Below are 72,089 nucleotides of genomic sequence, written 5' to 3' on the forward strand. Positions count from 1 at the left end.
CAAAGCTAACTGCATTAAAGTAGTCATCGATCCAGGTATCGGGCCTCTCACTACCATCATAATGCTTCAAGTTTCCGGGTAGCTTGAGGTTCAAGCCTTTTGGGGTTTTCTCCTCTCGGATCCTCCTGCCGAAACACTTTGGACCAATGTATCCAGTCTTGTACTCGTTGAGACATTCACGTGCATCGCGTGAGTCCCCCCTGTGAGCAGGGGATTCTGAACGAGAGCGTGATCTCCGGCCTCCGGCCTCCGGCCTCCGCCTCCGCCACTAGGTGGTGGTGATGGAGATCCGCATGGGGGCTGATGAGACTTCTTGCTTCCGCCATTAAATTATCCGTGTCCTTCTCTGTGCTGGCTCCAGCTGCGGTGGCTGCCTTCGCCATCATGGCGGCTGCCTCCATCATTTCGGCTCTTATGGGGCTCAGGTGCACGTTCCTTTTTCCAGCTCCTTCGGGGTTCAGGCGTGCGTTCCTTGTTCCGGCTCCTCTGAGGCTCAATGTTGTCGCGAATGTTAATTCCGCCAGGCCCATGTGGTCTGGTGTTTCCGACGGGACTTCGTCGGTGAGGTGGCGGAGGAGGCGCTGGTTCCAGGGCGGAGGAGATGGGTTTCCATACTTGTCCCTCCAGTATACATCTGATCCTTTCCCTTATTCTTCCCCACCGGAGGGGTATCCAAAGGTATGGGGATTGGATTAGGATGTTCTCTGGTTTTCCTTCTGCCCTCCGTAGATCCGGTGCGCGATTGCTTGTCACGACGCTCCCTACCTCAGGCGTTCTTTTGCGCGGTGGACACGCAGACCTCCGGGTTGGATTCCATCCTGCGCGAAGTATCCGCCTTACTCTGTTGCTTCATTGCTGTAGCGATGAGTGTGCGGAGGTGGCCGATGTCGATTTCCTCATCATTCTTGGCCAGGAGCTCCGCGGCCATCTTCATGTTATCCTTTGGGGTCGCGAGCGGCTGATGATCGGTGGGGCTGTCACAATTGATTTTCCGAGGGCAAATAGCTTCCTAACGGAGCTTTTCTGCTTCCTCTTTAGCATCATGGACTACCTTCTTCCATCGATCCCGGAGCACTGTGGCCTTGTTCAGGTATTGCGTGGTCTTGCGTTCTTGTTCGTCGACCACTTGCATCACCTCGTTGGTCTCCATCTTGTCCGCAAGCACTGTTGCTGCGGCCTTGACGACCTTTTGAGCTTCAGCCAGCAATTCTTTCCTTTTAGCTTCTAAAACTTTTGGATCTGCGGCTTCTTCTGCTGTTATTGGTTTGGTGAGAATTTCCACGTATGTGATGTTCTCGCCATTCTTGCATGCTATCCTGGTGAGTTACTCCATTGATATCCCTTCACCAAAGTCAAGGCCACGTCCTTGATGGGGCTCCGGCGTAATACGGGTACGAACCCAATGCGGCGCACCCGGATTGGACGAACCCGGAATTGCGGCGTTGGTGGGAGTCTTTTCTGAGTCGGAGTCCTCCCCCAATCCCGTTACGGTCGCAAGGACCTGCTTGGGTAGGGCAGCTTCGACTTCAGCTTTCTCCACGTCTTCCATCTCCTTCATCAGACGGTTGTACTCTTCCGAGGCCATGGAAGATGCCTCACCAGATAATGGGCTCAGATTTTCTAGTATCGAGTCTTCATTGTCTCCGGCATCCTCTTGCTGATCCGAAACATTGTTGACTCCGGCATCCTCAACCTGCATAGGTCCAACTCCATCCTGAGGAGGGGTGGCTCCTGCGGTGTGTGTGAGGAAGTGCACGAAGTGGCACTTTTGCTTCTCTAACACCTGGGAAACCCAGGTGGATCTGCATTATTCTTCCATCGTAGTTTTCTGCTCAGGGGCAGATTTGGTGGGCTTTAAATTTTTCAGATCTAAGGCGGAATCTTTCTTAGGAAGTTCCTGCGACTCAAATCGGATCTTCGCGACTGCTTCCTTCTCAGCGGCAGTCGCGTCAGCGTTACTTACCAGTGCGTTCACATCGGAATCGACGGTCTCGCCGATGAAGATGTGTATGCCACCGATTGGGACGATGGAGAGCTTGACGGTGTCGGTCCTAGCCGGAATTCAACACTCATCCTGAGGGACGATCGGAAAGTTGCCGGCGTACAGAACATGCCCCACTGCGATGGAGTCGTTGAAGCTTCCCATGACGGAACCCTCCCGGTTCCGGCCTCCAGATGCCGCTGGCCCCACGGTGGGCGCCAACTGTCGTTGCCTACTCGACAGTACCCCGGAGGAGGGATCCTCATAGAGGGGGGAAGAAGTAGGGGCCATAGGGCGGAGAGCACTCGGGACGGTAGTACGCGATTTACCCAGCTTCGGAACACTTGCTCGAGGACAGGGCCTACTGCTGCTTGTCTGGAATTATCTGGGCGCATTCACGTTGTTATAATAAGTTGTGGTTGTGCCTCTAGGGTTTCCAGGATCCGGCTTATATAGGCGCCCGGATCTAGGGTTTACACGGAGAGTCCTAGCCGGAATATAAGATGTCTAACTACGGAATATACATTACCCTGCACGTCAAGGATCCACGTAGATCTAATCTTGCCGTCATGGATCCAGATACTTCATGAGCCTCCATGGATCCGCCTACTTGCATAGGTCGATTGGGATCCGGCTCCTATTCCTGGGCTGGACTTCGTCCATCTTCTATCAACATCAACTGGGCCGCCCGGTGGGCCATAAGCCACACCACCATCTGTGGGCCATCTGGGCTTGCCGGATCTAGACCATGTCATTGGCATACCCATAAAGTATACCCACAATACTGATGTCTATTGATATTTTTGCATAAATATACGCACATATTTTTGCTATTAAATCTGAATAGGTGACCGCCTGGTGTCACAAACGGGACAAAACGTGTTATTTTTAGGCCCCATATAATCTACGGCCGCTGGCCTAGGCTGTAGCCAGGAGCATGGTTTCAAGAGTAGGAAAAAAGGATCTGGACTACTGAAGAACAGGTCAGCAACCAGTACAAGGATACAATCTGTGCTGATTTCCCATGAAAGGAAGTGCACCTCGAGGACATGCTCTCCATGTATGTCTCTACCAAACCTGGCCAACGGGCCGGCCCACGGCACGGCACGGCCCGCTAAGGCCTTAGCGTGCCTGGCCCGGCACGGCCCACATAGGCACGTTAAGCTAACGGGCCGTGCCGTGCCGCCCGGTGGGCTTCGACTTGAGGCCCAGGCACGGCACATTAGCTAAGTGGGCCTAACGTGCCGGCCCGTTAAGGCATTTTATACTATTTTTCTAAAATGAATACTAAAAAATAGAATTAATTATATAAAATTAGAAAAAAACCTTAACGGGCCGTGCCGTGCCGGCACGTGGGCTTGAGGTAGAAGCCCAGGCACGGCCCAAGCTGGGTCGCGTGCTAGGCACGGCCCGTTAAGTGGTGGGCCGTGCCAGGCCCATAACGGGCCAGGCACGTGTGCCCACGTGCCGGCCCAACGAGGCACGGCCCGTTGGCCAGGTTTGGTCTCTACCAGTAAGAATGAAATTAACTGCTGCCGTGTGATACTCACCTCTGATTTATCAGTAATATGCATTCCATTGTTTCCTTGGTAGATAAATATACAATTTTTTGTTGCATAAATGTTACAAACCGGGCATGAGATTTCTGGTGTTTTGGAACATGGGTGCATATGCTCCTTATATTTCGAAATGCATCTTACATACATTTTAAATTTTAAAAAATTAAAAATAAAAGTTCGCACATATATCTTCACGTGCTACGCGAGAAAATTCAGTGCTAAAAATAATGCTTTTCACAAGATAAACTTTCTTATTTTTACATAGACCACACAAAATATTAGTTTTTCGTGAAACATGACGAACACACATATATTATGGAGATGTACATGTAAAATATTTTGTCCAAATTTTTCGATATTTTGAAATATGATTTTTTTTTGGTAGAGGGAACATAAACACCCGGGAGCAGAATTGATTTTCCGGTAAAATATGTACTACTCTAGACCTAAATATTTATCACACCTTTAATGAAACTAGACATATTTTAGTATGTATATTGAGCAAAGCTATGACAACCACGTAGGACCGGAGGTAGTAGCCTTTTTCACCGTCAAGGTTTTGCTAATTTTAGTTGGTTTTTTCAGGATAGATTTAATTGCGGGAGCGGCGATTTGGCTCCCGGGAGCATTTGCTCCCGGTTTTTTCAAAAAAATAGAAAAAATCGAAAACTTATCAGAAAATTCTGAAAAAAATCATGCACGTACCTGATCATGGCACGCACCAACGTGTAAAATGTCGTTGCAAAATGTCATCGTATGCGCCCTGGACAAAAATGACAAATTTCTGACATGAAATGAGATCCAAAAATTTGAATCTCAGATCTGGAAATTTGTCATTTTTGCCCAGGACGCATACGATGACATTTCGCAGCGAAATTTCACAAGGTGGTGCGTGCCATGATCAGGTACGTGCATGATTTTTTTCGGAATTTTTTGAAAAGTTTTGAAAAACAAAATTTACTCCCCAAAAATCCGGGAGCAAATGCTCCCGGGAGCCAAGACGAATTTCCGTTTAATTGCTTCTTATATAGGTGCTGGATCTAAGTTATATAAGATTTATATATACATTGTACTATGCTGAACGAAGGAGGTTGGTTTTTTCTTCCATTTACTAGGGCAGAAAATGATACTCCTTGCCCAAACATCGGGAAGATCAACCCATCGGCAAAGTAGGATCTAAAGAAGCACAAACGTGGCTCGAGGGTTTTAGGTGGAGAATGGGGCGCGAGGATAAACTTTGGTCGGAGCACCACGTGTGGCAGCGGGTAAAGGTAAGCAGCAGGACGATGCGGTACTGGCAAACACTACACCATGACCGCTACACGTCGAAATAAAAATTAACCCGTTGCAACGCACGGACAAATTTCCTATCTATACCTAATAATAAAGCAAAAAGGTTTCTTGTTGGTCCATTTTTTATTGCCCATGATTGTTGTCTAAATTACAGCAGTTGCCACCGCTGAGTGAAAGAAAACGATTCGTGCCTTAGCCGTTAGGCCTTTACTCTGTTTATTTTCCTGCCACCGTGAGCCAGCCCCCCATACATCTTCGGCCCTTCCTTTCCACGATGCCTCGATCTAAAACTGATCATGTGACCCGCCCGTGGAGGTTTGGGTGTACCAGCGGGGCGCCGGCCCGGTCGCGGTATTCCGATCGCTCCGGAACTCGCTGGGACCGTCCAGACGAGTGCAGCATGCAGGTTGACAATGGCCTACATGAGTTCTTCGCCTTCAAGGCCGACGCCCGCGTGCCTTGAGGAGGCCGCCGAGGAGAAAACGGGTCTCGCCGCAGATCGGTGCTATAAAAGAGCACGCGTACCAGAATAAAAGGAAAATATCAACCACCATCGACCAGGATAGGACCGCCGCCATGCCAGGAGACGTCGAGCCGGAGGTCTACCTGAGGGATAGGGCCGCCGGGTTCTTCAGCTGATGCTCGCCTGAGGTATGAATTCGAGCGACAGGCGGCGTCACGCAACACAGCTTGGCCGAGGCCGAAATTCAGGCGGCACAAGGCGTAGTTACGCTCGCCGGCCGAGTGATGGAGACCGGCTTAGCGCATAGGGAAACTCGGAGCACGCCGCGCACCTTCGCCGGCCCACCAGCACACGTTCTCGACGGATGACCGACGCACTCGATCGTGATGTGACCGGCTCGGCATCTGAACTCCTCCCTGTGCAGTGCAGCAGTGGGCGCACGCTCTGAACTTGCCATGCGCGTTGATTGCTCTAAACCTCCACGCTGAGTTGCTCTGAAGATCCGGCTGGCGGCCACGGGTAGACGCCGGAGTTCAGCGACTCTTGGGTGGTGCGACATGCGATTGCGCTCGCAGTTCTTGCTTCTCTGTTGTTTCTACTGAATCTTGAGGCTGTTTCTGCACTTCTACTGAAACTACGGGCGTGCCTCCTCCTTGAATTTTTACCCTGTTTTGCATATAGACTGGTGCAAGCGTCCATGTCTCCGTCGTGGACCAGGAAATCAAATTGCAGCTGTTCCCCTCTCTGGTTCAACCAGTATGAACTTGCTCTTGTATCAGGCATTCAGACATTGCTACTATTTTGCTACTGTTTTGGAATGTAACAAGTGATCTGGTGGTCACGTTGGTGTGATGTGATAGATCATGCAAGTGAACATCTTCGATGCTGGATCTCCCGCGTGGAGCTGTATTATTATTCCTGTGAATCAAGATGAACCGTACTACTTGCATGCATTGATTTTTTAACATCAGCCGTTTGTTTCTGCATTTTGGCAGCACTATGTTGTAGCTTGATCGCCAACGCACGGGATTGTGACCAGCGGCACGCACCATCATCGCGCGCGGATTGACAGAAGTCTTCTCGATCGATTTTGAGTAGGTAGCCATCCTATGTACCAACGGGTTCAAAACTTCAGTGATATTTCCGAAAAATTGGTGATTTCAGTTGTTACCGAAAAATAAAGACCAAAAGTTTCTGACTATATTTAGGTCAAGTTCAAATATATTTCAAATTTATCCAACTTTTGTTTAAAATCTACGAAATTTGATACAGAAAAATCTCAAATAATTTATAAAAAGTTTGAAATTTTCAAAATTACAGAAATGGGTTTCAAAATGTATCACTTTCAAAAATATTTTTCCCTTCTTCTAATCGGCGGCACTATCATTGCAATCTTTGGGACTAAAGGACCTCACTCCGCTCTTCAAGATCATCAACTAATACTTCAAGGCGTACCCGGCCGGCCTTTACAAAAATTAAGAAGACTTTGTTGTTGTCTTTGGCGGTGTGTTGTTCAACAACCCGCAAATAAAGAAACGTATGCATAACTTTTTTCTCCCGTTGCAACGCACTGGCATATTTTCTAGTCTATTCTAATAATAAAAGCAAAACCGTTTCCGCGGTTTGGTCCGTGGGTTCCGTCGAATAGAGGAAAGCCCTGATCGAATCCAATAAGGAGTAAGAGCGTGTAGTCAAAGCAGAGTCCCCCGCAGCAGCAGAACCGCGCGGATCAGCCTCACCCGACCGCAACCTCCCTCGATCTCCGGCGAGCAGCGCTACCTCCCTCCTCGATAGGAGCTCAGGGATCTACTGCGGCCGTGCGCACTACTGTACGGTCTAGATTTAGAGGCATTTTAAAGTGCCCCAATATGTAGCCAAAGTGCCCCTAATTACTTTTAGAGGCACTATAAAAAGTGCCCCGGATGCTTGTGTCCCTAGTTGAAACAGGGGCACTTTGAATAAAATGCCCCAAATATATTTAGGGGCACTTTGAGATTTGCCTCTAAACATTTTTTGGGGCACTTTGAGATTTGCCTCTAAAGGTTTTTAGGGGCACTTTGAGATTTGTCTCTAAAGGTTTTTAGGGGCACTTTGAGATTTGCCTCTAAAAGTTTTTTGGGGCAGTTTTAGATTTGCCTCTAAAAGTTTTTTGGGGCAATTTGAGATGTGCCTCTAAAGATTTTTAGGGGCACTTTGAGATTTGTCTCTAAAGGTTTTTAGGGGCACTTTGAGATTTGCCTCTAAATTTTTTTTGGGGCAATTTGAGATGTGCCTCTAAAGGTTTTTAAGGGCAGTTTGAGATTTGCCCCAAAAAGCTTTTAGCTTTTAGGGGCACTTTGAGATTAGCGGCAACTCTAAGAAATGCCCCAAAACACATTAGAGGCAAATCTAGGAAAATGCTTCAGTATAATATAATAGAGGCAAATTTAAACAGCAATGTATGCACATAATCCAAATGTACCAGAAAAGTTTTCAACCCTGTAATACATATACATAATCCAGAACTCTATATATCACATCATTACAAATATGTAATACATGTAACTTCACAACATTCTAAATATCAGGTTTTCAACTAAAAGTTGAAGTAAAAACTGCAAGCTTCCAATCATGATATAAACAATGCCATCGGTAAGGCCTAGAGCGAACTGAATTGCTTCCGAAGTATGTGCCACGACCACAACAGGATGAACGTTTGAACTAGAAAAGAAACAACATATCAGTAGTTTACTCAAAATTCAGTAAATCCCAACTTTTAGTGGCAAATACATGACTTGCAAATTATAAGAACATATTTAAAAAAAACTTGTGAGTCGTTAAAACAGATTTCATAGCATAGTTATTTTACAACTTCACACAGTAAGCAGATACAAATCAATACTCATTCAAATAATACATGATCCATGCCTCAATTCTAGTAGCAACCAATCTTTAGGTCTTTTTATTCACATATATTCTGTTCTACAACTGTATCCGAAGTTCATTTTAATCGTGATTGACATGTAGTGCTCCACTCTCAAATACTTCTTTTAATATGGTAGTAAACTAGCAGTACAATACAATTATAAAACTCCATCAATGATTTCGTCAATAATTTTTAAAAGAAGAAATACGCCTAGCCTTATACAAATGCCATTCATCTTAATTAATAACCTTAATTTTCATAGCACACAAGTCACAGGATCACCAAAATCATGATAATATTTTAGAAAAGATTAGGTCAAACATATGCAACCAAAGCGTTAAAGGGCGAAACAGGGCTTAACTCACCAGAGCAGATCCAAGGAACAAAACCTACATCTCGCTTATCGGCAGCACCACTGGGAAATAGGGAAGAGCTCACCATCTCGCTGAAGAGAAGAGATTAAGATATTAAACCATGCAAACTATCTTAATATAATTCACAGTACCAATAGTTGGCAACTCCATATGATGAATAATGAAGGGAAACATGTATTCTTTTTCCAAGAAATATAAAGTAAACCAGCCTCACCATCTCGCTGAAGAGAAGAGATTAAGATATTAAACCATGCAAATTATCTTAATATAATTCACAGTACCAATAGTTGGCAACTCCATATGATGAATAATAGAGGGAAACATGTATTCTTTCCAAGAAATATAAAGTAAACCAGCCTATTGCCATCAGGAATGTACTACAGCACAGTATATTGCAGCAACAGCTCACAACTACAATTAGAAAACAAGTACGATCATGATGCAATAAAATACCACCAATCAACAACTAGCTAGCACATTCAAAAAAGCATATATAGGAAACGATAGCATGCAAACTGACATGACAAAATATTAAGGTTCTCGTTCAACACTTATCGAATAGTCTAGTGCTCACACATCACCTCACATAGATAATATAGGATCCAAAATTCAAAGACTAAAATATTACATGGAGTAATGCAATATTGACGACACACCAGGGATTACTTAAGGCAGTAGTTCATATGATAAAAAGAATAAGTAGGAGCTTCACAGCCCATTATTCATCAATAAGAGACCAGCTTCAGCACAGCCAGCAGACCTCGCTAGGAAGACAATCATACAGTTTCTCAACCTTCTTTGCACGCCTAAACACAGCCTTATAAGATAAAGCAGTATTAAGCATCGTGAAAGTAGAGTTCCATCTAGTCTTACAGTCTTATTCTTGAGGGGAGAGAGACAAAGAGGAGATTGGTGACAACCCTGCTTCACGTGAAATGCGGGTATATAAACTTAATTCAGACGCCCCTTCTCATAAATATAAAGATCCAGGGAACACGTCAAGGTAAAAATGGAGTAGTTTAAGCTTTGCACTCCATAGCATGAAAGAAAAAGAGAGATAACTCCAGTTTGTGATAAAATTATAACTGGTTATGGATAATTCCATGTTTCAGAGTGAAGTATGACAATCGATGACAAAAAATATGATAAGCATCGTTTGATAAATCTAGATAAGCTTTCTAGTTAAAGGAAAGTTGAAATCGACTCCAAAAGCACTAGTATATATAGTTGAAGCAAGAGAAAACAAAAAATCAACAACAATTCATTATAACAAAATCTGTATGCAGTCCAGGTGTTGGAAAAGAAGAGTCGGCAAGGTACTGTCACAGGAATCAGGAAAGCATGCAAAATATGAAAAAAAAGAGTAAAGTGTCTAAGCAGTGGAGGATCATTTGTGCTAGAAAAAGGCAAAAAAAAAAAAAGCAAATCATCTTCATAGCAGCCTCAATTAAGATGTCCTAAGCTTGATATGATATCCTTGGTTAATGCATGCACTCGAGACAATATCTTACCTTAGTAAGCAATCTAAGAACCGAGAACACATTAAGCGCAAACATCAGAAATATATGGAGAAAAAAAAGCGAAAAGATAACACCCAGTACCTGCATTTCATCAAATGTGTAGTGGGCATTGAACTCATCCCTCTGGTATGGCCGCATTTCATCAAATAAAAAGGGCAATGGGAATTTTTGCAGTAGGGGAAATAACTGTCAACATAAAAAAACAAGTCAAAGTAGCCACAGAATCAGCTGTGATAATATTCTATTTTGGTTTTAGGAATAAAGGTGCTTCTGATAACTGTTTCATCAAATTAGAATGCACCGAAAACCTGAATAGAACAAACTCATCTCCCTTTCTACAGTCACTGATCTAACCTTTCAATATTAAAGTAGTAAATCTGCTCTAGATGTACTCAAAGCAAATGCACATTGAGATGGATTGGACACATGCATAGCCCAATGTTGACATGCTCTAAAAATCATACTGAGGAAAACAATTCCTTGCACATATAAGCTTGTTTACCTAGCCTGTATCATTGGATACATCTTCGCTAACATATATGCACCAGGTTCCTTTTTTCTCCTATGTATACCCAACCCTGATCCTGAAATTAGGAGGGTTCAGTTTAGTTCTTATATATACAATTTAATCAAATGAACACGCCATCATGGCATTTACGAACAGAGCAACACTGACTAAGTGTGGGAAATCTTGATGTAGCTACAAGCTCTAGACCCCTTCACAAACATGCCCTCTCAAAATAACATATATATCTAATATACCAATTACACATAGAAACTCAAACAGAAAAGATGATGCTATCAGAGAGAGAGATGTGCTGATTATTTTGCTTTAGCACTATTATATAGTCTTGTTTAATTACCTATGGAACATCTGTGCGGTGCATGCTGCCAATGTCCAGCCCAAGCTCGTACTGAATAATGATGCCTTAAGCCACAAAATTCACCTCATAGAGCTGCCACATCTTAGGAACAAAATCTGCACAAATGAGCCACTATTTCGTGTCACTGCTGGTATTGCACATTGACTGATTCCACATTGACCTTGTGCCGCTGCTTCCTCCTTTTTAGTTCCTAGCGAACACAACGGAATCAGAATCTGATAAAAGTTTCAACTCAAATCGTCTATGTAGAATAGTGCCAGGAATACAATGAGCATCTAAAAAGCTGATCTAAAGGAAACAAACAATCGCGAGTGATGGTCCTAAATAAGATTCACAAGATTACTTCACACTGAAGACCATTATTAATATCACTAACATAAGCCTCAAATAAACTCTACTCTGTTACTGACTTGATTTATCGCAATATATAGGTACAGTTAAAGAGTAATATAACTGCATAAATATGCATTGTACCTTCTCTCTCTTCAACTTTGCTTCCCTGGCTTGCAACTCCTTTTCTCTTTTCTTCAGGTCCCCAAATTCATTGGTGATACCAGTGGGCAAGAATAGCAGCTCCATGACATACTCATATATGTGCCTAACCATAAATCCTGGAATCTATTTAAATATCACGGGAGACATGTATTAGATCAAAAAAATTGAATACACTGCAGGTAATTCAAGAAGCACATATATCATTTAAAAAATACCATAATCTGATCAAACCATTTCCGTTTCAGTTTTCATGCAAGCAAATACAAAGATTTGTTTCAAATACTCATGCTACAGGTGTTTCTTGGCACTCTTACTCAGTGTCGTTCTTAACTGTCCAACACAAACAACAGGCATCCAATCACACAGTAGTCACTTATCCAAAGCAAACACAAAGCCACAACCGGAGGTGGATGAGAAGTTACCTACAGGCTGCGGCTGCTGGAGTGGAAGAAGAAAGCAACACTGAGTGCAACGGTTAACAGCAATGGCGCAAGCCAGAGGAGATCCTGGCAGTGTTCGGCTACTCCTATTCACCCTTCCACCTCTGCTACCTGCGTAGCGACCTTGTCCACGGAAGTTGCAGTCCTCCTTCATCCATTGTGGATTTTATGTGGATAAAATCTTTGTTCTTCATCAGGAATTCAGGATTAGTCGGCATGACATGGTTAGCACACAAGAACATCGGAAATCATCACCATCAGCGTTTCATCAGCAGCGATTAATTGGCATGGTTTAATGCCTCTCCTATTTACCACTGTAAAACCAAACGGGGAGAAGATAGCAGAGGCTTACCTAAGGTTGACATACTCACTCGTGCCCCTCCTAATCAGCATCGATGAGGGAGAGGCGGAGGGCAGCAATTGGCTGCCGCCGGGGACGCGTTGGAGAGGGGCGACGCCGCTGCATCTCTTGGTCGCCGATGAGTTGCAGGGGGCCGGGCGGCAACCCGCCTACAACTCGCGATGGCGAGTTCGCGGAGAGAGAGAGGTGGCAGAGCTTGTTGAGATACACTAACGGTCGAAGGAGCATAGCCTGAAGAGGAGGCGAGAGCGGCAACGGCAGCAACACCGCCACCGGGCGGCGCCACCACACGGTCACGCCAAGCCGCACGCAAAAGAGGCGAAGGAGCAGGGGCGCGGGGCGTCGAGGAGGAGCAAGAGACGACGTAGGGGATCAGCAGGAGGCGCGGTGGCGCGGGAACCGCGACGGCGACCGAGCCGAACCCCCCGGCTAGGGTTAGACGCTGCGTCGCGCTCGGGGGCGGAACGAAGATGCGTGGATGGGGATCCAGTGGAGCAGACCAAGGCGCAGCTTCGCCGGTGAGTGTCGGCGTCGTATGCGGCCAGACGGTGGCCGGGACGGCGGCAGACGGTGGCGGCGGCATCGCGGGCGTGGGAGGGCTCCATTTTTTTAAGAGAATGGCGTGGGAGGGCTCCATTTTTTTCATTCTAGTCCTTGCAGTTTATTCTATTCTGAACGATAACCGTGCAATCCTATGGCCCGAGCGCCAGTCCAGCCCAAATCAAAGCCATCCTCGTCTAAGCGGATCCCCCGACGCCGTCCACCTCCGTCAGCCATGGCGCCGCCGCAGCACGACCCCCGCCGGCCCTACAAGCGCGCCACCATCTTCGACCAGCAGCGCCGCCGCGACTCCGTGCTCCGGACTCAGTCCGCCCGGCGCGCTGACTCTCAGGCGCGCGCACGCAGCCTCGCCAACTCCCTCCTGTCCCCCGCGTCGTCTTCCTCCGACGACCAACCGCCTACCTCCCCCGAAGCCCACGGAGACGATCCCGCCGTCGCCGAAGTCGCCGCGGCCGCATCCAAGCTCCGTGGCCCGGACCGGCGCCGCTGGTTCGCCCGCCAGATCATGCTCCCGGAGTGGATGGTCGACGCCCCTCCCCACCTCGCCCGCGACTGGTAATCCGTCGCCCCCCGTCATCTCGATTCAAGTTCGATTCGTCTGTAGTCTCTTCGAAAGATAACTCTTCCAATGCGGATTATGTTCTATTTGGCATGCCCTTGTCAGTTCATCTCATCCTAGCAGCAAACTTTGCGTTTCTTCTAGCTTACAAATTACAACCGAGTACAGCTTACCTAAGCCTACCATTTAGAAATAGCGCTAGCATTGTACTCACAAAGTCACAAGTCAAGTTAGAAGCTACTGTACAAACTTAGAAGGATTGCCGATGTATTTAGGCAAAAACTATGTTCTAAATTGTATGTTTATACGCATCAAAAGTTTCATGGAGAAAAATATTTCTGAACTTCTAAAGTTCTAATGCTTCAGTCTAAATGCAGTTTGTAGGCAAGAACAAGCTGAGCCAATGTATTAATTCTTGGTTAATTCTCGCATCATCTTCATATAACATGTCTATTATTGTGTTTCTTACAACTGAAACTATTTATTTCAGGTTCTTCTTGCAGTCAGCGACAGCTAGAGTCGCTTTGGTGAGAAGTTGAGGGCGCAGGTACAAGGCAGCAGTAGTAGCAGCTTAGCCTCCATCAGTGGCGGCAGCAGTACAACACCCTCCTAATGTTGTAGCAAGTCACGGTGGCGGCGGCGGCCCATGTCCCAGTGTTTGTTGAGCGCAAAGGGCGCGTTCTCCGGTTAGCATCTTCATTTGTGCCGCGGTTTTCTCAGGTGTGATTCTTTTCTAATTTAATTTGTGTGATTCTTTTCTAATTTAATTGTAGCACCATCGGATGGAAGTTAACGCCAGTATTCATTGGATTCATCACTCCTATACGCAGTGCAGCGCCTCGGGACGAGAAATGTCTAGGAGGTAAGAGATTTTTCTAGAATTGCTGAATGCCACGTGAATGTGCGCTGCTCAGGCTCGATGACTCTCTACTCTCTACTCTCTAGAATCTTTTGTGGATATTTTTTAATACAGAAGATTTCGTACGATTGAAAGTGATGCTTGGTAGGAGTAGAGTAGTACGTTTCAGGCAGCTTCCACTCCTGACCCTGTTATTCTATTTCATCCTGTTATTATGTTTCGATGAAGGATTTTTAAGGCCTTAATTTCCAGTTTTCTGTTGTATTTTTCTGAGTACGTATTTATGTTTTTGGAAGCGTGCCTTATTCACTCCGCCGCCTGCATATGAAGAACATTTTATTCCGAGTATAATCTCCTCTTCACCTCATATTTATGCTTTAGATAAAAAAAAATCGGAGTTAGCTCATTCGAACAATTTACTTCACAATATATCAGTTCATCATCACAACATAGTTGGCCTCTAGTTGTCTACATTTCTTTTTCTTTTCAGTTAACTCACAGAGGATTTGTGATTCGATAACAGTGTTTAAAAGGATGGATAGGGAAAAAACCTGGTGGACAACCGCGAAGCATCCGCTACCGCTGCCACGCCGCTCACCACATGCGCGCATGGCCCCGATCACGGGAGAGCACAACTACCTCCGACGAACACCATGGAAGATCCGCCTCTGCTCACCACTTCCGCATCAAGGCTCCTCCCTCCGTCCGCTGAATTGACCGCCTCTCCGTCCCTCCGCCCCCTTCTCAGGCCACACCCAAGCTGACCCCGCCCCTCGAGGAGAAGTGTCCCGGCTAGATCCGTGTGGAGCACCCGGCTGCCGGCCATGTTCTTGAGGAGGAGATATCCGGAGAGATTCATGGGGAGATGCAGGGCGGTATGGAGATCCGGCGGAAGAAGAACAGCAAGAAGGTACTCTTCCTCTCTTACTCTTTGTTAAGTTCGATCTTGTTCTTCTTCTTATTGGGGGGCAATCTTGACATCATGTCAGGGTTACGAAATTGGGGCTTCCTGTTGGTCGAAGATTTTTTACGATTAAGGGTCAAGAATTGGGGCTTATCTTGGAAAGAAACCACCAACTGGCTCTGTTTTAGGGTTAATGAAGGTGATTTAGAATTAAGAGCTTGCAGATGTCGAAAATCGCCCTGTATCCTAATTATCACTATATTGTGCTTCTGACATGATTATTGCTACTGGGTTTAAAGATTGTCTGCTTAATTATCTGCATTTCTAGCAGGCTGCTTGGTGAGTGATTGGAAATGTTTACTAGAAAAATATCTTCCCCATTGAATTAGGATTGCCTGGGCCTGTAAATATAGCTGACGAAGGTTATGAATGCTGTCTGTCGAACTCAAACTTAACATTTCTCCTCTGTCCAAGAATGTCTTCACTTTTCAAACCAAGAGCGGTTTTGGTATTTCGATTCTCCGCGTCAGTTGATTAAATGGCTCATAGGACTGTCTTATATAAGCAGTACATAGTTAGCGACACTAATCAGAGGTTTATTTGATTGTCCAAGTAGATGCTCTGTTTTAGCAAGTAGATGAAGTAGTCACTGGTGACAATTCAGTTTTATTTTTCGATTCTCCGCGTCAGTTGATTAAATGGCTCATAGGACTGTCTTATATAAGCAGTACATAGTTAGCGACACTAATCAGAGGTTTATTTGATTGTCCAAGTAGATGCTCTGTTTTAGCAAGTAGATGAAGTAGTCACTGGTGACAATTCAGTTTTATTTTTCGAGGTTCACTACTAGTTGTTCATATTGTACTTATAGAAACATTATATAAATCGAACTGATAAAATCCAGATCGCTGAACATGTGGTTCAGTAGTTGCATCGCTTAGTTGCTGTGTGGGACAACTACCAAAATAACTCCCACAATCTCTTATCCGGAATCATCTTATTTGAATATGTTTGAGCAGAGGTTACTTTTAAACATAGCTCAAGAGTATTTTCATTGATTAATGCTTGTTTGAACTTTGAGTTTTCTTGCTTATCTACTTACTCCAATCTGTATCAGTCTTGTCACAGTTTGAAAATGGTGTGAAATTTCTTGCTGTCCACCTAAACACTGTTGGGGATCCATGGATCAGTCAGCTGAGCTTTATGCGCTGGTGGAGAGACTGCGGACGATGACGGAGCTTGTCCGCTGCAGCTCAGGTGGTGGCCACCGTGCGCTGCAGCCGCACTGTGCCTAACTGCATGATACCGTCCAACGCGTTGGTCGGCCGCCACGAAGTACATGCCGCTCACCGGGATCACCTTCGCTCCTGGACCAGCCGTACAGCCCGCTGTCGAACTTCAGGTTCAGGATGATGTTGTCGTTGTTGGTGCCGCCGTCGTTGACGCTCCCCTCTGTGCCAGTGATGGCCATGATTGTGCGAGCACCGATCAAAGTAATCTACTGTATGTGAGACATTCATGAGCTACTCTGAATTTCCTGGGACATTCTCTTACCATTTTACTCTGAATTCCCTGGACATGTTAACAGTGGGGTTCATGTGTTTGAGAGGGGCATCTTCCTGGACATGCTAAGAGGGGCATTTAAGGTTTTGATTCGCTACTAGTGTTGCTTCTACTGGCCTGTTGTCTGTACGCTCGCCGGACGCTGCTAAATGCTAATACGGGCATGTATTATATAGACATAAGCGTGGATCCGGAATTTGTAAGATAAATTTGAATTCACTGGCAAACATAGTGTGATGTGTGAGATAAATTTCAATACCATGCCATGTCACTTCTGACTTGTACATTTTGCTATGGTGCAATGTTGTTCAGTTTGGAGAACCTAATCTCTGGTGTTTTGTCTAGAACTTAATCCTATTAGCTATCGGGGCAATTGCAAAACTGCCCCAAAAAGGAGCCACCTAGTGGGGCACTTTCAAAACTGTCCCAAAAGAGACTCAGCTATTGGGGCATTTTTCCAAACTACCTCAATAGGTAGCTATCTACTGAGGCACTTCTCCAAACTGCCTCAATAGGTAGCTACCTATTGGGGCACTTCTCCAAACTGCCCCAAAAATGACTCACCTACTAGGGTATTTCTCCAAACTGCCCCAATAGGTAACCACCTATTGGAGCACTTCTCCAAAGTGCCCAAATAGGTAGAGCATTAGAGGCATTTTGGCCAAAGTGCCTCTAATGGGGGATATTTAGGGGCACTTTGAAAAATGCCCCAGGCAAAGTGCCCCTAAATCACTACCGTGAACTAGTGGCGTCTCATGCAGCACCTCCCCTACAGCGACTTCCCTCCTGAACATGGGCATTGGGGCTCTCTGCAAAGAGAGATACCCGTGTGCTGCTGCCAAACTCGTCTAGCCGTGGCAGCGCGAGAGGGAGGCAAACGGAAGTCGGGCGCATGCCTGTTTGACAATGTCAGGAAGCTGTGGGCGGAGATGAGTCCGGCCGGCATGCGGCCGACGTTGATCTCTCACAGGCGGTGTGTCACTGTCAGGCCTCACATGAGGAGGATGCTGGGGAAACTGAAAGATTTATTTTTGCACAGCCGTGTCTTGACCGACTGGTTTGCGACTGCTGTACTAGGAATACGATTCTTCATGTGGCTGCTGAGTTGCTCCCATACTTTATTGGCACTGAAGAGTGGAAAAAGATGGCATGAGTCACTGGTGACGATGCATATTGCAGAGTTGAGATGGTGCGGAATTCATTCAAGGATCTCGCAAAACACGCTGTGGGAAAACTGATCAACAATCACATCGATGTCTTATGCAGTTTGAACAGCTACCTGGATACAAAGCTACTGGCAGCACGTATGACTGAAATACCTCAATTAGGGAGCTAAATCGGTATTTAACATTTTGTCAAAGTACAAACATGCCTTTGGATCTCCAACCAATCCTAGGTACTGGTACGGCCTTGGCATTTTGGCAAGCTAAACCCAGCTCAATCTAGACATAAATAAATGGTAACATACAATAACGCGCTAGCGGAAATCCTAAATACAATTTCTCTCCAGGGCAAAAGGTAGTTCTACATATGGAGACTCCAAAAAAATAGGGGGTGCTTTATGATGGTTGTCTTGCTGCCGTAATGACTCCCATCCGCGATCGCCCAAAGTGAATGACTTCTTGATGTTTTAAATTTGAAAGTAACCAAATCCATGTTTTTAATAATAACTCTGTGAAGCAACTTGAATTATTCGTGTCTCACTTAAAATTTCTAATTTTGTAGAATATTTACTTTTATTCTTTCTAGCTTGATTTTGATTGTTAAATGTTTTGTGGAAAGATATATAATAATATTAAGTGTGCATTAACGGTAAATTGTTTTCAATTCATCATATCTTAATAAAAATTAAGGATGGAGCCCACCATGATTAGAAGTTCCCGATATTACAAGTTAGTGCAGCGAGGGGCTTGCAATCTAACCCTATTATGCATGATTATTTTCCTCATAAATAGGAGAAAATGTGACCACCATCGGCGATGGTAACAAATAGGACAGGCTAGAGCGTTTGAGTATTTGTTTTTCCCGGTGCAACGCACGGGCACTTTTGCTAGTAAGGAGTAAGGCTGCTACTTTTCTCTATGCATGTAGTTTAATCTATTGTGCCTTAATGCAGAAATCAAGAGTATGCGAAGAAATGTTGAGCAAGAGGAAGCTTATGTTGAGTTACAATGTTGTTAAGTTCTGTAAGTTAGCTTGCTGGGATCGTGAGAGTTGGCATTGGATTGTGAATGTGGTTGCTGGGATAGTACAGTTCTGTTATGTAAATGCTTGATTGTTATATAGGTGCTCAAATTGTATGTATTGGATTGTGATTAAAGTTTATTGTTTACTAATTCTTTTTGTAAATGTTGAAATTGCATAAACTGGGTTGTGAATTACAGTTCAGTCCTAAATACAGCCTCAGAATTGAAAGGAGGCGGTCCTAAATAGTGACTATAAATGAAATTCGAGGCATTTATTTTGTGTCTCAATTTGGAAAATAGACGCACTACATAAAACTGCCTCAAATTGTTACGGAAGTCATCTAATTAAAGTGGCGGCAAAAAAATTAAAGGCATTATTAAAAGTACCGACAAAAAAATTACAAATAGTTTTAGAAGTTTGAAGTGCCGGTAAAAAGATTTCGTGGCATTTTTCAAAAGTGCCGGCAAAAAAATTTTGTGACATTTTTCAAAAGTGCCAGCAAAAAGATTCTGTTCCATCCTTCAAAAGTGCCGGCAAAATGATTCCGTGGCATCTTTCAAAAATGCCGGCAATACTACCTAGCGGCATTTCTGAAAGTGCCTGAAAATATAACTGACGGCATTTTTCTAAAAGTGCGGGCAAAGAGCTATCTCGACCGAATCAAATCTAACACTCTTTTTTGTGCCTCTAAAAACTATTATTGGCACTTTCGGTAGAATTAGCGGCACTTTTAGGTGCCGGATATCTAGGTATGTGACGTAGTGTAGGGTAGCGACTAGTCGGGACGAGGGGGCCGTCGAGATCAGCCGTTAGAATACTTCTTTCAGTATCATTATATTACTACCTGACGTGATGGCATGTACTTGACTTTGATTACTAGGTAAAACGGGGATCATTTCGTAGAAGGTGCATATTCAAATACTTCTATTTATTGGAAGTAATGGAGGTGATGTGGACGTTTTTCTTTTTTGAGGGACAGGTGATGTCGAGGTTGATGTGGTGGAAAATACTCTGTACCCAGCTAACACCATGTATATTTATGTATGCATCTATGTATAGAGCTCCGATGATCTTGAGTTTCATCCGCATAGAGTAGCTACGGGTGGGCGCGATGGAGAGTTTAATCGTGAGCGCATCCATGGGAGCCATAAATCCACTCCTCAGCAAGCTCAGCAGGCTAATCACCGAAGAGCATGCGAAGCTGAAAGACAGGGAGCGGAAGGAGGTGATCTTCCTGAAAGAGGAACTCGGCTGCATGGTGGGTCTGTTCCGCGGTTCTGCGATGGTGGAGGACCCGGACGTGCAAGTCAAGGAATGGATGAGGCAGGTTAGGGAGGTGGCCTACGACACGGAGGACTGGCTGGACCTCTTCTTGCATCATCAGCTGAAGCGGGAGCAGAATTTCCTTGGACGGCTAAGCCACAAGGCCCGATCCAGATCCAAGAGATTGGTGGAGCAGATCCGGCAGCTGAGGGACCGCCTGGTGGCGGCGAGCGAGCGGCGCACCAGGTACAAGCTTGTTGACGGTGGCATGCCTTCAGCCTCGGAAGCTGCGGTCGACGTCTTTGAAGCGAGCAGCGTGGCTATCGACCCTCGGCTGCTCCACAGGGAAGAAGCTGCCCCTGTAGCCATCGACGGGCCCAAGACAGAGCTCGTCAAACTTCTCGTGGACGACGAGCGGCATCTACGAGTAGTATCCATCGTCGGAATGGCGGGGATTGGTAAGACCACACTTGCGAAACAGGTCTACAGATCGATGATGATGCGGAAAAGATTCAATTGTCAAGCTTTTGTCTACGTCGGTCAAAGCCCGTCTGTGAGGGCTGTTTTGATGGACATACTCCGTCAAGTCCTCCCGCAGACTCAAGAGGAAGGAGGCTGCAGCAGCGGCATGCCGGGGTCCGGGGAGGTCCAGCAAGCTATAGCCCAACTCAGGGACTTCCTCCAAGACAAGAGGTACGGTATCCGTATATCATCATATCAGAAATAGGGTGCAAAATCTGCGCTCTACATTTTCTTGTTTGGATTTTACTACAGCTCGACGGTGCGTGCTGCCCTATGATATCTATGGCGTCCGCGTTGGCCGTACATCATGGCGGGCACACGCGATATATGGCGCACAACAGCTTCTTGCTAGTCTGGTTATTCATGCCCAGCACCTGGATACAGGAGTACGTCCCGTCATTGCTAGCGCTACAGAACATATACTCCGGCTTGGTTCTGCTGGATAATAATTTTGATAGAGAAGATTATGAGCAAAAAAAACTTACGATGATCTAATTTAGATTCTTATTACGAAATTATATATAGCGCCCTGCTATAATTAGTTTTGTGCTGACGCCTAAGGCTGGCCATAGTGCTAGTATCATAGGTAGTATCATGCATACTAGGCCCACAAAAATGATGATGCGGCATGCAATTAAGGAGAAGAGATAGGATTAGAGTAACATAGGTGGATACTATATCATAACGCACGTTACGAGAAAAATAAATGTCAAACAAATCTTGTACATAGATTTATATTGGGATTCTACAAAACAATAAATTTAGAAGTTTATGATACTACTCTATAATACTACCCACTATAGAGATAGTATCATAGACAAGTATCATATGCATGATACTAGTATATGATACTATGCACTATGATCAGCCTAAGGGAAGGAACTTGAAATCCATTATCTCTGTCTGGGAACACGGTGTCTTCGACTTAGTACGCCTACCACCTAATAGTACTACATTTATTCATCTTTGGCGGCCGGAGGGCAAATTTAGCATGCGCTATTCCCAGACTTATTCAGACAGTGCACGTTGCCACGTATGTCCGGAAGGCGATCGCGCAGGACAAGTGGGTTTTAGGTACTTCAAGACTGATATTTCCGCAGCGGGTACTCAGCAATTCAGAAGCCTTTGGAACTTCCTTTGCAATGTGCAGCTAGTCCAAGATGTTCCAGACCGGTTGATATAGAAGTGGACGGCGGATGGATGTATTCTGCGAGCTCCTCGTATGCGGTTCAGTTCATCGGCTTGATCCGTCTTTCCTTCCCACACAGATGGTGTGGCGCTCCGACGCACCGCCCAGAGATGCCTCACGGCCGATATGCTTGTGAAACGCGGCTGCCCGCACGACCCGATGTGCCCGTTCTGCCGGGTACAACCTGAAACTGCAGCTCTTTTGCTTGTGGCATGTTCATATCTGATTGGATGGTGTCATCCTCTTCAAACGTTGGCAAGGAGAAGGCAAAGCTGTGGCGCTCCGTAATCTCCTTGGTTTGGTGGTGCAACTGGAAAGAAAGGAACAATAAGATTTTTAGACATGACACCTCTTCGCCGACGGATCTGTTCCAAACATTGCTGACGAAAGCCCGCTCTTGGGTCGATGCCGGTCGTCGTCGAGTGGTAGCCTTAGTAGAGAGACCCAGAGACCTAGACTAGGCGTTGTTTTTCTGTTGTGGCTTTGGGCAAAGCTCTAGCCTTTTTTTCCTCTCCTTCTTGCTCTTTGTTTGTTTGTTTTTTCCTTGCCTTCTTTGGTTTTTGTTCTTGTACTGTTCGTAGATTTTTCCTATCTAATCGAAATGAAAGTATCTCCGCTGCCTTTCGTCTTTTTTACATTTGTCTTACGCTTTTATAGAACCCAAAATCTCAAAACAGTGTAAACCTCCGAAGAGGTATCATGGTTTCGTTTAATCTCAGCCATCCTACCCCTAATTCCGAACAAGTATCATTTAATCTCAGCCGTTTTTGTGTTTCACTTAGGAAGATATCTCTTCGGGGGTTTACAGTCTTTTTAGATTTTGGGGTCCGTGGAAGCAAAAGCCTTTACATTTATTCATCTACTTAAGGGTATAGAAATATGTGTTGTCAACATTTATATGTCCAAGTCAAGAACAAAACCTGTATTAAACTTTATAAAGTCTGACCAAGTTAACCAACAATTACAGCTATGTATACTATAATAGATTTAGCGACATTGATTTAGTTAGATATATTGACAGTTTTTATACAAACTTGGCCAAACATGTCGCCCAAAATCTATAGGTGTTTTATATTTTTCAAAGGAGGGACATACACAAGCGAAAGTCTCAGGGGAGGGAGTACCCAAGGAAAAGTCGCACCTATTAACCAAAAAATGGAAAAGGTCCAATGGAGGTAAGTACACAAAGAAAAGTCCACATTAACTCTACGGTCTCACTAATGGCATCTTCACCTACTTCACATAGTTCACAAATACGCAAGTTTTTTAATATTGGTATGACATTCAAGATGTAAGTTTGATCCTCGATGGTATTGTGGACGACCAGTCAAGCCACGTGAATGCAGGAAGAATAAGCAATATGTATTTGCCCAGTAGTAGCTATCGAATGCGCTGAGAGCCTGAGACAATACCAGTATACCACGGTCCCCCGGTGAGACATGGTCCTAAGCTACATCAGATGTAGCGCCACGGTTTTACTACAGCGCGCCTAGTGTTTTTGAAATGGTCCACAAACAGTTCTTTCCTATTTCATGCAGTCGCATTCTCAACGATTATGATCGTATTTTTTTTCTCTTCGTTTAGAGTTTTTCTGTGCCTGCGGGTTCGGCTACCTGCTAGTTATTATATATATCTGGTGCCAAACGCTACTTTTTGTAAAAGATAAATTAGAATAATTTCTACAAATAGCCTTGGATAAATCAGTACAGCTTCCAGAGTCTAGAGAGCAAGGCGTACGTTCGGCCATTTTTCTGTTATTCACGGATACAATCCATTAGTATCTTTAGACCCCTAGTTTACTCCAGTAGTATAGTAATGCTTGCGCGATTAGCACCTTCGTGGGTAATTTTGTAATTTTGTGCCTCTATTTTCTAATATAAACGAATACCTCCTCCATTACTATATGCGAGGCGCCCAACCTGTGCATGTGGTCTTCTACTATCAATGGCTAGTTCTCTAACAATAACGCACCAACAATTTGGAAGGGGACCCTTAAATTATTTTGGAGTGGATGTGAAATCGCTAAAGGGTATCAAATTAGTTTAGGTGGTGGACCACCCAGTAGTGATTACAGACCCTACTACTCCCTCTGTTTACAGTTAATTCACGTTCTGAAGGTGAGTTGGCAATACAATTTCATAGTGTAATTGTAACATAGTCCATAGTAACATCACTAAGGGATACAGGGCAGCCTTATAATCTCTAGTGAAGGGAGTAGAATCTACGACTCCTAGACATATATGATTAATATTTTGTGCTTGTGTATTCGTCACGAACAAAAGTTGAGTTTAGTTTTGAGGGAAGAAAAAAACTTACCTATTAAGATGTGAACTGATATTTGGTTTATTGAATAGAAGATTAGCTATGATGACGTTACATAACACAATAAACCTGCAATTATTGTATATTATCATGTGTTGATGTTATTTTTGTGTTATAAAAACTTCTTTTCAATGAATAAGGAAAAATATTTGTTTCTAAACTCGAACTATGTAAGGTTTAATTAAGCTTTTAGAAAAAAATACTAATACATACAATCTAGAATCAAAACTAAGATACAACATGAACTATGTTGTCATATGATACCTATATAACATTATTGTTTTTATAGTTTTTTTCTAAAAAAATTAACAAACTTTACTTAGCTTGACAAACAATATATATATGCCTTATTTATTAGAATGGAGGGACTATGTCAATTTGATATTATGATACATATAATTTTATGGTTTGGAAAGTTCTATTTTTCTTTCTAGCGAAAATTACTATTAATTGTTGTAGTCCTTTTGTTCCAGAATAAGTGTCTCAATTCTTTCTAGATATGAATATGTCTACAACTAAAATGAGTCTAGATACATCCGAACCTAGACAGAACTGAGACACTTATTTTTGCACGGAGGGTGATTGACTCATGCATGTGTGAGTGCATAGAAATATGGAACTGTATTGGTCTATAGTGGCATACAATCATCTTTCTATATACTTCAGTTTTTTTATGTGTCAGTCTTATATGCACCATTCAAGGAAGAAAGAACCTCAAAGAGGCATCTTGATTGTGCTATGGTCACTTGAGATGAAGGAACTATGTTTGTCACGACGTGATGGGTACCGAAACCATACTCGATATTCACGATTGTCAAATAGACAACTATTTTTCTGATGTCTTTTATGTATAATTGTTTACCGTAGCAACACACAAGTATTAAGCTAGCCTTTGGTAAAACAAATTAGAAAATTTCATTGAGCAAATGTTGAGATTTTAATCTCGTGAATGCATCGTTAACTGTTGGATTTCCAAGTGCGCGATGTTATTTTTCGCTTCCATGTGGCAAAGTTGTTATGGCCACTACCGATTATTTTCTTGCAGGCGCGAATGTAAGTGCTAGGTTACAATCCAATTAATTTTAGTCTACCTTAAAGTTTGTCAGAAGTTTAGCCGATTGCTTAATTCGTCTGACTCACCTTACGAACCCGCCTAACTCATTGCCAGGTACTTAATCGTATTTGATGACGTTTGGAGTACATCAGCATGGAAGGCAATCAACTGCGGCCTGCCAGCAAATTCTGCTGGAAGCAGAATAGTTGCAACAACCCGCAACCACGATGTTGCGAAATCATGCTCCAACTATCCTGACGATGATGTTATCCATGTGATGGAGCCTCTTGATGAATCTGACTCCAAGAAACTGTTCCATAGCAGGATATTTGGTTCCGAAGAAGAGAAATGCCCAGAGGATTGCAGCCCTGTTCATGTCAACGTATTGCAAATATGTGGAGGTCTGCCTTGGGCCATACTCGTATTGGCCAGCCTTTTAGCGAGGAAATACGTCGAGCCCGGCGGATGGAACATGGTCAACAGGTCAACTCTTGCAAGATTGGAGCAATATCCCCCGTTAAAAGGGTTGAGGAAGGTATTGCATATGAGTTATGCAGATCTGCCTCTCCCAATGAAATCTTGCCTGTTGTACTTGAGTGTTTTCCCAAAAAACTATACCATCAACAAGGATCGTCTGATATGGAGATGGGTGGCCGAAGGATTCATCCCTAGCAAAGGAGAAGAGAACACATTGGAAACGGGAAGGAGCTATTTCAATGAGCTGATCAACAGGAGTTTGATACAGCCTGTGCTGGCGGACGACGGCGACGATGAACCAACGGGCTGTACGGTGCATGCCGCAGTCCACGACTTCGTTGTATCTCTGTGCAGTGAAGAGAACTTCGTCACGTTGGGTGAGTCAATGCAGCGGGATGTGATCCGTCGATTATCCCTCAACTATGCCAAACAAGAAGACGGCCCATTGGCATCTGACATGGGTGATGTTAAGATCAACCTATCAAAGGTGAGATCCCTTACTGTTTTTGGGTTTGCTCAACGCATGCCTCATCTTGCGAATTTCTTGTTGCTACGGGTGCTAGATCTAGAGGACGCCGAGAAGCTGGAAAGCAAAAACATAGAGGACATAGGGAGGCTGTTCAACCTAAGGTATCTGGGACTTGGAGGGGATCATGTCACAGAGCTCCCAGATTCTATAGGAGAACTGGAGTCCCTGGAGACCTTGGAGGCAAGGCGGACCACCGTAAGCAGGCTGCCTCCAACTGCATCCCGGTTACGAAAATTAGCCCGCCTGCTAATCAAACTTCTGGATGACATACCGGACGGCCTAGAAAAGATGCAGGCCTTGCAGGAGTTGTCAATGATTAACGTCAACAGTCGCCGCTCGCTCGATCTTATGGCGGAGCTGGTCAAGCTGAGGCAGCTGAGGGCTCTCGGTCTGAAATGGTGTTTCCGGGATGAGCTACATGGCGAAATCCAAACTTACAGGAGTGACTTCGTCTCCTCACTGAACAAAATTACAAGCTCCAGTCTTGAGTCTCTGTTCCTTCACTCGGGCGACGCTTGTTCCCTTGATTTTTTAAAGGACGCTTGGGTCCCTCCGCGCCTGCTCCAAAAATTAGTGGTCAAAAGCTTAAACTACTATTTCCCAGCAACTCCAGTACACATTGCCTCGTGCACCAACCTCACCTACCTGGAGATTGCCATCAATCTGAGCAGAGAGGAGGATCTCTCTATCATTGCAAACTTGCCAGAGCTAACAACTCTCAAGTTGTTCGCCAAGGAGAATCCCATAATCATCAGACATGGATTCCTGTGTCTCAAGGTGTTCTGGTTCGATTGTCGAGGCTGCGGTCTCAACTTGGTGTTCAAAGAAGCAGCAGCTATGCCACAGCTCCGAAAGCTTCACGTCTCCTTCAAACTGTTAGCCCAGCATCAGGCGCAGCAAGGCTTTGATTTTGATCTACACAACCTGTACGCTCTCAAGCAAGTCCATGCCAATATCGATTGCGATGGTGCTAGCGTTTCGGACGTGGTCTCGATGGAGGATGCTATCAGAAAAAATGTATCTATGCACCCAAACAAGCCAGCGTTGGAGTTGAGCAAGGATAATTACATCGAAGAAAAGGTGACGACAGACGAGAATATATAGCTGCACAGCACCGTTGAGCATGTGGGAGGAACGGAATTTCTTAATTAGCTACTTTTGTGTATGTTTGTCATAATATGCTATATTTCCTGATATTTTTGTAGTTTAGGGTTGTCGTGTCAACAGGTTTTTGCCCCGTAGGGGTGTTCCAGATCGAACACTCACAGCGGGTTTCCTGATGGACGGCATGCTTTAATGCATTCACAAGATTGACAATTAAAGCTTACTATTTTACATCTCAATGTTTACGTGCAATGTATGAATTCGGTAATCGTGGAATGAGTGTGTAAATGATATTTATACCTTCCAAAGTATTTTGACAAATAAATTGTTCCTCCACTAGTTACAATAAAATGATTCGCTTTCCTCTTGCCGTAAAAAAATAGATCGTACGGAGAAAGAGTAGAAGGCAAAGACGAGAAAGGGAGCGCTCTGGCGAAAGGAGGCGCCTTGGAGCGATAGGAGGCGATTCGGCCGCCCCCGCCGGTGTGCGGTGCTGAGTCCGGCCGTCGCCGCCGCGCGATGTCGCCGGGAAGGATGGGGGAGGCTCTACAGGCGGTGGAGCTTCCGGAGTCCATCCGGGGACGATGCTGGGCGGACGTGGCGGACGAGGTGGACGCGGAGGAGGCGGCACGCGCGGAGCTCGCCGCGCGCTGCTCGCCACCGGGGACGGCGACGTTCGGCGACTACCTCGTCTACGCACGACGTGGGCGTCCGCGCCGCTCCCCGCCGCAACGGCGCCAGGTGGTTGGGCAGGGGCCGCGCCGTCCGCCGCCACGCGCGCCGGTGGAGCCGCCGCGCCTTGCCTGCACCGTCCGTGCCGGGGATCTCGCCGTCCGGGACCTCGGTGGTGGTGGACGCTTTGGAGGTTGGGGTTCTGCCGAGGCCGTCACGGGGCTGACGGGCGCGGGTCGGAGCGATTGGCTCCGGCGCCGCCGCCGCTGTCTGCCGGAGGAGGACGCTCCCGTGCGTGGCGTCGACGCCGCCCGCGCCTGGGCCGTCTGGGCCGCTCGAGCCTGGCCGTACGGGCCGCTCGCACCTGGGCCGTCTGGGCCGGTGCTGGCCTGGAGGCGCGCGTTGTCTTGGGCCCGCGCGGCCCGACCCACTGCCTAAGTGGCTGTGGATTCGGCGGGGGGCAAACCAGTTAGGGTTTGCACACCCCGCGCGTCCCGACCAAGTCCGCCGCCACGCCGCGTCCGCCCGTGCGATCCGGGTCCACCCTCCCCGCCGCCGCTCGTCGCCTCCTTCCGCGACATGGTGCTCAAGCGCCGGCGCAGCACGTCGTCGAGCCGCTCTCCTCCGCCCCACCACCGCCGCGTTCGCCCCGTGTCGCCGCGTCCCCGGCCCCGAGCCGTACAGGCCGCCGGCGCGGCGGTCTCCTCCGCGCCGCTCGCCTCCTCGCCGCTCGCCCCCACGTCGCCCCTCCCTCGCCGGTCGTCTCCTTGCGGGAGGTCCCCGGCGCCGTCTCCGTCTCGCGAGCAGGGGCGTGAGGGTCGGGATGGAGGGGCCATGCGGATGGCCGGCCACGGGAGCCTGCCCCACGCCACCGGGGGCGTCCGCCGCTGCCGGTCGGGGTGGCTCGCCGGGCCGGCGTGCCCCGTCCCCGGATGCGGCTCGCAGGGAGGCGGCCCTTCGGACCGAGCTCGTGCAGCGCGCCCGTCACCCGGCCAGGGACCAGGACCGTGAGGCGTCTTGGCGGGCGGACCGCGGCCGGTCGCCGCCTCGCCGCGAACAGCGCCGAGATGACCCGCTCCCCCTACCTGCTGGGCCGCCCGCAGCTAGGAAGAAGAAGAAGTCGAAGAAGCGTAGGGCCGTCGGGGGAGGCGCCGTGGGTGGGAGCCAGCTCGGGCACCTGCCTATGGTACCTCCGCAGGGACGGCCCTTGGATGGTCGGTCCGATACTCAGCTTGGGGTGTCGGCGACGCCGGAGAAGTCCCCCACCACCAACATTTGCTTCAACTGTGGGGTGAGGGGGCACTTCCGGTCCGAGTGCCCGAGGCCGGAGCAGTGCCTCTTCTGTGGCAACCCGGCCCACCAGGCTGCGGCATGCACGGAGCGCTTCAACAGCCACAGGAGGCGGGAGGTCATCGAGTACCTCGGGCACGGGATCGATGGGGGCTTCTACTACATCGACCTTGGGGGGGCGGAGCTACGCTCCCCCCAACACCTTGCTGTGATCACTGTGCTCCCGGAGCAGGACCCCCCGCTACAGATTGAGGTGACAGTCGACATGATCCGCACCGAGCTCACTCAGCTGGAGTCGACTTGGGTGTGGAACGTGCGGGAGATTTCGCCTACTGAGTTTGCAGTGGCGTTTCCCTCGGCTGAGCTCCTCCGCGCCCTTTCCTGGGGTAGCTCGACCATCCTCCCAGCCAACAACATCAACGTTTCTGTTCTGCCGTCGTGTGTGGATCCTGATACGGTGGCCACTTTGTCTGAGGTTTGGGTCCGGGTTCACGGCATTCCCGAGGAGGCGAGGACTGACCATATTCTTGAGCTCATCTCCCAGATCATTGGCAAGCTTGTCAAGGTGGACCCCCGCTCCCTCCCAGGCGCCGGGCCGGTGCGCATGTTGATCCTCTGTCCAGATCCCACGAAGCTTGCTTGCACCCTTCCTCACGTCTTCTTTGGGAAGGGTGGTCGGGCCCTGACGGTGGAGGTGGAGGGGGACGAGGCCCAGGCGGGGGCTCAGACTCCTCCCCTCGACCCTTCTCAGTCCCACCATGATGACGACGCCGATGATGATGATGGTTCTTCCGATGGAGGCTCTGAGGATGACTTGGGAGGCGATGGCAAGGACTACTCCCAGCGACAGGCTCCTGGTACCGGGGCCGAGTCTTCTGCTGCCTTGGACGTCAGGCCTGGGGCGCAGTCGGCTCAGCTTGGGTTGGCGCGGACTCTCAGGAGCGCGCCGGCCAAGCTGGGAGCGGCTGCCCCCCACGCCCCTTCTGCCGTTACCGTGGGGTCCTGCGGTCTGTCCATCTTGGAGTACGGGTCCAACTTCCCCCAGGATTCGTCGTCGGCAAGCGTGGGGTTGGATGTGTGCCCCCCGCAGTCACCGAGGTCGCCTGGGCTCGTCTGCTACACGCGCTCCACGGGCTCTACTCCCACCTCGCCTGTCAACACCCGGATTTTTAAGTCCAGATGCCTGTCATGCCATACATCGCAATCCCAGGAATATTGTTGTTGCGAGACATAACAGTTGAATATCATAAGTCATCATTCATTACATACCATAGTCGTCTTTACAAATAGAGATCACCTGATCCCATAGTACACACAGAGTCGATCTAGGGATCAACATTCACCAAGTTCATAGTTTCATAGCGGAAGCGTAACGTAGAAGGGACTCTCTAGTCCACAGGCCAACGTCTGACGTCAGAAGGCTCCCTAGTTGTCGTGGGCGTCCTGCGGGTCATCTTCTTCACCCTGTTGTTCTGCTTCAGAATCTGGCCATTTGAATAGCCAGGGACACAGCCGTGAGTACTTTAAAGTACTCGCAAACTAATACTAAAATAAGTGCTAACCATGCTAGTAAGGGGGTGCTAAGCGCTAGTCTATTTTGGCGTAAAGCAAATTTTGTTTCACAAACCTTTTTGTAAAAACTCTTGCTGGGCTACCTAACTCAAGTGGGAACATTAGTGTCATTCCCACAACCAGGATTTGATTCCAAGTCAAAGTCTCCATTCAAGTTCAAAATCATAAATCACCCTTCACCATTCATAGTTTTCAAAAAGATCTGATGACGGAACAGTATGGCCTTTCCAACTGTCCATAACCGAGGACGCGGCTATTCGAATAGGTTTAACTCTGCAGAGGTTGTACACTTGTGCCACAACAATTGCAATAGCTCGTCAGGTAATCGGCCCTGATTTATCGTACGCGATCGCGAACTACCAATCATAACCTTTCATTTACATACCCTAGTATAGGCACCTCTCCCCATGAGCTTGGCCTCCCGGTGAAGACAGTCGGTCGGCACAGGAACTCACGAGGCTTGGGCCGGACATTCACCTCATTTCGCATCATATCGTAACGTTTCTTTTGTGGTAGAGGCAGCTTTCGGCATAACCCCGATGACGCTTGTTTGGAGGGAACCCATACTAAGACACACAAACTTCCAGTTAAGCCATACCCAGATTCAGGTATTGTGGGGGTACGGTAAAATTGGAATGGTATCGCATCCGAACCCAACCATCAGTGTTTTTGTAAAAATTCACCAAATCCTTCACCGGTCATATTCACCTTCAAAGATCATTCAATGGAAATGCATCTTCATTCCCAGGTTTCAAAACTCCTTCAAAATCTCTCAATAGAATGACTCATCATTCCAAGGTTTTCGAAACCCTTTTAGTTCCCAGTTTCCCCAAAGGGCGTAGTCACTTTCAAAATCAGCACTAGCATCTATGCAAGAGGGATGCGAAGTATTTGGTTTGCTTCTAGGCTAAGTTTGATACTCTTGTACTAATCCCATACTAACCAAGTGAATCATGAATCAGAAGGTACTTTGGTAAACAAAGGCAAATAAAGCTTATGAAGGGAGAACTGGAAAGTTAGGATCATCAGCCTAACGTAAAACAGGGGAATGCCTTGCTCATGGAGAGCTTAGCAAGTTGCAAGAGTATTATCTTGCATTGGTGTCAACCTTCAAAGGCCTAGTTTGGATTGGTAAAAGCTGGCTAACTTTACTACTCTAGTAACCAACTTGTACTCTGACCAAGGTTAACTATAACAGTAACTGGTTTAGAAAACAAGTAAGAATTTGGTAAAGTCAAAACTTGGGATGGGTTCACATAAGAAAAGATAAGCAACATGGTGCCTTGCTCCAAGGGGGCTTGGCACTTTGCAAGAATATTAGCTTGCCACAAAAGTATAGCTTGCGAACCATATCATTGATACTAGCTTGCAATAAAACTTGCAACAGTATCATTGAGAATAGCTTGCAATAACTAACTGGCACTGGTATTGGCTTGCCTTGGTATGAAGTGAGGGTCTCAGTTCTCTTCTTCTTCCTTGTTGTAGAAGTCCTCCTCTTCCTGATGGTCTCCGGTACTAGCGTCTAAAATACGAATACGGGTACACAATCATTATACCAAACTTACATACTAAACTACTTACACACAAGCTTCACTCAACTTTAACTAGCATCACACACTACTATTAAGTGGGTGGATGTGTTCTTCTTTTTCAAGAAAAATAATTTCCTCTTATACTAACTTGGGTGTTTTCTTTTAATTAATTAGAGGAATAACTTCCTCTCATTATCTTTTTAAGATTTAATTCCTCTCATGAACAAAATATGACCTAGGTTGACCCAAAGTCAACCTCTTCATACTCATCATGTAGGAAAAAGATTTAAATGAGGTTCCAACCTCATACAATTTAATACTAAAAGGGTAATGATTTTAAGGTCACCAAATACTCAATATGAGATTATATAGACCATGGTCCATACCTCATGTTGAAATACTTGAGAACAAGATTTAAATGAGAAGGAAACCTCTCATAAGATTTAACACATAGTGGTAACTAGGTTAGCAACTACCATTGAGGTGATTGTACCACCTCAACAATTCATTGGCTATCCTAACATCAAGTGTAATTACACCCATTTATTCTATTCACACAAAAACTACACTTAGGGTGCATTGGTTGTAAGGCTTGAGGAAAATAATTTCTTCTCCCTACATGGAAATGATAATTTCCATCTAGGGTTGGAGAAATACTTCTCTCTTATTGAAATCTTTTTAAGATTTAATTTCTCAAACAATCATACATGAAATCATGTTGGCTCAGGTCAACCATTCATTATCATTATTTGAGAAATAGATTGAAATGAGGTAGAATACCCCATACCATTTAATAACACTACATATGATTTAAATCTCTAAGTAATTCATATAAGTGAGTTTGGCCAGGGGTCCAAACATCACATGAATTCATTGGAGACAGGAATTTAAATGAAGCATAAGACTTCATATGCATTACTTAATAAATTTTGGACAATATCAACTAGTTAAACTAGCCATATTGCACATTTCTTCAACTAGGGCATGATCATGCAAAGTGACCACACCATTTTATTTCATAAACAATTAGTGTAAGTCAAATGTGAGCTAAAGGAGTTGGAATTTACTCAATAGCTATTTTGGTTGATTTTTAAGAATTATTCTAAGGCAGAAAAGTCCCTGACTTGTTATTTTTGTCAGATTAATTCTACACAGAGATTGACCATGAGGCCAGTGGCATCGGATAGATCTTTTCCTAAGCTTTCCAACGGTATAAAATTTGCTAGATTTGGTTTAGCCAAATTGAAATGGTTAAATTTCAAAGTGGAGGCAGTATTGGAAAAGTTTGAATTGGATTTAAATAAAATCAACTAGGCGGGCTGGCGGGAAACTAAATGGGCCGAAAGATTTAAACACGGCCCAGGCCAGCCCAGCTAGCTCTGCGGGCCAGCTGACAAAGGGGCCCGCGCGTCAGTGAGTGAAACTCACCGAAACGGTACGGGGGAATGTGGGCGGTTGGATTAGATGCAGATCGGGCGGTCGAGGTGCGTCGTCTCCGTCGAGGGGAGAGCTTGCTGGCGCGGCGAGGCACGGGGGTCGACGGCGAGCTGGGACTCCGGCGAGCGGCGGCGTTGATGCAGGAGGAGGTTGTCGATGACGGCGGTGCTTCTCGAACAAGTCGCAGGTCTTGGGGTGGCTTCTAGCTCCGGCGGCTTCTGCGACGGAACACGGGCGGCGATGATGCAATTGAGTGACTGTGGTGCGCAATGTTGAGGGGAGAGAGTGCGAGGAGGATCAGGGAGAGGAGGGAGGTCGATTGGTGTGAGAATCGGAGGAGGAGGAGCGCTCCTTTTATAGGTTGCAAGATGGCCGGGCGGGGCGCGGTAGGTCGACACCGACACGGTGTTGCCGGCGAGGGAGAGGGCCTGGAGGGAGCAGGGCGAGGTAGGTGGTGTCCAGTCGGTGCTAGCGAGCTAGACGGCAAGGTGGGGGACGGTTTCGTTGGCGCGCTTTGCATCCAGGTTTGCGGCGGCGTCCGCGGGAAAATGGCGAAGGTGTCGACGGCGGCAGGCGACGCGAGGACACGGGACCGTATCAGGCGGGTTGGCCCGGCGACGGCGACGCTCAACGTGTAGAGAGGGGGTCCAGGGGAGGCGGCGTTGGTCGGCGTCGCACGTGGCCAGGGCGTGTCCACGGGCGCGCGCACGACGTGGTCGGCATGGTCCTGGGCTGATCTGGGCGCATGGATTTCGACCGCTGTCGTCGTTCATCTTGACAGGGGCAAGGCTAGGGAGGTAGAGGGAGGTGAGGTGGAGCCAGTAGACATGGGGGGCCGAGCTGAGGATGAAGAAGGAGAGGGGGAGCACGGCATGGCCGGCATGCTATGGCATGGCCATGGCTAGGCCATGTCTTGCCCTTCCCTAGGGTTCCTGTGGTGGTGTGAGGCAGAGAGGGGGCAAGGGAACATGTAGGGTTGGTTTGGGTAGATTTGGGTTAGGCTAGAACACTATTTCAAATAGTGTTGCATTTATGCCATATTTGTAATTTGCAAAATTTGCTCAAATTTGGTTGGGTTCAAAAGGTTGACCAAATTGACAAGAGTGGGTTTGGTTTGGTTCTGAATGACCAGAGGCAAGGATAGGTGGAGGTGGAATTTAGAAATTCAAAATATGTCAATTTTCACTAAGTGGGAGATTGTTCCACTTAATTCAAAGTGCCAACTTTGGATGAGCAAAGCAATTGATCAAGAAGAATTTTGGCAAGGTGGTCTTTACAAAAAGTGCTCATCTTGATGTCCTCTTGGAGGACATGCAAAGGGTTGGGAAAGTTTAGTTTGAAAAACTTGAAATGGAGAGGCTCTAAGTAGTGACCAGAATAATAATGGCAGATTTGACCATTATCACATGTGATCCCCAATTGAGTTTGAATTTGATTTGAATTGGGTTTCTTGGATTCCAGGAGTTGTAATATATGTTGAGTAACATTATTCAACTCCTAGTGAAGGCCAAAATGGTCTAAGTCAAAATTTAGAAAAATGGCATAAGCCATATGTGAGGGTTTTGTGATTTTCTCACCTTTACTCTTTTATTTTTCTTTGCTTCAATTTGACCAGAGGGAGGTTTGTTTGTTGCTAGAAGGAGTTGGATGAAAGGATCCAACCATTTTGAGACAAGGTTGGTGCCTAGGTCAAGGTTGGATCAATTGGCCCTAAGTATAAGTGAGGGAGGAAAATGGAATTATCCCACTATTGGGTTTCTCTCCATTTGATTGGACTTGTCTTGATTCTAATGTGACTCCTATTGGTTTAGAAACATTTTCAAACCATTGAAACAATTCCCAAAGGGTCTAGCTCAAAGATTTGTAAAATTGGCCAAAACACATAGGAGATGACAGGTCAAGTTTTCTTATTTTTGTAAGATGCTCCCCTTGCTTTACTTGAGCAAGGGTGAGGGTCAATTTAGGGTTAGTTTGGGTTTAGAGATGGTTCCACACCATTTGGAAAAATTAGAAATGCATAGGACCAGAATTGGTGAAAATGGCTAAGGGTCACATATGCCTCTATGCACAGGTGGCATTAGATTTTTACTTTAACTAGGCTTGACTCAAAAGATGTTTTTGAGAGTTAAAAAGGTATATAGGAGTGATCCACCCATTCAACTTTAAGTCTAGGGTCAAGATCCTTAGATTTACAAATTTAATATTTTGCTCTCATATGCCTCTATGGCATTATTACTCTCTTTTTGAAAACCTTGTGTTCCACTTAGGATTGTGTTGGAAAAGTACTAGATAAGGTTTAAGAGGACTTTCCAATTCTCGACATAAAGTAGAAAGGCCTAGGGAAAGTTTCTCAAAAAGAGCCATAGGCATATATGCCTCTTTCTTAAATAAGAGGTTTCCTTTTTATTTTATTCCTCAAGGATTGAGGACAAGAGGGGTGTGGTTTAGGGTTTAATAAGTTTTGCAATGGTTCACCACCATTGAGCAAAAAGAAAAGGTAGGGTTTAAGATTTACATATTAAGGCTATAGGCCCACATATGGTTTTTTCCTTTACTTTAGGGTTTAAGGGTGTATCACACAAGTATACTACACTCCTCAAGGCAAGAAACACAAGTAATAGATAGGAGCACTAAGCATAGCAATCTAATTCAGAAAAGCTTTTGTTGGTTCTCATTTTTGGAAAAAGGAAAATTCATTTCTGCTTTGTTTTGAAATTTGGGGTGTTACAAACCCTTCCCCCTTAAACAAATCTCGTCCCGAGATTTTAAGAGAAGTTAGGTTCCTAAGAGAGATTGGGGGATATGATTTAGTAGGGCACATACTTGGTATGTTCTGAGATGTTTCTTGTGTTTCGGTGGCCTTCAGGTTGTAGTAGCGACCGTTGCGGTTGTTCGGGTAGTTTGGAGCAAACTTCCTTCTGGTTGCAATATGGCGCTGCTGCTGTACAGATGCAGCGGGGTTGGCGGCGATCTTAGCAAGCTTCTTGCGGCATTCATTGGAGTAATGACCCACAGTTCCACATGCATAGCAGGTTACCGTTGCCTTGTCGTTTTGTGTAATGGGTACAGCATTGCTTCCCGTCCTTGGGGCATTGTTGGCGGCCTTCACGGGGCACTTGTTAGAGTAGTGACCAGTAGCACCGCATGCGTAGCAAGTCGCATTGGACTTGGCTCTGGGGGCATGGTGGGGTGTTGGAATGAGTCGTTCTAGTGATGCTATCTTCACGCGGAGGCGGGCAATGAGGTAGTCCTTCTTGGCGTGTTGATGGCGAAGTGCCTTGCGCTCCATGGCAAGGATGTTGATGGCGTCAGTCATCTTGGCGTGCTCAGGGTGTATCTGATTGGCTGGGGCCCAGGAGTTGTTGCGGGTCGGAGGGGCCATCTGAACATCGAAGTAGATAATAAGGTAAGAGGGAAACTTCTATGGTTTGTTTGAGTTAAAAATTCAAGAATTTTAAAACTTGACGACTTGAGGAGTGTTGAGGGGGTAAAAACCAGCAACACTTTTTCATTCATACCAAACATCACACATTACAAATCTAACACACCGTTGGTTTGAAGAACCATTCATTCGTTCTACGATACAAGGGGATCCTGATACAACTCACACCTACTTAAGTGCTGGAGTGATACTACTTTTCCGGGTGGATCCTTCTTCTTCACGGGTGAGGTGCTTGACGATAGGCGAGGGCGTTGTCCAAATCCCTGCGGGTTTTGTACTGCCTGAAGTCCTGAGGTGCTTCAGAGGGGTTCATCTTTGGTTGCGGTGGGGGCATGGCCATTGGTTCTCCCCAGGGGTCATGTCTTGGGTAGTAGATGAAGCGAGTGTTCTTGATCTTGTCCTTATTTTGTCCACACAGACGAAAAATTGCTTCTTGCATCGCTTCGGCTAGTCCTTCCTTCCAAGTGTTTCCCGTTACAGAAACCCAAATGGTTTCCCATACCGGGGCATCAAGCTTCCTTCGTAGATCCGTAGAAACGTCCCACTGAGGTGGTTCTCCTGACTTAGCCTTGAGTGGCATTCCGAAGAACTTAGGGTACGGGTGTCCTAGATAATCCACCAGTTGCTTCAACTCTTTTTCGAACTTGAGGTCGCCTTCGGGACCAAGCTGGTAAGACTCCCATTGGTACGTCATCTGTGAGCAAAGAGGAGTAAATTAGAGAAGTAGTCAAGTGTGCACATTTTTATGTAGGCTTGCAAGAAAGTAGAGTATGTTTTTTCTCATTTTTGGCAAAGAATCTCCAAGGTAAGAGTAAGAACAAGTTTTCACAAATATTCACTTCATTGGTTTTTGAAACTAAGTTTTTCAGACGTCCATTCTAACTAGGGTCTCCTAAGGTCAAACAATGGCTCTGATACCAACTTTGTCAACACCCGGATTTTTAAGTCCAGATGCCTGTCATGCCATACATCGCAATCCCAGGAATATTGTTGTTGCGAGACATAATAGTTGAATATCATAAGTCATCATTCATTACATACCATAGTCGTCTTTACAAATAGAGATCACCTGATCCCATAGTACACACAGAGTCGATCTAGGGATCAACATTCACCAAGTTCATAGTTTCATAGCGGAAGCGTAACGTAGAAGGGACTCTCTAGTCCACAGGCCAACGTCTGACGTCAGAAGGCTCCCTAGTTGTCGTGGGCGTCCTGCGGGTCATCTTCTTCACCCTGTTGTTCTGCTTCAGAATCTGGCCATTTGAATAGCCAGGGACACAGCCGTGAGTACTTTAAAGTACTCGCAAACTAATACTAAAATAAGTGCTAACCATGCTAGTAAGGGGGTGCTAAGCGCTAGTCTATTTTGGCGTAAAGCAAATTTTGTTTCACAAACCTTTTTGTAAAAACTCTTGCTGGGCTACCTAACTCAAGTGGGAACATTAGTGTCATTCCCACAACCAGGATTTGATTCCAAGTCAAAGTCTCCATTCAAGTTCAAAATCATAAATCACCCTTCACCATTCATAGTTTTCAAAAAGATCTGATGACGGAACAGTATGGCCTTTCCAACTGTCCATAACCGAGGACGTGGCTATTCGAATAGGTTTAACTCTGCAGAGGTTGTACACTTGTGCCACAACAATTGCAATAGCTCGTCAGGGGTAACTGGCCCTGATTTATCGTACGCAGTACGCGAACTACCAATCATAACCTTTCATTTACATACCCTAGTATAGGCACCTCTCCCCATGAGCTTGGCCTCCCAGTGAAGACAGTCAGTCAGCCTGGGAACTGCACAGGGCTTGGGCCGGACATTCACCTCATTTCGCATCATATCGTAACGTTTCTTTTGTGGTAGAGGCAGCTTTCGGCATAACCCCGATGACGCTTGTTTGGAGGGAACCCATACTAAGACACACAAACTTCCAGTTAAGCCCTACCCAGATTCAGGTATTGTGGGGGTACGGTAAAATTGGAATGGTATCGCATCCGAACCCAACCATCAGTGTTTTTGTAAAAATTCACCAAATCCTTCACCGGTCATATTCACCTTCAAAGATCATTCAATGGAAATGCATCTTCATTCCCAGGTTTCAAAACTCCTTCAAAATCTCTCAATAGAATGACTCATCATTCCAAGGTTTTCGAAACCCTTTTAGTTCCCAGTTTCCCCAAAGGGCGTAGTCACTTTCAAAATCAGCACTAGCATCTATGCAAGAGGGATGCGAAGTATTTGGTTTGCTTCTAGGCTAAGTTTGATACTCTTGTACTAATCCCATACTAACCAAGTGAATCATGAATCAGAAGGTACTTTGGTAAACAAAGGCAAATAAAGCTTATGAAGGGAGAACTGGAAAGTTAGGATCATCAGCCTAACGTAAAACAGGGGAATGCCTTGCTCATGGAGAGCTTAGCAAGTTGCAAGAGTATTATCTTGCATTGGTGTCAACCTTCAAAGGCCTAGTTTGGATTGGTAAAAGCTGGCTAACTTTACTACTCTAGTAACCAACTTGTACTCTGACCAAGGTTAACTATAACAGTAACTGGTTTAGAAAACAAGTAAGAATTTGGTAAAGTCAAAACTTGGGATGGGTTCACATAAGAAAAGATAAGCAACATGGTGCCTTGCTCCAAGGGGGCTTGGCACTTTGCAAGAATATTAGCTTGCCACAAAAGTATAGCTTGCGAACCATATCATTGATACTAGCTTGCAATAAAACTTGCAACAGTATCATTGAGAATAGCTTGCAATAACTAACTGGCACTGGTATTGGCTTGCCTTGGTATGAAGTGAGGGTCTCAGTTCTCTTCTTCTTCCTTGTTGTAGAAGTCCTCCTCTTCCTGATGGTCTCCGGTACTAGCGTCTAAAATACGAATACGGGTACACAATCATTATACCAAACTTACATACTAAACTACTTACACACAAGCTTCACTCAACTTTAACTAGCATCACACACTACTATTAAGTGGGTGGATGTGTTCTTCTTTTTCAAGAAAAATAATTTCCTCTTATACTAACTTGGGTGTTTTCTTTTAATTAATTAGAGGAATAACTTCCTCTCATTATCTTTTTAAGATTTAATTCCTCTCATGAACAAAATATGACCTAGGTTGACCCAAAGTCAACCTCTTCATACTCATCATGTAGGAAAAAGATTTAAATGAGGTTCCAACCTCATACAATTTAATACTAAAAGGGTAATGATTTTAAGGTCACCAAATACTCAATATGAGATTATATAGACCATGGTCCATACCTCATGTTGAAATACTTGAGAACAAGATTTAAATGAGAAGGAAACCTCTCATAAGATTTAACACATAGTGGTAACTAGGTTAGCAACTACCATTGAGGTGATTGTACCACCTCAACAATTCATTGGCTATCCTAACATCAAGTGTAATTACACCCATTTATTCTATTCACACAAAAACTACACTTAGGGTGCATTGGTTGTAAGGCTTGAGGAAAATAATTTCTTCTCCCTACATGGAAATGATAATTTCCATCTAGGGTTGGAGAAATACTTCTCTCTTATTGAAATCTTTTTAAGATTTAATTTCTCAAACAATCATACATGAAATCATGTTGGCTCAGGTCAACCATTCATTATCATTATTTGAGAAATAGATTGAAATGAGGTAGAATACCCCATACCATTTAATAACACTACATATGATTTAAATCTCTAAGTAATTCATATAAGTGAGTTTGGCCAGGGGTCCAAACATCACATGAATTCATTGGAGACAGGAATTTAAATGAAGCATAAGACTTCATATGCATTACTTAATAAATTTTGGACAATATCAACTAGTTAAACTAGCCATATTGCACATTTCTTCAACTAGGGCATGATCATGCAAAGTGACCACACCATTTTATTTCATAAACAATTAGTGTAAGTCAAATGTGAGCTAAAGGAGTTGGAATTTACTCAATAGCTATTTTGGTTGATTTTTAAGAATTATTCTAAGGCAGAAAAGTCCCTGACTTGTTATTTTTGTCAGATTAATTCTACACAGAGATTGACCATGAGGCCAGTGGCATCGGATAGATCTTTTCCTAAGCTTTCCAACGGTATAAAATTTGCTAGATTTGGTTTAGCCAAATTGAAATGGTTAAATTTCAAAGTGGAGGCAGTATTGGAAAAGTTTGAATTGGATTTAAATAAAATCAACTAGGCGGGCTGGCGGGAAACTAAATGGGCCGAAAGATTTAAACACGGCCCAGGCTAGCCCAGCTAGCTCTGCGGGCCAGCTGACAAAGGGGCCCGCGCGTCAGTGAGTGAAACTCACCGAAACGGTACGGGGGAATGTGGGCGGTTGGATTAGATGCAGATCGGGCGGTCGAGGTGCGTCGTCTCCGTCGAGGGGAGAGCTTGCTGGCGCGGCGAGGCACGGGGGTCGACGGCGAGCTGGGACTCCGGCGAGCGGCGGCGTTGATGCAGGAGGAGGTTGTCGATGACGGCGGTGCTTCTCGAACAAGTCGCAGGTCCTGGGGTGGCTTCTAGCTCCGGCGGCTTCTGCGACGGAACACGGGCGGCGATGATGCAATTGAGTGACTGTGGTGCGCAATGTTGAGGGGAGAGAGTGCGAGGAGGATCAGGGAGAGGAGGGAGGTCGATTGGTGTGAGAATCGGAGGAGGAGGAGCGCTCCTTTTATAGGTTGCAAGATGGCCGGGCGGGGCGCGGCAGGTCGACACCGACACGGTGTTGCCGGCGAGGGAGAGGGCCTGGAGGGAGCAGGGCGAGGTAGGTGGTGTCCAGTCGGTGCTAGCGAGCTAGACGGCAAGGTGGGGGACGGTTTGGTTGGCGCGCTTTGCATCCAGGTTTGCGGCGGCGTCCGCGGGAAAATGGCGAAGGTGTCGACGGCGGCAGGCGACGCGAGGACACGGGACCGTGTCAGGCGGGTTGGCCCGGCGACGGCGACGCTCAACGTGTAGAGAGGGGGTCCAGGGGAGGCGGCGTTGGTCGGCGTCGCACGTGGCCAGGGCGTGTCCACGGGCGCGCGCACGACGTGGTCGGCATGGTCCTGGGCTGATCTGGGCGCATGGATTTCGACCGCTGTCGTCGTTCATCTTGACAGGGGCAAGGCTAGGGAGGTAGAGGGAGGTGAGGTGGAGCCAGTAGACATGGGGGGCCGAGCTGAGGATGAAGAAGGAGAGGGGGAGCACGGCATGGCCGGCATGCTATGGCATGGCCATGGCTAGGCCATGTCTTGCCCTTCCCTAGGGTTCCTGTGGTGGTGTGAGGCAGAGAGGGGGCAAGGGAACATGTAGGGTTGGTTTGGGTAGATTTGGGTTAGGCTAGAACACTATTTCAAATAGTGTTGCATTTATGCCATATTTGTAATTTGCAAAATTTGCTCAAATTTGGTTGGGTTCAAAAGGTTGACCAAATTGACAAGAGTGGGTTTGGTTTGGTTCTGAATGACCAGAGGCAAGGATAGGTGGAGGTGGAATTTAGAAATTCAAAATATGTCAATTTTCACTAAGTGGGAGATTGTTCCACTTAATTCAAAGTGCCAACGTTGGATGAGCAAAGCAATTGATCAAGAAGAATTTTGGCAAGGTGGTCTTTACAAAAAGTGCTCATCTTGATGTCCTCTTGGAGGACATGCAAAGGGTTGGGAAAGTTTAGTTTGAAAAACTTGAAATGGAGAGGCTCTAAGTAGTGACCAGAATAATAATGGCAGATTTGACCATTATCACATGTGATCCCCAATTGAGTTTGAATTTGATTTGAATTGGGTTTCTTGGATTCCAGGAGTTGTAATATATGTTGAGTAACATTATTCAACTCCTAGTGAAGGCCAAAATGGTCTAAGTCAAAATTTAGAAAAATGGCATAAGCCATATGTGAGGGTTTTGTGATTTTCTCACCTTTACTCTTTTATTTTTCTTTGCTTCAATTTGACCAGAGGGAGGTTTGTTTGTTGCTAGAAGGAGTTGGATGAAAGGATCCAACCATTTTGAGACAAGGTTGGTGCCTAGGTCAAGGTTGGATCAATTGGCCCTAAGTATAAGTGAGGGAGGAAAATGGAATTATCCCACTATTGGGTTTCTCTCCATTTGATTGGACTTGTCTTGATTCTAATGTGACTCCTATTGGTTTAGAAACATTTTCAAACCATTGAAACAATTCCCAAAGGGTCTAGCTCAAAGATTTGTAAAATTGGCCAAAACACATAGGAGATGACAGGTCAAGTTTTCTTATTTTTGTAAGATGCTCCCCTTGCTTTACTTGAGCAAGGGTGAGGGTCAATTTAGGGTTAGTTTGGGTTTAGAGATGGTTCCACACCATTTGGAAAAATTAGAAATGCATAGGACCAGAATTGGTGAAAATGGCTAAGGGTCACATATGCCTCTATGCACAGGTGGCATTAGATTTTTACTTTAACTAGGCTTGACTCAAAAGATGTTTTTGAGAGTTAAAAAGGTATATAGGAGTGATCCACCCATTCAACTTTAAGTCTAGGGTCAAGATCCTTAGATTTACAAATTTAATATTTTGCTCTCATATGCCTCTATGGCATTATTACTCTCTTTTTGAAAACCTTGTGTTCCACTTAGGATTGTGTTGGAAAAGTACTAGATAAGGTTTAAGAGGACTTTCCAATTCTCGACATAAAGTAGAAAGGCCTAGGGAAAGTTTCTCAAAAAGAGCCATAGGCATATATGCCTCTTTCTTAAATAAGAGGTTTCCTTTTTATTTTATTCCTCAAGGATTGAGGACAAGAGGGGTGTGGTTTAGGGTTTAATAAGTTTTGCAATGGTTCACCACCATTGAGCAAAAAGAAAAGGTAGGGTTTAAGATTTACATATTAAGGCTATAGGCCCACATATGGTTTTTCCTTTACTTTAGGGTTTAAGGGTGTATCACACAAGTATACTACACTCCTCAAGGCAAGAAACACAAGTAATAGATAGGAGCACTAAGCATAGCAATCTAATTCAGAAAAGTTTTTGTTGGTTCTCATTTTTGGAAAAAGGAAAATTCATTTCTGCTTTGTTTTGAAATTTGGGGTGTTACATCGCCCCAGGGCCCTGCGACCCCGGGCCCTACTGTCCTGGAGCCAGCCTCGGTCTTCCTCGACACTCCCGTGGCTGGTGCCAAGGCGAGGGCCCAGCGGCGTCAGCGCCAGTCCACCCTGCCGTCCCGCCACAGCGCTAGGCTCGCTCGCTCCCGCTCAGGGGCCGAGGTGGTGGAGCCGACCGTGGCCGAGCAGGCAGAGCGGCGGGCGGCAGCCCGCAACCTCGACTCAGGTACACGCTCCACTCCCCGTCCCCCCTCCTCTGCTCCTCCTTCCCCCCCCTTGGGCTCTCGGTTCTCGGTTCTTGCTACGGCGTCGCTCGACCACCTTGGTCAGGTGGCGTCGGATTGCGGTGTGGTTTTCAGGGGTGAGCGCGGCCCTCGGGCTGAACAGCTGGCGGCGATTCAGGCCAAGGAGGTCTACGATGGCGTACTCGCAGCATCTCGCGCTCAGTTGGAGCGCGAGAGGGCGACCTTCGCTACCTCGACTGACCCGGTGCAGCTGGCACCAGGGTCTTGTCTGGAGCCGTCCAATGGGTCTACCCCGTTGGATAGCTCTGTCGCGGCCCCCCAGGTAGGGGGACCGCGGGGGAGACCACCTAGGCCCCCGTCCGGTCCCTCGACACGTAGTAGGGCTCGTTCGGTTCCCAGTAGGGGAACCCCCCAAGCCGATGTGATCCAATGAGTGCCCCCTTCTTCTCACTCATCTGGAACATCAGGGGGTTCGAGGCCCCGGGTCGCAAACAACAACTGAAGGAATACATACGGCGCGAGAATGTGGCTATTGTTGGGCTCCAAGAGACGATTAAGGAGTCTTTCCTCCTCCATGAGCTGGAGGATCTTAGTAGATACAAGTTCGCCTGGCATTGGCGTCCTGCCTCGGGTCACTCGGGTGGCATCCTCCTAGGCGTGAGGGAGGATACCTTCGAGGTCGAGGATATGGAGCACGGCGAGTTCTTTGTGAGTATGGCCGTTACCCATAGACGATCTAACCTCAGCTGGGAGGTTATTATTGTCTATGGACCGGCGGACCATTCCAGATCCCAGGCCTTCCTGGTGGAGCTGCGGGCTAAGATTGACCGGTGTACCACCCCAGTGGTAGTAGCCGGTGATTTTAACTTGATACGCTCCTCGGAGGACAAGAGCCCGCGTCGCGTGGACATCCCGAGGATGCGGATGTTCAACGACTGCCTTGCGGATCTCGCCCTTAGAGAGATCACTAGAGTGGGTGCCCGCTTCACGTGGTGCAACAACCGCATTGACCCGGTCCAGAGTGTGCTGGACCAGGTCTTTGTGTCTGTTGAATGGGAAATGGAGTTCCCATTATGCACCCTTAGGGCGGCCACCAGGATCGGGTCTGACCACTCCCCACTTATCCTGTGCTCGGGGGGCTCTACCCCCCCGAGGCTAAACCGTTTCCACTTTGAAAACTTCTGGCTTAATCAGCCAGGGTTTGTGGAGGCGGTTGGCTACAAGTGGGAGCGGGCAGCAGAGTCCCCACCACGCGTCTTCAACGCAGTCGATGTTTGGCATCACTGCACGAAGATGGCCCGCCAGTTTATGCGTGGCTGGGGGGCGAACCTCGGGGCGGAGGTTCGCCTAAAGAAGGACCTACTTCTCCGCCAGATCCAGGAGTTAGATCGCGCCGCGGACGAGGAGGGCTTAGCCGCTGAGGAGTGGCTTCAGCGCTTCGCCCTGGAGCACTCGCTCATGGAGATTTACCGTGGGGAGGAGGTTTTCTGGCGACAACGGAGTCGCCAGAATTGGCTCCTCCAGGGGGATGCGAACACTGCTTACTTCCATGCGATTGCCAATGGCCGTCGCCGGAAGTGTTCCATCCCCTGTCTTTGGGATGGGGATCTCCTGTTGGAGGAGGCCGGGGAGATCACCACCCATATTTATTCCTTCTATAAAGGCCTCTTCGCGGCGGGCCCTAGAACCGGGGTTGCCCTCGCGGCAGATCTATGGCCAGCTAGGGCCTGGGTCTCAGACGAGGAGAATGCCGCCCTCACCCTTCCTTTCCTCCCAACGGAAATCCGGGGCGCGCTTGAGGGCATGAAGGCTAGCTCGGCCCCAGGCCCTGATGGTCTCCCGGTTGTCTTCTTCCAGAAATTCTGGGCGAAACTCCAGGAGACTATCATGCCAATGTTTCAAGAGTTCTACGTGGGAACTCTTGACATGGGGCGGCTGAACTACGGTGTTATTACCTTGATCCCCAAGGTTGTGGGGGCCACGGATATACGCCAGTTCAGGCCTATTACGGTCATCAACGTAATCCAGCGGTTGTTCTCCAAGGTGTGTGCGGTAAGGTTGGCCCCGGTTATGGAGCGGATTACGCACCAATACCAGTTTGCCTTCCTTAAGGGCCGCCACATCCATGATGGGATTCTAGCTCTGCACGAGATTGTGCACGAGGTTAGGAGTCGACACCAGAGGGGTGTCTTCCTAAAACTAGATTTCCAGAAAGCGTACGACCGCTTGGATTGGTCCTTCCTCCGGCAGGTCCTCCAGAGGAGAGGCGTTGACGACCGTATGATTGGCTGGATTATGCAGACGGTGATGACTGGCAGCACGGCCATCAACATTAATGGGGAAGTGGGTCCCTATTTTAGGCCGGCGTGTGGAGTGAGACAGGGTGACCCCCTGTCCCCTATCCTCTTCAACGCGGCGGTTGACTCCCTGGCCGAGATCCTGGAGCGGGCTAGGATCTCTGGCCATATTACCGGAGTGGTTGGCCACCTCATCCCTGGTGGAGGGGTGACCCATCTCCAGTATGCGGACGATACCATGATCATGTTCGAGGGCTCGGACCGGGACATCCAGAACACCAAGTTCCTTCTCCTCTGTTTTGAGGCCATGTCGGGCCTCAAAATAAACTTTGACAAAAGTGAGGTAGTGGTCTTGGGGTACCCTCCGGAAGCTCAACAGCGGATCGCTGACAACCTCAATTGTAGGTTGGCAACCTTCCCTGTGAACTACTTGGGGGTACCTGTTAGGGATTCTAGGATCCTTATTAGAGACCTCGCCCCCCTTGTGGGGCGAGTTAGAGCGAAGGCTGAACCATGGTGCGGGAGGTTCACCTCCAAGGGGAGCAAAACAGTTCTCATCGATTCATGCTTGTCTAGCCTTCCCATGTATATCATGGGCCTGTACCTCCTCCCTGAAGGGGTACATGCGGCCTTCGACAAAGAGCTATCCCGCTTCTTCTGGCAGGACCGGACCGGCCGCCAGAAATATCACATGGTCAAATGGGCCGATGTGTGCGCCCCCAAGGATCTTGGGGGCATAGGGATAATCTCCTCTCGTCACATGAATGTGGCCCTCATTCTGAAATGGGTTTGGAGGATCCTCTCTGATGATGGGGGTTTGTGGCTTAAGTTAATCAAGGCGAAGTACCTACGGGGCCGGCCTCTGCTTGCCTGTGATCGTCGGGAGGGATCTCAGTTTTGGAGGGCCCTCCAGGACGTTAAGCATGAGGTTAGAGCGGGACTGTCCTTCTCCATAGGCGATGGTAGAGGGACCATGTTCTGGCTGGACCCGTGGTTGGGGGCTAGTCCCATCTGCCGGGACTTCCCGGACCTGTTCGCTATTTGCGCCGACCCACCCTGTCTTGTCGCCGACGTCGCTCAGAGGGGCTGGGATATCCTGTTCCGTCGCGGGCTTACCCAGGGAGAGGCCCTGAGTCTGGCCCGGCTGCGGAACCTCCTCCCGGACGCCTTGCCGGGAGGACTAGATTCGCCTTCTTGGCGCCTGTCGCCCTCTGGTTCGTTCTCTGTGCGGACTGCGTATAGGGCCTTGTTTAGGGGCCCCCCGTTGCCTTGGACGGCCCCCCTTTTCAAAGCACCCATCCCGCTTAAGACGAAGATTTTCTTATGGCAGCTGCTTAGGGATCGCCTTCCCTCTGGGGTGGAGGTTGCGAAGAGGCACGGGCCGGGCGACGGGCTTTGTCCATTGTGTGCGGTCCCGGAGACGACGACCCACATAATGTTCTCTTGCCCTGCGGCCCGCTTCCTCTGGAGCTTCCTCCAGGAGGCACTGGGGCCTGAGTGGCAGGCCTCAGTCCTCGGTGAGTTTATTGAGGCCCACGCGAACAACACCGGAAGGAGGAGGCGCCTCTTCTGGCTGGTGTTCGCGGCCTTAACCTGGACTCTTTGGACTGTGCGTAATAAGATGGTCATTGAGCGTATCCTCCCTCGACGCGCTTCTGACTCCTTATATGCTTTCTTGGCTTTGTTGCAGCAGTGGTACCCGTTGTGTAGGCAGCGGGACAGGGAGCGCCTGGACGGCATGTTGGAGGATCTTCTTGCGGCGGCCCGTCGCCTTTCTACGTCGTCCAGCCTCTGAGTGACCCTTCTCTTTGGGGTTGTATCGCTTTTCTAGTTCGTTTGGGCATGTTGTGCTGTTGCCCCAGCAGACTGTTGTTGTGTGTGGGGTTCTCGTGGTATTGTATCTGAACCTTGTATGGATGTGGTTGCTTTATTTATAAAGCGGGGCGAAAGCCTGTTTCGAGGAGGAAAAAATAGATCGTACGTTGCACCCAAAATCATGTTTATATTCTTGCTTTTTAAACACACAAAAGAGGGGCCCTAAAGACAAAATACATGAAACCAAGGATTACAACAGAACCGATACAGATCCTTACTCAGCAAGTAGAAAAATCCTACTGCCTAGCTGCATACATAGAGGACAAACTGCTCAAAATATATGTTACATATGCAGAAGAGTATAATTAAAACCTGCCAGGGCAAGGGCTAACGAGAATTGAGACACACCACGAGGTTGCAAATGTACTCATTGAGGAACTCTTGGAATCTAGGTCTTTTCCTTCCGTCTCTCTTCTCAGCCGCCACCTCAACCCTAGCCACCTCCAGTTCATCCTCCTCCATAGATTGGTTCCCCCTCCTCCGGTCGGCTTCGCCGACGTCGGAAGGAGTGGGGAACCCGATCTACGCGTGGATTTTCGAATAAAAGTATTGTTTTTATTAGATTATGTTAGGATTTTGGTAGCCGCCTTCTTGTTGGTTTCCCCTCAATGGAGATGGCATCGTCTGCAATAAGTGATCTTCGGCCTTTCGTTCGGCGACGAGATCTTCTTCCCGGCGTCAATGTTGGTGTTGAACAATCACAATTTTCTAGGTATGGGCCTTCGGATCTTGCTTCGCCAGATCGATTTTGGATCTTTTGTCGTTGTTGCCGCGAGAAGGATTATTGCCGTTGCCTATTCGACAGTGCCTCGGAGGAGGGATCCTCACGAGGGGGGGGAAGAAAAAGGGGCCATAGGGCGGAGAGTCCTCGGGACGGTGGTATGCGATTCACCCAGCTTCGGAACACCTGCTCGAAGACAGGACCTACTGCTGCTTGTCTGGAATTATCTGGGCACTTTCGCGTTGTTACAATGAGTTGTGGTTGTGCCTCTAGGGCTCCCAGGATCCGGCTTATAAAGGCACTCGGATCTAGGGTTTACACGAAGAGTTCTAACCGGAATACAAGATGCCTAACTACGGAATATTACATTGCCGTGCACGTCAAGGATCTACTTTTCCTTATGCGCCGTATTGGATCCGGATACTTCATGGGCCTTCGCAGATCCGACTATCTTCGCATGGCGGTTAAGATCTGGCTCCTGTTACCTAAGCTGGACTTCATCCATCTTGATCTACAGCAACTGGACCGCCCGATGGGCCGTATGCCACCATCACCGTCTATGGGCCACCCGGGCTTGCCGGATCCAGGTCATGTTGTTGATATACCCATAAAGTATACCCACAACAGTAGCCACCGAAGTTCTCCGAGATTCATCATTCCTCCGACTTCACTCAACTCGGATCCGAAGAGAATCTTGAAAAGCTTCCAAACCTCTCCTGTTTCCGACTTCAATCAACCGGAAATCATTCGTTCTTCTGTAACGGTAACTTAGCAGATTTTTCTCCCATAACTCGCACAACTTCCTCTTTTCCCGCGCTAAATTTTCGGAGATGCGAATCTTCACCTGGAATTTTCGGAAGTGCACAGTTAGGTTACCACTGCGTCGTTTTACCGCTTTTACCCTAAGACACGTGGCGACCATCCAACGGTGCGACCGTTCCGTTCTCGCTGTTGGATCCGGCTCACGAATCTCCGCGCGGGGCCTATAAATACCCTCCGCGTCCGGTAACTTTTTCATTCGTTTCACCGCACCTTTACTTCATCTTCTTCCTCCCGACAGCGCCGCCCACCGGATCTCATTTTCGGCGAACTCTTCCGCAGATAACTTTGTCCGCCAACACTCCAAGGCCATCCTTGACCTGAGATCATCGTGGTTGATCGGGAAATTCGATCCGCCGCCGATTAGTGGTCAAGCGGAGCTCAGCGCGCCAAGTTCGGTGACCTCATCTTCGCCGGCGCGATGGGGAACCACCACACCATTAATGGTACGTTCGCCGGACCCGTAGAAGAAGAAGTAGCTTAGATTAGTTTAGTTTCCGGCTACTCAAATTGTTTTACCATATGCATGCAGCCGGAAGCATGTCCCCTAGTTCACCTAAATATACTAGTTCTCCGAATAGTCCGGACTCAAGCTCAAAAGAACCACGTTTTCCGGGACCATTAGCATTCCTACCACCGCATATTTCCGACACCCGATTAGCTCAACCTTTCTCCGCATCTTCCAAGAAGAACTTGAGGGCCAAGCAAGGATAGCCGCTAAAGTGCAAGGGCAGCAGAAAAGGGGATCCAAGGCCCGGAACCGAGAAGGTGAAAAAGGGCAGTGGTGGCCATGCGAGGTCAAGGACTCGGAGCTTAGAGACCTTCAGAACGAGGGCCTGATTTCTCCGCGTTGGAGTTTCATGAAAGACTCCGTCACCCCCAAGCCGGATCCGGACGAACGCGTCCTCACGAAGGCCTGGGTGGAGCACGGCCTATCGCTCCCCTATTCGGAATTTTTCCTCTCCGTCCTCACCACCTACGGCCTCCAGCCTCATAACATCTGTCCCAACTCCTATCTCCTTCTTTCAAACTTCGTGACGCTCTGCGAAGGGCATCTCGGAATTCGCCCTGACATCCATCTGTGGCAATTCTTTTTCCGAGTCAAGAAGGAAACGAAGGATAAGGCGATGGTGAATTGCGGAAGCATGACCTTCATGCTCCGCCCCGGAAGAATGTATCGGCCTCACTCCTCTCACGAGTCCGTCCGGTATTGGAACGCCAGATGGTTCTATGTAAAGAACATCGAAGTTCCGAACGTCCACCAGGGGCTTCCCAAGTTCGTCAACAAGCCTCCGGAGGAATTAGACAGTTGGAGTCTTATCCCCGCGCTCGCACAATACCCAGAGCTGAATGGAGCAACACGGAGGATTTCCAGGTTAGTCCACGATGGGCTAACCGGAACTGACTTGACTCTCAGTTGGTTCTCCCGCCGGATCCAACCCCTGAAGTATTCCCCGCGTCTAATATGCGAGTACACCGGGAAGGAGGATCAACTCCGAGTCACCCGCGACAATCTGTCGGCGGATTCTCTGAAAAGGAGGATCAAGATGCTTGTGAAGATCACCCGGGGCCAGCCGGTCCTGGAGATTGTAATGGATATCAAGACCAACAACCAATGTCCTCCGGTACGTATTTGTGTCTCAAAATTTTAACTTCTCAAATTTGAAGTGTTGCTAACTTATTCGTTTTTACCTCTCCAGCTCGATACTTTGGCGGAGGAGGATTTCAGGGCTATAATCTGAGAACCTTTGAACACCGAAGGGGCGGAGGAGGATCCGGAGGACAAAGACGAAGAGGAGGAGCAAGCTCCCAAGAAAGCTGCTCCCCGACCCGCCAAGCGTCCCCGCGCCAAGGTATCCGGCTCCGAAGCCGGTGTCAGCGGCGAGGCCTCCACCAAGAAAGCCAAGACAAAGCCACCTCCGCTCGACTCAAAGAAGGCGGCGCGTGAGCTCCTCAAACTGCTCGCAAATGCAGGGAAAGGATCGTGCCCCTAATCCCCGGAGTCACGTAAGTATCCGAAATCATCTCACTATTTCCGTGTAAGTTTGTTACTTATATTTTTCCTTCGCTTGTCGTAGGAATCAGAAGGCCCTAGCTTCTCGGGTTAATACCCATAAGCAAATAACAAAGTATTTAATAGTGTCACCAGTTGTTCCTCCAATCACACCAACACCCCCCAGCACGTCACACCCCACTCCTCACTCACCTCCGCATGAAACCCAGCATCCCCCATCCCAGCTGCCCAAACTCCACCGGAGATTATTCCTGTGAGCAGCGAGAGGGGAGGCGGAAGCTCATCCGCCTCGAGAAGATCAGCTCCAGAGGAATCTCAAGACAAGGCCCTTGAAGAGGCAGAGGTAAACTCCCAAGATAAGGCTGAAGCTCCGACTCATGATGCCGTAACCTTTCCGGCCAACTTTGGGGATCCGACCAATCTGTGGTCCACTCCAAAAGCATACTCACACAGTTTTTTCCATAAGCTAACGGAGGCGGAGAAATGGACTCTGGAGCAAGACCTCCTAAACTCCATGATGAGCAATGCTTGGGGGAAGGTGGATGTTGAATCTTCCGAGATTCAACTCCACTAGAAGGAACTCAATGACCTCTTCGACCAGCTCCTCGTCAAGCGCAAGGTAATCCGCTATTCCCAGTAGCCCCCAAGTATCTAGGCGAAAACTAGCAATAGGTAGCCCTTTGATACTTAGAGTAGCATGAACCGAAAACTTTTTAGAGTGACGTGGTAGCCCCCAAGCGTCATGGCGGAAAATTTCCGGCAATGATGCTTCGAAAGAACTTACACAAAATGTTAATGCCTCCAGAATCTAATCCGAACTCTGACTTTTTCAGGAGTAGCAGGCGCTGCACTATGAGCTGAACAAGAACATTTCTCTGCAGCGCCGCGTCACATTGAGCCAGGCGGATGATATCCAGGCTGGCAAAGAAAAAATTGCGGAGCTGGAAAAACAACTGGCGGAAGCCCATGGTAAGCCTCCGACCTAGCCTATCGTTATTCCAAATTCCGACTTTGAACTTATCTTGGTTGATCTTTTAATAGGCGCATCTTCCTCCCTCGCCACCACATCCTCCGCGCTCGAGAGCCTGCGCTCCGCCTACCAAGATTTGGAGACCAAACTGACGGAGGCGGACAAGAAGCGGGAGCAGGCGGAGAAGCAGCTGGCGGAGAAGAAATTTGAGCTTCTTCAGAAAGAGGCGGACTTTGTACTGAAGCGCCAGGCTGACAGCGACACACTGCAAAAGCTCCAGAAGGAAGTCCATGGCCTCCGGAACTATATGACTACCGCGGAAAAAGGCTGGGACCTTCTCAACGCCAATGTCATGGGTAAGAATCCGGAAACCAAAGAATCAAAAGAATCTGCCAATCTTAACTGATACTTGACTCCGACATTTTTTGCGCAGAGCCCCTTGGTTATAATGAAGAACGCCGCAACCAGGTTCCTCGTGACGATCTTATCCGGCTTGCCGGAGACGATTGTAGAGATATGATTTTCGCGTGCCGGAAGATCTGCCACAACCTTAACCTCAAAGATAGCAGAACTTCGACATCAACGATTTGATCAAGTGGATGGATGTGCTACCGGAGCTGGTTGTGGACCTTCAGGCTTCTTCTGCCAGAGGCGCTGCCCAGATGTCGCTGGCCATGTGCTTGGCGCGGGCTCCGGGTATGGATATCGATCTCGCCACCACCGGAGTTCCTCCAAACACCGATGTGAATGCTTTGCTAGATGCTTCCAGTGGCTATGATACCCAGATCGCCCGCCGCATTCCCCACGACGAGTTCTACGACAAGGTTGTGCTGCCAGCTGATGAAATCCTCGAGGCGGAATACGCCAAGGAGCGAGAAGCAGAGGTGCGACCTATCGGATCCGGCGAGGAGGGCCAAGTTACATGGACCAGCTCAAAGGACAAGTCTAAAGACGGTGCAACTTCTCCGACAGAGGGATCTGATGATGATGAAGATGAAGATGGTGTTTCGTCTCCGGCTAAAGAAGCGGAGGACGAAGCAGCACAAACTGAAGATGGAGCCGGCTCTTCTCCGACTAAGGAGAAGTATTGAGAAGTAACCCTTCCAACGTCCTGTAGAACAGAACCGGGATGGCGTCTCCCTCTCCCTCCCACGACCCCAAACCCTAAACACCTTCTTCTCCGGCGATCTCTCTGATCTCTGGTGAACCACTCCATTCTCTCCACTCATCCTCTCCGGCGGATTGTCCTCTCTCTTTTGAGCCCTAATTCTTGGTTTGGTTGGCGCGGTATGGCGGCTCCTGATGGCATTTGGAAGGTCAAGTATTCCACCTCAAGGGATCAAGATCGTCGTCGTGCCAACTCCTATGATGGTATGATTCACTTCTGGTCGGATCATGCTCGGCTTAACCTGCTAAATGCCAAAGGTGAATGCCTTGTTGGTAGATCTCTTGAAAATGGGGACTCTCTTATGGTTGGCACAAATGTGAGGTTCCCCTCTCACACGGCAATACTCTCCCAATGCATCTCTGCCCCTAAGGTACGTGCTCATGTGTTGGACAAGATGAATGATGAACCCCTTAGCCTCTCTATGCATGAAGCAGTTGATTTGGGTATGGACTTCTCCTTTGGATCTGGTTTTCAATTGGATGTCTTGCATAGATTTAGATCTACAGTTCATCCTTTAGGCAAGGCTAATCACTTTATCATGGTTGTCTCTTTTGGACGTGCCAAATTTAAATTGGATGAGACATCTGTTGGTTTAGCTCTGAAGTCCTGCATTGGAGGCATATGTCATGATCTGCATGTTATTCATCTTGGGGATAGAATGTTCAGATTCTCTGTGGCCTCAAAGCATGTTGGGTTTATGGTTTATTCTCTCAAATCCTTTGCTTGTCCTGCTTTCAAATGTTTCTTTCATCTTTGGGGCAATGGTGGACCCTCCTGGAAATATGAATTCAAACTATGGCAAAAGGAATGTGCTGAAGAATGGGTTCTGGTTAGCCCAAATAAAAAGCGTACAGATCATGCTCTTAGGGTTCTTAAGCAGAGACCATCTGTTTCAGCCCTAAGGAAAAGAGTAGATGGTGTGCAAAAACGTTTATCTTTTGCTGCTCTCCTGGAGTACCCTGCTTGTACAGGTTATGAGTATCCTGCTTCCCAGATGCTTAAAGATGATCTTATTGAGGCAGGGTATGTTTGCACACAGTTGGGAAATAAGCCTAAGGTGGTTTTTGCTGCATCTCTTACTCCTCCACCGTTGGAAATTCAGTTTGGCAGTGTTGCAACTCCACCAAGGGCTCAGCAAATTGATCAGCGTAATGAGCGGGAGACTTCTGGTTTGGATAGCTTGAATTTGGATAGGCCGGTTTTCTCGGGCCCAATTGATTCTTCTCCTGATAGCCCAGCCCATGATTCTGATTTTCAGTCAATGCTTGATGATATGGTGGATCGTGTCTGAACCTGCCAACATTGCCTCAGTTTTTCGCACAGTACAAAGGAATGTGTTGGCAAAATTCGCTGCAAATCGTGTTACCGATATGGGCACGAAAAAAAAGATTGTTGGAGAAAACCACCATCAATGCGATGGGTAGCAAAAGTTTTGTCCAAAACTGACAACCTCGTTTCGCGCGATGATGGACATAAGGCAATAATTCCTGTGCTTAATACGTCGGATGCTCCGCCTTGCACTGTTCATTCTGAACTAGCTCTCTGTCCTGTCTCTGTTGCTTCACCTTCCTGCCACGAGGCGATGGCGAACTTCCCGGTGGATCCCCACCGATTCACGCCGGCGGGCTTCCAGGTGCTTCAACCCTGGGGCGCTGATGAGAGGCCGGCGCGCATGTATGTCACGGCGGCGACTCCACCACCTCGTCGCCATGAGTCTTGGGCCATTGCTCAAGTTCTTCCGCGGCCATAGGGAGCAGAGATCGATGAAGTTCTCAATCAGGTACATGATCACATTCAGGAGAATCTGCATTTGGAGGTAGTGAACTTTGCGGAGAGTGCAGTTGGATTGGGCTTGTACCGCATGCGGGATAGTGCTGTTAGAGATCTGTTAGTTAATCAACCTGCTCATCAACTTGAGAATGGTCGTACAGTAACCTTTGTTAGGCATGATGAAGGAGAAAATTTTCGATCAACGGTCTATACTCGTCTTAGTTGGTTAATGATGCTTAACCTGCCTATGGACTATCGCAATGAGGAATTCTTGAGGGATTCTGTTGCCAAGTTTGGTAAGATGAGGGGATGGATTAGAGAGGATCCCACCCCTGCACGTACTCTGATTAGAGTTGCCTATGGAGGAACTAGAGATGTACCCAGGTCTTTGGTTATTAGGGAACCATAGAGATATGGGGGGACAGTAGTCTCATGGACTGTTCCAATCTACATTTTGACTAGTGAACCAGAGGATGTGTTGCCACCTGATGAATCCCCTGAGCCAGAAAATGGCAATCCTCACCCACAGTTCTTTGTTGGTCCTGTTCCACCACAAGACAATTGGGCTCCACCAATGAACCAGGGTTGGGATAATTGGAATGAAGAGGGTCATGCTGGTAATGACAATGACAATGTTAACCCTGGATGGGACTTACCTGGGCCTGACTTTATGCAGCAGCTCCCTTCCTCCATATCTGTTCAGTTCACTGATCAGACTATCTCTTCTGTTCAACTTGTTCCTGGAGAAGGGCCTGTCCTTGTGCAGCAAGGAAACATGGAGCTCATTGAGATAGAAGATATCACTGAAGAGTGGGAGGAAGAATACCCACAGAATGTACCAATGCATGATGTGCAGGGATATATGGGAGATCCTAATCTTGCCCTGGTTCCATACAAATACTCTGTCTGGCACTCTGTTTGGTCTCAGGTTGGCTCATCTGCAAACACTGCTCAGCATGTTATGATCTCTGATCCAGTGCAAGGAGATGTACTGGGAATGCCTGCTCTTTGATGCATTCACTGAAGCCTTTGGTTGATGCTGACCCTGCTGTACCTGGTGGATCCTCAGTTTCAGATTCAGATTCTTTAGTGCAAGACTCTGCAGATATGCTGCTTGATCAGCTGGTGGTGCCTCCTTTGGAGGGTACAAGGAAGAGGGGGCGCGGGAAAAAGGTTGTGCCTGCTTCAGAGGAAGGGGTCAGGAGAAGTACTAGGCAGGCTGCCATCAAGCAGGGATACAAGGCTGAGCCCATCAATGAGCAGCTGGAGCCCAAGAAGGAGGCAAAGAAAAAGCCCAGGTCCAAGCCCAGTAAGGAGAATGTTGCACCTTTTACTCCTATAAAGGTGATTCAGAAGGTTGGTGCAGCTCTGGAGATACCTGCAGACAAGTTGACTGAGGAGAAGCTTATGGCCTCTTCTGTGCAAGACTCTACTTCAGGAGTTTAAATGATAATACATCTCTATGTGGTGCTTTTGTGCCCAAATGTGGGCTTATTTTGTTGCCTTAGCTACACCTATGATGCCATTGTGCAAGACTATCTATCACAGTATTATATATATATGAACTGCAATGCTATGATGCTTGGACCTTATTTGCTATCTTGTGTATTGTATGAGTTGTTGGTTGTCCAATGGCTATGTGCTGCTTTTTATTCATTGGGTTTTAATGGATAGCACAAAACAATGGTTAATGGATTGGTTGGTTCTGGATTGGGATGTGAGAGGACTAAATGATAAGGATAAGCGTTTGGCAGTGTATAATAAAATTGATGAAAGTAACTTCTCAGTAGTATGTCTGCAAGAGACTAAGTGTGAAAATTTTGATCATTCTTTTATCAGGAGCTTTTGCCCCAAAAGGTTTGATCAGTTTGCTTTCTCCCCTTCTGTGGGAGCCTCTGGTGGCATTATTATATTATGGAACAGTTCTATCTTTGATGGTACTCTTTTGGAAATACATAGATCAGCAGTGAGGGTTCTTTTTACCTCAAAGCATACAAAAGAGTCTTGGACTTTGGTTAGTGTTTATGGTCCTTGTAGAGGCATAGAGAGGGATATTTTTGTTCAATGGCTGCATGATCTTCAGATTCCTTTTGATGAACATTGGTTGCTAGTTGGGGATTTTAACTTTATGAGGTCTGTTGATAATAGAAACAAGCCTGGAGCTGATATGAATGATATTTTCATTTTTAATGAAATTATCAGTTACCTTGGCCTAGTGGAGATTCCCTTAAAAGGCAGAAAGTTTACTTGGTCCAATATGCAGGATCAGCCCTTGCTTGAGCAGCTTGACTGGTTCTTTACTAGCTGTCAATGGACTCTCAAATATCCAAATACCTTAGTTCATCCCTTGGCCAAACCTGTGTCTGACCATACTCCTTGTGTGATTCAAATTGCTACAAGTATCCCTAAGGCACACATTTTTAGGTTTGAAAATCATTGGGTTGAGCAGCCTAGGTTTATGGATTTGGTTAAGGAGGTGTGGACTTGGCCAGTTAGATCTTCTTCTGCTGCAGGCATTCTTTCAGCCAAGCTAAAAAACTGAGATATGAGCTTAAGAGATGGGGGAAAAGCTTATCTGCCATTAAGCAGTTAATTTTGAAATGTAATCAGGCAATCCTGATTCTTGATCAGTTGGAGGATGAAAGGAAGTTGAGCTGGCCTGAATTTAATTTCAGGAATATTGTGAAGGAGCATTTAAAAGCTCTGATGCAGTCTCAGTCTGATTATTGGAAGAAGAGATGCACTATAAGATGGATCAAACTTGGAGGTGAAAACACTAAATTTTTTCACTCCAAGGCCACAGAGAGATATAGGCATAATGTGATTGCAGATATTATGGATGATGATGGGAATACTTTGTCCACTCATAGTGAAAAAGCTAATGCTTTCCTTCATAGCTTCAAAAATAGGATGGGAGTTTGCAGGGCAACTACTCCTATGGATCTTGGAGCTGTCATTCAGAGAGTGGATAACCTTGATTCTCTGGTAACTCCTTTTTCTGATGAAGAGATTGACAAGATTGTTCAACATATGAAGCCAGATAGAGCCCCTGGTCCTGATGGTTTCAATGGTTTATTTTTGAAAAAATGTTGGGATATAGTCAGAGCTGATTTTATTAATTTATGTCATGATTTTCACTGTGGCAAAGCCTCCCTACAGAGTATCAATGGTTCCTTCATTACTCTAGTGCCTAAGAAACACAGTCCTGAGACTATAAATGATTTTAGGCCAATTTCTCTGACTAATACTTGCCTCAAATTCTTGACTAAATTGGCTGCTAATAGGATGCAAAGTGAGATCAAAAGAACAGTTCATGCCAATCAGTATGGGTTTATTCAGCAGAGAACAATTCAGGACTGCCTTGCATGGTCTTTTGAGTTTCTGTACCAGTGTCAGCAGTCCAAGAGACAGATTGTAGTCCTAAAAATTGACTTTGAGAAAGCTTTTGACACTCTAGATCATGAAGCCATTATTCAGATAATGAGGGCCAAGGGATATCCTGAGTTATTTCTGATCTGGGTAAAGGAAGTGTTGTCCTCAGGATCTTCCTCTATATTAGTCAATGGTGTGCCTGGTAAATCTTTTCCATGTAGGAGAGGAGTAAGGCAAGGAGACCCTCTGTCTCCTCTGCTTTTTGTACAAGGGGCTGATCTGTTACAGACATTGGTCAATATTGCATACAGAGAGGGAATTCTGGTTGCTCCAATTCCTGTTGAAAGTGATTTTCCTATCATTCAGTATGCTGATGATACTATTATTATTTTACCTGCTGAGAAAGTGCAATTGGCTGCCTTCAAAAATATCCTAGATCAGTATGCTGCTTTCACAGGTCTTAAGGTTAATTATAATAAATCCTCTATGATTCCTATAAATTTGTCACATGATGAGGCTGTTGATCTTGCTAGAGATTTTGATTGCCAGTTGGGTAGCATGCCCTTCACTTATTTAGGTCTCCCAATGGGAACCACTAAGCCAACAATCAGAGATATGTCCCCTCTTATTGATAGGGTGGAAAGGAGGTTATCTGCCACTACGTCCTTTTTGTCTTATGGAGATAGATTGGTTTTGGTCAACTCAGTGCTCTCCTCTTTGCCTACTTTTTTCATGCTTTCTCTAAGGATTCCTGTGGGAGTGGTGGATGTAGTTGATAGAGCAAGGAGACACTGCTTGTGGAGAAGGAAAGATAAGGAGAAAATTCACTCTCTGGCTGCCTGGCAAATGATTTGTAAACCCAAGAATAAAGGTGGCCTGGGCATCATTGATTTAAGAATTCAGAATATAGCACTTCTGCTAAAATATCTCCATAAATTCTATAATAATGATGCTACTCCCTGGGTGCAATTAGTGAGGGACTCTTACTATTTTGGATCAGTTCCTCATGCCACTGTACTTGTTGGCTCCTTCTGGTGGAGAGATGTGTTCAGCTTGGTGGACCAGTACAGAGCTGTCACTAAATGTACCATTGGAAATGGTGAGTCCATATTATTTTGGGCTGATAAGTGGAAAGAGGAATCAATGGATGTCAGGTTTCCTAGGCTGTTTTCTTTCACTAAGGATAAGCTTCAGTCAGTCAAAGAATTTTGTAATATGGATGATATTACAGATGGATTTCATCTTCCCTTATCCACACAAGCTCATGGAGAAATGTTGCAGTTGAGGGATTTTCTTCAAAGTGTGGAATTATCTGAGGGGACAAAAGACACTTGGTTGATACAAAAAGGTAATGGGCAATATAAGCCAAGTCTGATTTATAGATTGCATTTTGGCTCAATGCTAAACCACACTCCCTCTATTTGGTTGTGGAAGAGCAAATGTACTTCAAAACACAAATTCTTTGCCTGGCTCATTCTTCATGATAGAATAAATACCAAGGACATGCTACTAAGGAGGCATTGGAATGTTTCTGATACTCAAAGTTGTGTGTTGTGTCATGATGATTCTTATGAAGATTGGAGACACCTCTTTTTTAACTGCATGTACAGCACATGAATTTGGAATTATTTGCAAATACCCTGGCACCCGGGAGATACATTTGCATCACTATATGCTGCCAAAAGAAATTTCCAGGGACCATGTTTTGTTGAAGTTGTGGTCATTGCATGTTGGAACATTTGGAAGCAAAGGAATGCATGCATTTTTAAACATATCAGGCCGACTTTCAGAGGTTGGAAGGCAGGTTTTTTTCATGACATCACCATGCTTATGCATAGGGTGAAAGCTGTTGATGTAGATCCTTTGTCAATATGGCTAAAGTCTCTCCCATAGGTTTCTTTTGTATATAGCCTGTTTCTTGTTTTCTTTTACCTTTTTGTATATATTGTAACTCTTCTGTTTTGGGTTTAATAAAGTGAGGCTGTGGGGGGCTCCCCCACAGTAGAAAGTTTCAAAAAAAAACTTGACCCTGTGGAAAAAACAATGCATCATTTTGGCCCCATCGAGGGTTTGTAATATAACTTAAGTATTTTTAAGTAGCTAGGGATGAAACAAATGCATGTGGGCGGAAAACTTATCCTGCGATCCTTTATATTTATGAATGCATGTTTCGTTCGTTGAAAAAGCAAGTGCTAGTTTCTAAGTTTTCCGGCTTGCTCACTTGACCTTCCACGAGCTGGAAGACCTTTAGGCGGAAACGCTCGCCTGCGGCGACGAAGCCCAATGGTAGTCCGTCAATATCCGCGGAAACAAGCCCCCAGCCCAGGTGCCGAAAGTCGCTACCAGGAATCCATGAGTTCGCAACGAAAGACTTGTCCACCAGAAAACTTAAGCTCACGTCCTTAATGGACGATTTTGAAAATCACAACTTTCATACACGCCTAGGCGGAAATATTCAGCTCTGCGGTTTTAGTCGGAAAAAATATACACGATCCAAAAATGAAAAACTAAAGGAGGTAAAACACTCTAAGAGTGAACCATATGCTTTATTTCATTGATCATGTATCATAGTTATTACAAGGTATGTAATGCGGAAAATGCTAAGTGTGGAAAGGACGTAGCTGTGCTATATTCCAGGGACGATCTGTTTCACCGTAAATGTTATCCGGATCCTCCCGTTTGCGTTTCCGGTACCAATTGGCAGGTCTATCCTTTAATTCCCGGAAATCGACGAGGTAGTAAGATCCGTTGTGAAGCACTTTGCTGATGACAAAGGGTCCTTCCCATGGAGATTGCAACTTATGGTCTTTCACCTGTCGAAGGCGGAGGACCAAGTCCCCTGTCATAAACGAGCGGTTCTGAACTCGACGACTATGATAGCGTTGGAGTTTCTGCTGGTAAATGGTGGAATGTTGGTCAGCTAGGTTCCGAGCTTCTTCAATCAGGTCCACAGATAGCTGTCGAGCCTCGTCAGCAGTTTCTTCGTCGTAGCGGAAACTCGCGGTGAATCGTGGATGATGTCGGAGGGGAGCACAGCTTCGAATCCATATACCAGAAAGAACGGAGTAAATCCGGTTGACCTGTTAGGGGTAGTTCGTAAAATCCACAGAACAGAGTCTAACTCCTCCGCCCAGGCTCCGGCTGCGCGTCGCAGCGGTTCTTCAAGGCGAGGTTTGATTCCGGCTAGTATAAGGTCGTTGGCTCGTTCGACCTGACCTAGATTGTGGATGAGCCACATATGCAAGGTCAAGCTGGATCCCTACGTCATGGAAATAATCCTTGAGTTCTCCTTGTGTGAAGTTTGTGCCATTGTCTGTGATTATGCTGTGTGAGATGCCGAATCTCGTCACGAGGCTGCAAACAAATTTTAGTGCCGTAGCACCATCGGCTTTTCTCACTGGCTTTGCCTCGATCCACTTACTGAACTTGTCAATAGCGACCAAAAGGTATTCAAAACCGCCAGGAGATGATTTCTTTAATTTCCCGACCATATCGAGCCCCCAGACCGCAAACAGCCAAGTAATAGGGATGGTCTTCAGCTCCTGAGCTGAAGCATTTGGTTGAGTAGCGTAGTACTGACAACCTCAACAAGTTTTCACCAGCTTCTCAACATCTTCTTTAGCTGTGAGCCAGTAAAATCCTAGCCGAAAAGCTTTTGCAACGAGGGACCTAGGAGCGGCGTGATACCCGCAATCCCCTGCATGGATCTCTCTAAGGATTTCGATGCCATCTTGATTTGATACGCACTTGAGAAATACCCCGTTTGCACTTCGTTTGTAGTGCTGTCCATCAACAATTGTGTAGGATCTTGCTCGTCTGATGATCTGTCGTGCGAGGACCTCATCCTCCGGCAACTTCCGATCAATGAGGTAGTCCAGGAATGGCTGCGTCCAGGCCGGAATGATAGCCATCACTTCCTTAGCCAGAGATATTGCCATATCCGGGCTCTCCGGGCTAGCGCCCTTCACCGAGGGTATCCGTAGGTGCTCCAGGAAGATTCCAGGCGGAATTGGTTTTCTGCTGGATCCGAGCTTGGACAACATATCTGCCGCTGTGTTATCGTCTCACCTGACGTACTTGACTTCATATCCGAGGAAGCACTTGGCGATCTCGTCAACTTCGTCTCTGTAAGCCGCCATAACGGAGCTTCTGGCGTTCCAGGTTCCGGCTACTTGTTGCGACACCAGGTCGGAATCTCCGCAGCATATGATGTGCTTGATCCCAATTTCCTTAGCGATGCGCAGACCATGTAGTAGAGCCTCGTATTCTGCCATATTGTTTGTAGCTTCGAAGTGAATCTGCAGGATGTACTGCAGTTCTTCTCCGGTGGGTGACTTCAGGGTGACTCCAGCCCCCGAGCCTTGATGTTGCTTGGATCCGTCAAAATGCATGACCCAGGCTTTTGGTTCCGGCACAGGTGTGCCCTCCGGTGCTTCAGTCCAATCCATGATGAAATCCGCTAAAACTTGAGACTTGATCGCGATTCTGGCTTCGTAGTTGATGTCAAAGGCAGAGAGTTCAATGCCCCACTTTGCTACACGCCCTGTTGCGTCGGAGTTGTTGATGATGGTTGACAATGGAGCTTTGCTCACAACTGTCATAGGATGCTCCTGAAAGTAGTGTCTCAGCTTCCTGCTACCTAGGAATACGCCATAGGCTAGCTTCAGAAAGTGAGGGTATCTTTGCTTGGAGTCCGTCAGGACTTCGCTAACGTAGTAGACTGGCCTTTGGACTCCGTACTCATGACCTTCTTCCTTTCGCTCCACCACTATTACTAGGCTGACGACCATGTTGGATGCTGATACGTCCAAAACGTATCTACTTTCCCGAACACTTTTGCTATTGTTTTGCCTCTAATTTGTGTATTTTGGATACAACTAACACGGACTAACGCTGTTTTCAGCATAATTGCCCTGGTGTCTTATTTTTGTGCAGAAAATCAACTTTCACGAAAATCCCAGGAAATAATTGCGAAGGGCCTATTTTTACAGAAGACACACGGAGCCAGAAGGGCAAGCCAGGGGGAGGCCCACGGCCTCCACACCATAGGCCGACGCGGCCAGGAGGGGGGGCGCGCCGCCTTATGGTGAGGCCGCCTCGGACAGCCCCCGACGCTCCCCTCTAGACTACTTAAAGTCCTTGACCTAAAAACGCGAGGGGGTTCGACCACTTTTCCAGAAGACGTCCAGAACTCCGCCGCCATCGCGAAACCCAATCTCGGGATCAGAAACTCCGTTCTGGCACCCTACCGGGACGGGGAATTGGAGGAGATCATCACCATCATCACCATCATCGCCACTGACGCCTCTCCATCGACCATCCATGATTCCCCCATCCATGTGTGATTAATTCCCCCGCTGTAGGCTGAAGGGGATGGTAGGGATTGGATGAGATTGTTCATGTAATAGCCATAAGATTGTTAGGGCATAGTGCCTAGTATCCGTTGTTGGTACTTTTATGATATTGTTGCAACTTGTTATGCTTAATGCTTGTCACTAGGGCCCGAGTGCCATGATTTCAGATCTGAACATGTTATTGATTCATGATGATATTCATTGTTTTATGATCTTACCTACAAGTTGTATACACATATTGCTGTCCAGAACCCGAGGCCCCAAAGTGACAGAAATTGGGACAACCGGAGGGGAAGGCTGTGATATGAGGATCACATGTGTTCACGGAGTGTTAATGCTTTGCTCCGGTACTCTATTAAAAGGAGTACCTTAATTACCAGTAGTTTCCCTAGAGGCCCGACTGCCACCGGCTGGTAGGACAAAAGATGTTGTGCAAGTTTCTCATTGCGAGCACGTACGACTATATACGGAACACATGCCTATGGTTGTTTAGTACTTGGATATTGCTTTATTATTATCTGCAAATGCCTAGCCTTGATTATTACATGAGTTATCTTATCCATGCAGCGCCCGTTCATCCATCCCTATGCCTACAGTATTTTAATCCTGCTGTTTACTAAAATCACTACTGCTGTCTTTATTACACTACTGCTTATATTTCACTACTGCTACTGCTATAAAACTGTTGGTACTGATAAACTATTGCGAGCAAGTTTGTTTCCAGGTGCAGCTGAATTGACAACTCCGCTGTTAAGGCTTACAAATATTCTTTGGCTCCCCTTGTGTCGAATCAATAAATTGGGTTTTACTTCCCTCGAAGACTGTTGCGATCCCCTATATTTGTGGGTCATCAAGACTATTTTCTGGCGCCGTTGTCGGGGAGCATAGCTTTGTTTGCAAGTTCACCTGAATTGATATTGTTCGCTGCAAATCCTCCATCATGGGTAAACCTCGCGATACTAAAGTCGCCATATTACCATCCACTACAAGAAAAGGTACAACTCTGAGTACCTCTGCTGCTCTTGATTCACCATATGTGATAAGTCAACTTGTTTCACCACCACAAGCTTCACGTGTTGGTACTTCTGCTGAATCTGAAAATTCCTCTGATAATTTTGATGATGCTTCTACTGTGCTTGATGATAATGGTTCATTAGGTCCTTTTCTAGATGCTACAATTGCTAGGTCTAGACAAATTGAAAATACTGAAATTCCTAATGAAAATACTGTTACACCTGTTAATTCACCTGAGTCTGTTGAACACTCTAGTGATGATCTTGATGAAGATTATGTGGAACTTGATGATGATTTTATTGATAAATGTAATGCTACTACTGGTGCAAGTAACATTAAGAAGCTTCTTGCACAACATGTTGTTAGATATAAACTGTCTCCTGATCCTAAATTTGCCACATCTCCTATAAACATTAAGGATAAGGATTATGATTTTTCTCTTGATTTATCTCATATATCTATTGTTGAGAAAACACCTTTTTGTGGTACTGAAAAAGAAAGTGCTATAGAGCACATGAATGAGCTTTCTACTTTGAGTAGCTTGTTTTCTGATGATATTAAGATGCGTACTTATTTTGTTGCTAAAAATTTTCCTTTCTCATTAAAGGATGATGCTAAGATTTGGTATAATAGTTGGCCTCCTGATTCTATTGATAGTCCAAGTGGTTTGCTTGATGTTTTCTTTCGAAAATATTTTCCTGCTAGTGCTCAACATATTGCCTTGCAGAAAATTTATAGTTTTGACCAGGAAGATGGAGAGAAATTGCCTGAAGCTTGGGCAAGGTTTTGCTCTCTTATTAGAGCTCGGCCTGGACATGATTTGGAAAAGCATGACTTACTTGATATATTTTATAGTGGACTAACCATTGAGTCTAGGGCATACCTGGATACTTGTGCTGGTTGTGTTTTCAGGAAAAGAACTCCAGACGAAGCTGAATAATTATTGGCTAGAATAAGCCAAAATCATGATGATTGGACTACACCTGAACCAACCCCAACACCAATATTGAAGAAGAGGGGTATGATTGAATTAAATGATGAAGATATGAGGGAAGCCAAGAAATCTCTTATAGAGAAAGGTATTAAATCTGAAGATGTGAAGAATTTACCTCCTATAGAAGATTTATGTAAGATAACTCCCCCTTCATCCACGATTGAGGTACATTCTCTTCAACGCTTTGATAGAGGAGACATTCCTTATTCAAAACCTCCTGATCAATGTTTAGATGAATTTGATAATTATGTTGTTAAGCAAAATAACTTTAATATGAGAGTAGAGAATTGTGGTGACCCTGCATACCACTGCATGTTGTAGTATGCCAGTCGTTGATATAATATTCACGAAGTACCATTCCGCAAATATTACATCCCTCAGAGTAGTACAACAGAACATAGCAGGTCCATAACTCATTCACATATTATTACAATTAACATACACATGTCGTCTCGGAGCTCCTCTTGGGTCCTAAGAGGAATACTCCTGGGTTCGAGGCGAACCCAACTTAGTTTACAATATAAGAGTCTCATTAATTGATACATTTATTCCCTCGAGCAGCTAAATATTAAGAGTTCGTGCTGCTCGGCTACAACTACTACTAGGTTCTTCTAGGCTTGATCTCCACCGGAAGCCTCCCCCGTTCCGTAGACTATGAGATAGTCTACGCCTTCAACTCCTCCTGAGAGGTCAGGTTCATCGTAGCCGATAATCTCGGCTCCTTCATTGCTGTCGTAGTCCTCCTCCAGACGATTCAGACAATCTAAGCATGGGATTTAAGAGTGGTATGAGTACGAGCGTACTCAACAAGTTCATTATAGATAAGAGGTGTTTAATGCACAAGCTACGATATTAAACCAGAAAGTCTAATACCAATGCAAGTTTTGATAAACATTTCTTCAAGAGATTGCTTTTATTTCAAAGAGCTATGTCCGTCAGCCTTCACCGGTTTACTAGAACTTCATGGAGCTCCTTTCCGGCCGCGTTCGCAGTTCCTCATCCCGGAACAGGGAGTGACAGGTCACAGTTCTTTACACTCTGCAGAGGTGTGTTGCTTTACCCATAAGAGATCTTAACCTTGGTGCCAACCGGGCAGCTTTCCCGTCCACACTTCCTTCGGTGTGAGGCCCGGTATAAGGTCTAGCCAATCATGTTCCTCCGCTACCTCGAACACCCACCCTTTGTTGCATGCCCCGACCCTGGGTCCACGCCGGTCCCATTATTCCCGTAATTTCAGGGTGGACCCCGACCATGACGACAGTCTGGGATCGAACCAAACTCCTTCGCCGGTAGCTGCAACCCATCATAGACCGCAATACCGTGGGGACTTAGAATGGGTTCCCCACCCACAAGTTGTTCCGCAAGCCGCAACCGCTACGGTATGCACATCATAACCGTGGGGACTTAGAATGGGTTCCCCACCCACAAGTTGCTCCGCAAGATACAACCGCTACGGTAAGTGCATCCGTTGATGAACGAGAGGTGGAAACACTTTTGACTACTCCGTCCCACTCCGGATCTTATGGTTAACACGGATATTACGGCACAAGAATCACTGGCGACATTTGTTGTTTAATCCTAGATGGATATAAACCCGTGCAATGGAACCTCCACCATATCAACACAATCCATGGTTCCATTGCCCACCACTTAGTCATATTCATAGTTATGAAAGTAGTGGTTTTGATTTTTGTGCAATAGTGATAACCATAATACTTTGCAAGTAATTTGATAAAAATACTCAAATGACATGAGCAAGTGATGAACTTGCCTGAACACTGCAAAGTTTTGCAGTTGGAAGGTGTGGACTGACCCTTGTCCTCTGTCTCTGAAAAATAGCATCATTGTCCGATAAGGGCAATGGTTAAAGAAGCAATTATGCATGATTCCAGTTTTAGGGTTTGTTCCCCCCTTTCGATGTCGTTGTTATTTTATGAGAGGTTAATACTAAGATAGATTTGGAGATTCTCTATTTAGGATAAATACAACCTTAAAATATTGTCAAGGTGTTTTTAAAGTCCAATTGCATTAATGGACTTATTTTTATTTTAGAAAATAATTTATGTGATTTAAATCCTTATTTAAATCACAAAATAGGACTTATTCTTAATTGTCTTCAAAAATTCTGTTTGGTATTTTATTTAAATAGAGAATTTTATGCTGATTCATTTTCATATTTTTAATTATTTTTTTAGAGCTTTTATCAATTTTCTATTGAATTTCCAAGTTTCTGGTTTTTAATGAAATTTGGAAAAGACTTATTTGCCCCTTGGGCCCACCTGTCAGGTGGCCGAGCTGGTTAGGTTGGACCAGCCCACTGGGCTCGGTCCAACCGACCCAGTCGCGTCGTCTTCCTCCTCCCCGTAACCCTAATCCCCTTTCGGGCTCCCGCGACACCAGAATCGCCTCCGCCGTCGCCGCCTTGCTCCGGCCGCCTTCGGCCATCATCGGCGACGAACTGATGCGGATCTGGACCGCCTCTCGACGGCGGACATGGTGGTCCGCGTCGATCTGACACTCGTGTCCACCTCGACTCTCCTCCAACGCGCCTGCGCCTCGGCCGCACGGATCCGTGAAGGCCCGCCGTTCATCGGCATCCCTGGCGCCGTGGTGATGCCGTGGAGATGCCGGCGTTTCGGTGATGTGACGACCAGGCTTGGCTTGGCCTGGCGCCGCCGTCGCCCGGCGTGTGCCGCCGTGCCGCCGCGGTCGTGCTCATCTGCTTCGCCTGTAAGTTCTCCCCTCCTTCTTCTTCCTCTAGTCCTTCTCCTAGCTGAGCTACGGCTGTCTCCCTTCATGGAGATGCCGTGGGGTGCCATGCTGTTGTGGCTATGTGCTGCGTCCTAGCTACTGTGCCTGCCCTAGGGTGTGCTGCTACTGCGCTCTGCTTGCCATGGCCTCGCTTTAGTCTTGTGCTTGTACTGATGCTCTCCCCTCTCTAGCTTATGCTTGTGCTACTAAGCCTATGCTCATAATCATGCGAGTTCTTCTTCTGTGCCGCCTCTATACTTGCTCATGAGCAAGCTGTGATGCTCATGGCTTGCCATGTTGCTCCAGCTGTTGTTGCTGTTACTGGATAACCATGTGTAGCCTTGGTTCTTGCCCATGGCTTGATTGTTGTAGTTAATCCTTGCATATTTGCAAGTGCCAGTGCCTCTGGGCTAGTTCATTGTGTTCAAATTCATGATTATGCTCAATTGAGCATTACTGTTGGCTTATCAGTGTGATTCAGTGATGATTTGATATGTGCTTTGCTTGTGTATTATGATCCAGTGGTTCATCAAGCCTTTGATGTGCTTCTGGATACAATTATAAAGTCATTAATTCAGTTATCTATTTATTCAGTTAGGACTTGGTTGAATTTCTTCAGTAGCTGGCTAATTACTGATAATATGCTTGGCTATAGCCATCTGTAACCAGTGCTAGCAAGCTCTGATGATCATATGATCATGAGTTGCTTGTGAGAGATATTGTTTCATGTCTGTGCCTCACTGTTGCTCTCTGTGTGATGTGTGTGCATCACACAGGCTTGGCCTGGTGTGTGATGGTGCTTGCTCAAGCATCAGTTGATGCTTGCAATGATCCATTGGATCCTCTGCAAGGCTCTGGTGCTTTGATTACTTGTGTAGTTCATTTATCTGTATTAGCTTGCTTTACTAGATGGATAAATGATGTGAACTGCTTGCAGTGATGATCATTTCAATGAATTTGTTAGGGCTAGATGGATGCCAACCACTGGTTGGGTACCCTAGCCCACTACTGAACCCTACTGGGTGATGATGTGGTGGCTTAAGGTTTTGGTTATGGGTTGAGGTGGCCCCTGGCAGCTCTTTGATGCTGTCATGGGTAGCTCCCCCTCTCTGTGGCTTGTTGTGGCTTTGTGGATACATCTCTGGGCAATCCTTGTTGGATTTCCAGTGCTCTTTGCTGTTGACAGACTAGAATAGGCACAAGTGGCCTATCTGTCTGATGGTTGGCAAACCATGTAGTGCTAGGTGAGTTGGGTAGGCTAGCTGTGAATCTTTCCCTTGCTGGATTCTTTGGTTTACCTCAGTGTTAACACAATGGGTTTGACCATTTCTTCCCTGGGATGATTTCTTCTGGCTCAATTCCCTTTTTGCCAGCATCAAATGGTTTAATCACCAAATGATGATGCACACAGGGTAACCACACCCTCTGGCTTGTGTATATGTTATGCACATGCTTATTTATGAGCAAAACAGAGTTTTGCTCAGGTTGATCTTGTTTATACCTCACTCCAGCTCCTAGATGGTTTGTTGGTCTAGAGGATTGCTTCTGTGTTGTTCTTGTGGTTGATTAACTTGCCCTGCTCCTCCTCCTGGTGAGCTTGATGCCTCTTGGTTATGTGATGTGGTGGTGGAAATGTGCTGAACAGCAGTGGCTGTTCAAGCTGTTCTTATGTTCTTGGCTGACCTTGTGACTTACTCTGTGAAGTTGCTGTCGATCAAATGATCTAGGGTTTACTGTGGCAAACTTTATATGTTTCTGGCTTGCCCTTGTTGGTCGACAGCACCACCTGCAGCATTGTGGTGACTCACTCTGGTGTGTGTGTGTTGTTACACATGCACACAGCCTTGTGTGCTGCCTGGTTGTATGTGTGTGCAAGTCCAGCTTGGGACTTGAGCTGTGGAGAGATCAGCTCGGCAGCTTGATCATATCCCCTTCATTTCCTTTATTTGCTAACCTGCCAAGTGGCTTTGCCACTTGGCTTAATTCTGGTCTTGCTTTGTTTTGTGCAGGGAATCAAGAATATAACCAAGTGAAGATGGAGATCATCAGATCCAAGACCAAGTGATGATTTCCTTGTAGAATTTAGGATAGGATCCATTCTTGTACTTTTCTTTTTATTTTCTTTTATTTTTCAATTTCTTCAATTATTGTAATGTGTTGTATTATTCATTTATTTTCTCTTATGAATATTGTAATGACAATGTAAATTGTGTGATGATCAATAAAGCTCAAAGTTTTCCCTAATGAGCTTTACTTTATTATAGTTGTTCATATTGTTTATTATTGATTAAATACTTAATGAATTTCCTCACAATTGAATTATTTAGGGTAATTATTTAATGTTTGAATTTGAAATTCAAA

General features: G+C 46.5%; 2 protein-coding genes across 3 annotated transcripts; both read left to right on the plus strand.

The window, feature by feature from the left end:
• The first annotated feature begins 12,972 nt into the window (after positions 1 to 12,972).
• Positions 12,973 to 16,960, plus strand: LOC127314561 (uncharacterized). 2 transcript variants are annotated; one of them, XM_071824290.1, is made up of 5 exons: positions 12,973 to 13,391; positions 13,886 to 14,115; positions 14,226 to 14,257; positions 14,778 to 15,164; positions 16,276 to 16,960. In XM_071824290.1, exons 1-2 carry the CDS (start codon positions 13,051 to 13,053, stop codon positions 13,932 to 13,934), a joined length of 390 nt encoding a protein of 129 aa, XP_071680391.1. In that variant the 5' UTR covers positions 12,973 to 13,050; the 3' UTR covers positions 13,935 to 14,115; positions 14,226 to 14,257; positions 14,778 to 15,164; positions 16,276 to 16,960. The 2 variants fall into 2 exon arrangements, with proteins under 2 accessions (XP_071680391.1, XP_071680390.1); XM_071824289.1 differs by having other exon boundaries at positions 13,886 to 14,081; positions 14,169 to 14,257.
• Positions 16,961 to 19,949: 2,989 nt separating this feature from the next.
• Positions 19,950 to 27,607, plus strand: LOC127314559 (disease resistance protein RGA5). Its single transcript, XM_051345051.1, has 2 exons — positions 19,950 to 20,864; positions 25,373 to 27,607. Exons 1-2 carry the CDS (start codon positions 20,020 to 20,022, stop codon positions 27,366 to 27,368), a joined length of 2,841 nt encoding a protein of 946 aa, XP_051201011.1. The 5' UTR covers positions 19,950 to 20,019; the 3' UTR covers positions 27,369 to 27,607.
• Positions 27,608 to 72,089: the final 44,482 nt, after the last annotated feature.

This window comes from Lolium perenne, chromosome 7 (assembly GCF_019359855.2).
Source record: "Lolium perenne isolate Kyuss_39 chromosome 7, Kyuss_2.0, whole genome shotgun sequence".
Classification (NCBI taxonomy): Eukaryota; Viridiplantae; Streptophyta; class Magnoliopsida; order Poales; family Poaceae; genus Lolium; species Lolium perenne.

Coding starts and splice junctions, on each gene's coding strand:
- LOC127314561 (XM_071824290.1), top strand. CDS start 13,051: ATGGCGCCGCCGCAGCACGACCCCCGCCGGCCCTACAAGCGCGCCACC. Junction 13,392..13,885: donor CCCCACCTCGCCCGCGACTG/GTAATCCGTCGC, acceptor TATTTATTTCAG/GTTCTTCTTGCAGTCAGCGA.
- LOC127314559 (XM_051345051.1), top strand. CDS start 20,020: ATGGAGAGTTTAATCGTGAGCGCATCCATGGGAGCCATAAATCCACTC. Junction 20,865..25,372: donor GACTTCCTCCAAGACAAGAG/GTACGGTATCCG, acceptor ACTCATTGCCAG/GTACTTAATCGTATTTGATG.